Source organism: Pogoniulus pusillus, chromosome 14, assembly GCF_015220805.1.
Source record: "Pogoniulus pusillus isolate bPogPus1 chromosome 14, bPogPus1.pri, whole genome shotgun sequence".
NCBI classification, from domain to species: Eukaryota; Metazoa; Chordata; class Aves; order Piciformes; family Lybiidae; genus Pogoniulus; species Pogoniulus pusillus.
In genome coordinates this window covers 19,587,852-19,658,827 of record NC_087277.1, presented here as the reverse complement: position 1 = coordinate 19,658,827, position 70,976 = coordinate 19,587,852, and the positions used below count along the sequence as shown (strand labels likewise).

The window sequence follows — 70,976 nt, the reverse complement described above, 5'->3', positions numbered from 1 at the left end:
GGGTGGGTGGTGGTCTTTTCACCCTAGTATCAGGAAATGTTCTGAAATTGCGCCAGGGGAGGTTTAGTTTGGATAGGAGGAAAAAAGTCTTCCCCAAAAGAGTGGTCAGGCATTGGAACAGGCTGCCTGTCGTGGAATGTGGCTTAAATGTGAGACACTGTAACCTTCATGACATGGGGACCTTTCAGGGGCTTTGCCACCCTCCATAACACTGCCCAAGGAGGTGGTGGAGTCACCACCCTTGGAGATTTTGCAGGAATGTGTGGACATGGCACATAGTTTAATGGTGCAGCGTTGATAGTTGGACTCAATGATCTTAGAGGTATTTTCCACCTGAAACAGTTCAATGGTTCTGTACCTCCTGGGGCTGAGTAACTGAGTTTAAGGACATCAGGGAGAGAAAAATGAAAACTACCATGTTTGAGATTTAATTGCTGGGGATTAAATGTTTGAATGCTCCCAACCAAGCTGAGGTGGATGGAACATAGTTGTTGTTCTCACATTCCAAGGATTATGCAGGGAATCAGGCAGATCTCTAAAGATTTGGCTTTGGGATCAAGGTGACTCCTGACTTTGCATCCAGCAGTGTTATCCTTTGCTGTACTTAATGCTGCTTATTGCAGAACCAAGCTGAAGTGGGCAGGTGTAAAGGAGGAGAGAAAGAGGTTTTAGAAGGCATTTCTTTGCTAGATAAGACCTGACATATTTATTGATTTCCATTTCTTATGGAGTAACATTTGCATCACTTAGCATTCCTCCACAAATGGACTAAGGAGATGACTCAGGTCACAGCTGGTTTCCCAAATATGGGTTGTTGTTTCTTTTGTTCAGGAGAGGTTCACTTTCCAACTGAATTGCTCTTCTCTTCCATGCCGTATTCCAGTGACTTCACTGCTCAGCAATGGGGTGGGTTTCCTGGCTGTAAGACCACTTGCCTGCAAGTAATGAAGATACAGCTTGGAGGAGAAGGGAGGAGGTGTTTTGTTTTCTCTGGGTTTTGCTCAGCTGCTTTGGAATCTTTCTGTGGACAGCAGGGCCAAGAGGGAAGGAAAAGAACTATCTGACTCCAGTCTTACAGTAGGAGTCTCTTAAGCAAGGAACTACTAGAGAGACTCCAGCAGAGGCTGCAAAGAGGAGCAAGAAAAGCCTGGATGAGGCATTTAGTGCCATAGTCTAGATGACTGGATAGGGCTGGGTAATAGGTTGGACTGTATGATCTTGGAGGTCTCTTCCAACCTGGTTGATTCCATGATCTCTGTGAGGAGGAAAGGCTGAGAGCCCTGGGGCTGTTTAGCCTGGAGAAGAGCAGCCCAAGAGAGGATCTGCTCAATGCTCAGCAAGAATTGAAGGGTGGGAGGCATGAGAATGGGGCCAGAATTTTCCCAGTGGTGCCAAATTATAGCACAAGGGGCAACAGCAGGGGAGGTTGGTTTAGATAATCTCCAGAGGTTCACTTTCAATCCCCATCATTCTGTGATTCTCTAAGTCCAGGACTCAAGATGCCATGGTCATCTCTCAAGGAAAGCCACCAATCAGGATACGCTGTTGGTTGGATGAAAGCTGCTGATTCACATCACTGCAATAAAAGGTGACAAGTTAGCTGTGTGTGGTAAAGCCATTACAACCTACCTCTTCCAAGGTTTTTCTAAGTACAGACAGTAACAGAGCAGATAAGAAAAGCTGTAGTACTGCAGACAGTCTAGGTCTCCAAGAACCAGGGTGTCCTCACAGCTCTGCATCAGGCACCTCACCAGGTGTCTGCTTATTTTCACTGCTGTTAAGCAGAAGCAGAGGGAGATGTTTTACAGACATTTTCAGACTCTGAAGCTGCTAAAGATACAGAGACTTAAAGCTGTGCAGTCTCCCTCTCTAGAGATATGAAAAACCCACCTGGATGCATTCCTGTGTGATCTGATATAGGTGAACCTGCTGTGGCAGGGGAGCTGGACTGGGCAACCCTTCGAGGTTACTTCCAACCCTTGACGTTCTGCAAGAGCAGTCAGGCACTGGAACAGGCTGCTCAGGGAGGTGGTGGAGTCAACATGCCTGCAGGTGCTCAAGAAAGATGCAGCCATAGTGATGTTGGGTTGAAGGTTGGGCCTGAAGACCTTGGAGGGTATTTCCAGCCAAAGCAATTCTAAATAAGACAATACTACTTACCCAGGAGCTGCCAGTTCCACCAAGTACTTAAGCTCATCATAACTGTGGAGAAAAAGCAGCTAAATATAGAGGAGCTCAGATTAATTAAGAAGACCCAGCCAGCACCCGTGGGTGATGTTACAATGATCATGAAGCTGAAGCCTAACCCTACCTAGCCGGGGGGCCCACCAGGCCCCCCGGCCTTTGAATCACCTCCACCATTCACCCAGTGCGCGCCACGGGGGACTCACCAGCAGTGATGATGCGAGGAGGATTCCTCTGCCCACAATGGGCAAGCTTGGAGCTTCTGCCTTCCCTGGGGCTCATTATAAAGGGGAGTGGCAGGGAGGGGAAAGTGGCCACACCTGGGGTGAGAGGAGACTCCACAGAACCCAGGTGCTCTGGGTTTGGGGATAAAAGGGGGAAGTGCAGTGCGGGGTGGGAAAGGGACAGGTATGGTGGCAAGGGGAGCTGCTGCTGCTGCTGCTGCTGTTGCTGTTGCTGTTGCTGTTGCTGCTGCTGCTGCTGCTGCTGCTGCTGCTGCTGCTGCTGCTGCGTGGGGGAAAAGGAAGGAGATGGACAGGTGAAAATGGAAGTGAAAGAGATGGAGAGGAAAGGAGGAAGGTGGTGGTGGGGGAATGTGAGATGGAGAGGAAAGGAGGGAGATGGAGGAGAAGTGGGATTAAAAAAAAAAGAAAGGTGACCTTGCTCTGGCAGGGGGGTTGGGCTTGGTGATCTTTTGAGGTCCCTTTTAGCCCCTAGCATTCTGTGGTTCTGTGAATATGAACATTGAAATTGCACATTTATGCTTGGAGTAAGAAAAGCTCCAAGAGCAGGAAGTTTTTCTTCTTTAAGTGAATGCTTCCACAGGTGTTCAGCTGCCTCATACCAGTACTACCCTTCCCATCTCCAGTATCAACTGACACCAGGCAATGTGAGGATGCCTGTAGGAAATGCCCATCTGCTGCAGCTGCTGGAGATACTTATGGAGTGCCCAGGCTGGGGCAAAGTTCATTGGTGAGTTCAGAGAGGAGCAGCCAGGACTATCAGGGAGCTAAAAGGAATAGGCTACACGAATTAGGGCTGAGAGAATCAAGATGGTCTCTGAATCAAGATTGTCTTCAAATCAAGTAAATGAAGCAGCAAGAGAGAGGGAATAGTTTGCTCTCTCTGTCCCTGGTGGGCAGGCTTGGAAGTTGATGCAGCAAGAAAGACTTAGTCTAGACATTAGGCAAAGCTCCCTAACTGGAAAGAGTGAAGCAATGTCTGAGGAGGAGGAACTCAAACACTGGAAGAGTTCAAGACTAGGTCAAGTGAAACACTTTTCAAGAGCAACACAGTTCTTGCTATTCCTACCCTGAAGAGAAATTATGGCCCCACAATGCCCATCCCAGCCCTATTTTCCAGGGATAACAGGGTATATTTCCAGGTAACCAGAACTCAACTAGAAAACAGCCTTTGCACAGACAGACCTTTGGTTTCTACTGATCAAAGCCAGGCTCAGAGGACTGATTGAGAGCTTCCTGACTCCATGGCTGATCATTCTTCAGTGTTTTCAGCTTTAATGAGCTGTCTGTGAGAAGGAAAAGGGAGACATGAAGGTGTTCTGCCAGATGCAGGCAACACAAACATGTCACTGATGCCTCCTTTGATGGCCTCTTACCTAGGGGATGTGCTGCAGGGAAGCTCAGCTTGTTTGGGGCTTGTGTTTTCTGCCCCTCATTGTTATCAGTCTTTGACATGTAATAGCAACAAGTATCACCCTATGGAAGCAGAAATCATGCAAAGTCACACCAGAGGCAGGGGTAAATGCAGCAGGAAGCCCACACAAGAAGGCCTCATCTATAACTTGTCTGCTTCCATGCAGTGCAGGCAGGTGGCACTGAAAATGAACAGCACTGGCAGGGTTGGCAGAAATGCTCACAGTGCCATCAGCCATCATGGTCAATTAGAGTAGAGCTACCAAAAAGCAGCTTCTCTACTCATGCTGGGCTTCTCCAGAGGGGCCATGTGGCAGGTCCCAAGACTATCTGCTCCACAAGGAGTTTAGATCTCTCTGACCTATGCAGATGTCATATTCTTCTCTATGTGAACAAAGCTACCAGCTCTTTCAGTAATTTCCAGAGTCCCTCTTCTAGGCAGCCTAAGGAAGGACAGAGATATGCTTAGCAGTTGAGGTTGTGTCTTCCACTAAGTCCACGAGAGACACCACCCCCACAAACCCATGTGAAGCTCTACCTGTACACCTAATGGATGTTGGGATTGACTGTGGTCCAGCCAGAATCCTGGGAAAGCTGAAAATAGGCAACACAAGCTGAGTAACAAGGTTGTGAGTAGAACCATCTGATTGGAGACTGGCAGATGTGGCTGCTGGCTTAGGAGAAAGCTAAACTGGGCAATTAGAGGGCTCTCAGCCTGGTCTCAGGGGCATCAAGGAGCCACTTATTGAAGATGTGGATCAAATGAGAGATGAAAGTAAATACATTTATTAAAAATAGGTAGTGTCCTCCTCTCCTGAAGCATTCCTTGGCTAACAGATTTCCAGGAAAATCAGAATGTGGGAGGTGTCATCTGTCTGGCTTTAGCAAAGCATGTGATGTGACATCTCATGGACAGTTAGAGATGAAGCTGGGGAGGATAGGATCTCTATGAGGGTCATAAGATGGGTGCAGAACTTGTAAGCAGTGAGAGAGCAGTGGCTGAGAGGGGAAATAAAAGGCTGATGGAAGCAAGTGGAATTCCTTAAAGCTCTCTTTGGAATGCTCCTGTTTCATAATTTCATGCATGACCTCATTTCAAAGAGGAGGAGTCCACTGATGAAAGCTGCTGCTGATAAAAGTCTAGGAGGCAAACCAAAAAAGACCTAGATGACCTAGAGAGATTGGAGAAAGAGCAATGAATGAGAGGCAATGCAGTTATGCAAAGCACAAGATGATCCAGATATGGGCTCACAACGTGGAGGGGGGGGGAAAGGGAAAGCTGAAGTTAGTCAGACTTCACACCAGGAGATGTCACACCATGCACCCACCAAAAACAGGTGAAGGTGGCTGTAGGATAAACCACAGCAGGGATTGCTCTCTGATTTTGTCACTATATCACTATGGTTCAGCTCATGCTAAACTGGGTCAGAGGGATGAAGCAGGGCTTGGGGAACAGTCAATGTGGCTTTAAGGTACAAGCAAGAAGATTTTGGCCTAATTATCCAGCAAGGCTGATCTGGAGAAGTTATGACTTATAAATGTGTGGAGGACAAGCATGAAGAGTAAAGAAGGTTGGTTTGGACAGAACACTCAGTAACACAAAGAAATCACTCTAAACTCTCCAGAGAGGTTAACAAGAAGTTGGATACAGATTTGCCTTGGAGATCCAAGGAGGAGAGGCAACAGATGACCTTTACAGTAGAGGAAATTGTAATGTGATACTTGGATGAAAAGTTGCTTGTGAAGGTGGTCAGATGTTGGAAAGGGAATCAGAGAAGGTATGGGATCTCCACCCTTAGAGCTATCCAGACCTCAGCTGGAGAAGGCCCTGAGCATCCTGCTCTAGGTTTGAAATGTGATTGACCTTCAATGTTCATAGGCTTTAAGCAGAGGCTTGGTCTGGAGGTTACCAGAGGTCTCTTCCAGCCTCTCTGCATTCTATGATTGAAAAAAAAAGAATCTTAAAACCAGCCCACAAAGAAACAAACCTAAACAATCAAACAGGCAAATACCCCTCAAAATACAAAGTTGGGGTTTAATTGCCAAAGTCATGAAGATCTTGAGTTCTGGGCCTTCATGGCAGGTCAAAACCTGCTTCCAAAACACCTTCCCACCTCAGCGTGGGATTCTGCTCATCTCTTTGTGTTTCCTCAGGATGCAATCACAGCTTATTAATTTTAAATTGCATGGAGAGTCGTTAGCCTTCTAATTGTCTGCTCAGTAAACACACTGGTCCCCAAGGGCTTATTGAGGTTTCTCTATTCCTAGGTGACCTGCCTGGGTATTGATTATTTGCTCGTTAGTCTTAATTAACTATGGGTTTTAATAAGCAATTGGAAGTTAATCAAGAAGCAAGCAGAAGCTTTTCCTAGGAAACATTAGAATTAGAGAGTTGTTTGGGCTGGAAAATACCTTTAAGGTCATCAAGTCCAACCATTAAACCGATACTGCCAAGGCTACCACTAAAGCGTGTTCCTCAGCATCACATCTCCAGGGCTTTTCAATCCCTTCAGGGATGGGGACTCCACCATTGCTCTGGACAGCCTGGTCTAGGCCTTGACAACCCTTTCTGTGAAGAATTTGTCCCTGATGTCCAACCTTAACCTTTCTTGGTGCAACTTGTGGCCACAGGGCATCTCCCACCTCTCTGGGCAACCCGAGTCAATGTCTCAACCCCCTCAGTGTATAAATCTCCTTCCTTTAGTCTAAAACCATCACCTCTTGTCCTGCCCTCCTCTTTCTTACCAGCCTATTTAAGCACTGAAAGGCCACAAGAAGGTCTTCCTGGATTATTCTCTTCTCCAGACTGAACAACCACAACTCTCTCATCCTGTCCTCACAGCAGGAAGCTTCCAGGCTTTGCATGATTTGTGTGGCCTCCTCTGAACCTGTTCCAATAAGGGGTATCACGAGCCATCTGAGTCGCCCCAAGGTATCTGGATCATCCTCCTAAGGTTGGCAGATGTTTTCTAGGGCCTTTGTGGAGGTCAGTCTGGGGAATGGAAGTGTATAGACAGTCGGGAGCCTCACCATGCCTACTTCTCCTCTTGCCTCTCTCTTATGATTATGGGCAGGCCTCCCACAGGCCACCCTGCCATAAATGCATCCCAGCTCCCTGGGAGAGAGTCTGAATTTGGGGTGCATTTAGCTTGTGAAGGCATGAGGGCTGCAGGATCTGGACATCAGCCTTTTGAAGATACATGGGTTATGTGAAACAAGTGATGAGACTGGAAGTGAACATGTGCATGTGGGTGAGGGCTGACAGGTGGCACCTGGACAGCTGTAGAGTTGGTGGCCATCTGTGCACCCACATCATGAAGGAGGCAGACAAAGGACACAAGTGGAGAAGTGGAGCATGGACGAGTAGAGTTGGCACAGAGTTTCCAATCTGGAAGAGTCAAAGTGAGGATTTCTGAACATGACATTTCCGCCCAATGGCACTGGGAAGCACTGAGCTGTTCTGTCTAGGGGTGTATCAACAGACAGAATTATCAAGAGATGGAGAAGAAAGAAAGATTTCCCTTTTGTTTGTGGGGTGGGGGGCAAATTAATGAGAAATCAATCTGGCCTCAAAAATCCATTAATGGTGATAATGCACCGGTGACGTAGCAGGAGCAAGAGCGGCAGCAAAATCCAATAGCCCTGCGTAAAGTGGAGCTCTGACACCTTCTGCTGTCATGGTAATTTGTGGGGGATCGTGTAGGGGGCAACAGATCCAGAAGAGCACAGCAACATCTTCCATTCTTTTGAAGATGTCCTGGCTTCCAGCTGCAGGAGTTTGTCAAGCCTCGCTCGGAGCGTGATGGTGTTGTGTAGGTGTATTTCTGTGTGAATCCATCTAACACAGAGTCATAGAATCAGAGAATCATGGAATGGTTTGGGGTCAGAAGAGACCTTTAAAATCAGCAAGTCCAACCTTTAAGCCAAACCTGCCAGGTCACCACTGAACCATGTCCTTCAGCATCACATTTGAACAGCTTTGAAACACTCCTGGGGATGGGGACTCCATCACTTCTCTGGGCAGCTTGGTTTAGGCTTTGACAGCCCTTTTGTGGAAGAAACTGTTCCTCATGTCCAACCTAAACCTCTCCTGGCACAACCTGAGGCTGTTTCCTCTTGTCCTTGTCTGTTTATTGAGGAACAGACCAGCCCTCACCTCAATCCAACTTCCTTTCAGGGAGTTGTAGAGAGCCAGAAGGTCACCCTTCAGCCTCCTTTTCTCCAGACTCAACAACCTCAGGTCCTTCAGCCACTCCTTACAAGTCTTGCTCTCTAGACCCTTCACCAGCTTTCTTTGCTGATCCTCAGCCCTGCAGAGCCCTCAGCCAGGGATGCATGCCCCAGGTAGTGTCATGCAGTGACAGCACAAAGGGCAATGGCTTCAAACTAGAGAAGAGCAGGATTGGATTGGATGTTAGGAACACGTTATTTACTATGAGGGTGCCGGAACACTGCAACAGGTTGCTCAGGGAGGTGGTTGATGCCCCTTCCCTGCAGAGAGTCAAGGTGAGGCTTGACAGGACTCTGAGCAACCTGATCTAGTTGAGGATGCCCCTGCTGACTGGGGGGGGGGGGGGGGGGGGGGGGAGGGGAGGGAGGGGCTTTGCACTAGATGACCTTTGGAGGTCTCTTTTAGCCCAGATTGTGATTCTGTGATCTTCCACCTCTTCCACCCCTGTACAGCACCTGCCACAGGTGGCACTGCGTGGGTCATGTTCACCAGCACATGGGTACCCTGAGCAGGTCCTAGTGTGCCATAGCACTGTCCTACAAGCATACAGAGAAGATCAAGGCTCGGGTCAACAAGGTGTCCACCCTGATGACCATCAACCGCCACAAATCAGCATGACCATGCCCACATGTCCTCACCTATCCTCACTCCATACTGAAGTACCTTTCCTCATGTGAGGAAAAGTGATTGTCAGCTCCATCCTAGACCCTTTCCCTCCTCATTCCCCCAAGACCAAGGCTTGAGGCAATAAGCTGTCCACCCAGACCACCATCAACCCCCATAAACCACGGGGACTGATGGTCATCCATTCCCACGTGGCCTCACCCTCCATCCTCACTCCATTACTGATGGACCTTTCCTGATGTGCTGAAAGCTGCCTGGCAGCTCCATCCTAGACCCATGGAGGTTCTCCCTTTCCCCCCCTCCTTCCCCCAATCCCATTGTGCTCTCCCCACACCCCACCTCACCAGATGGCTGAGATTTATGAGCCAGACTTGCATTATGAGGTGAGTGACTTATCGGTCTGTCAGAGGGAGCGTTTTAAGACAGAATTATATGGGAGAGGGAAAAGATTTTTACCAAATTAATGAAAAATCAATCCAGCCTCAAAAATCCATTAATGGTCATAATGCACTGGTTACAGATAGAGAGATAGCGCAGAATCCAATAGTGCCTGTTAAATACCTCTGCTGGAATGGAGCGTCTGGGATATAACTCATTCATTAGGCTGCCCATGTTTACTTTTTAAAGTGACACCAATCTCTGTCCCTGCAGGACTCCAACTCCATGCAGCATTTATAAGCCACGTCCCCCCAGTGCCCATCTCTGAGCCTAAGATGGTCTCTGCAATGAAGGAATTGATTCTCCGTCCCTTGTTCTCCCCCTCTCTAGAGTAATCCCTGCTGAGATAGAGATGGGTTGACTCTGTTTCTACAGCTGACGGTTTCCACCCTTCAGTGAGTGCTGGCTTTGACCCCAGATCATAGAATCATAGACTGAAAGTCATAGAATCCTAGAATTCCAGAGTCCCAGAATCCCAAAATGGCAGGGGTTGGAAGGCACCTCTGGAGATCATCCAGTTCAACCTCACTGCCTAAGCAGGGTCACGCACAGCAGGTTGCTCAGAATCACAATCTCCAGGTGGGTTTGGAATCTCTCCAGAGAAGAAGACTACACAACCACTCCAGGCAGCCTGGACCAGGGCTCCAGGACCCTCAAAACAGATGGAATCTCCTGGGCTTCAGTTTATGCCCATTGTCCCTTGGCCTATCACTGGGCACCCCTTGAAAGAGCCCAGCCCCACCCTCATGGCCTCCTCCCTTTCTGAGCATTGATCAGATTCCCCTCTCAGTCTGCTTTTCTCCAGGCTGAACAGCCCCAGGTCTCTCAGTCTCTCCTCATAAGAGAGAGACTCCAGTTCCCTAATCATCTTCCTGGCCCTCTGTTGGACTTTTCTCCAGTAGTTCCCTGTCTCTCTTGAATTCAGGAGCCCAGAACTGGACACAGTAGTTCTCTTAAGGCCTGACCTGCAGCTGAATGTGTCTCCTCTCTAATTTCTAGGTTTTATTTTAGTGCTAGCCTGAGATTAAATGGCCTCAAGATGCACCAGAGGAGGTTTAGGTTGGATATTAGAAAAAATGCCGTTCCTGAAAGAGCAGCCAGGCACTGGAACAGGCTGCCCAAGGAGGTGGTGGAGTCCCTGTCCTCAGAGAGATTCCAAAGCCACACGGACTTTAGCCTGTGCAACCTGTTCTGGGTGACCCTGTTTCAGCAGAGGGGTTGGACTAGAAGATGCCCAGAAGCCCCTTCCATCTCCCACCATTCAGCGGTGCTGTGAAACACCTCCAGATCCAGCTGTGGGCTGACATTCCAGAGTGGAGTTCCACGTGTTGGATTTGTACCTCACATTACTGCTGTTCTTCATCCAACCAGGAAAAACCTCCTCTTCTCCCTGTGACAGAAAAGTGCTGACCATTAAATCTTGGCTTGTCTACCAGCCAAAAGTAAGCTGCGGATTTGGTGCTGCTGTGACCTCACCTCCTTTTTGCTTTAACAGCCTTGGGATTCCTGCACTTGCCACTGATCCTCCCCTGATTTATGCTGAGCAGAGGTGGGATCAGGACCCGGCGTGTTTGGCTGCGCTGCCTGGATAGAGTCAGCTACACACCTCGACCCCGCTAAATGTCATAATGCACCAGGGTTTTGTTTCCTTTAAATCTTTTAAAAAGCAATAAAAAGCCCCAGAACACTCCCAAGAACCAACCATCTAGCAAAGTGACAGCCTGTCAAAGCTGCCTCACCGAGAAACCCTGGTCCTAGCAAATTTTAAGCAGGAAAATTTATTCCCGTGTCGCTCATCTCTCCGAGTGAAAAATGGCCAAGGGCTCCTCTTTTGCATGAAGTCTTGAAACCACCACAGTGCTCAAACGAAGCAGATCGGCTCGAAACAGAACCATTCATCATCTGAAACAGGCAGCCACGACAAGTACCACCACCAAAAAGAAAAAACAAACCCACAACAGCAAACCCCAAACACCCAAAACCAAAACAAAGCAAAGAAAGAAAGGGACAAAAAAAAAAATGAAGCTGTGGGTTTTATCCAAGCTGAAATGATCCTGCCCATTAATATGACATGACAGGGTGGAGGGCTCGGCCAGCAAACAGCTCCACTGATACCTAACAGAGGTTTCCAGCAGAGTTTCTCTATTAGCTTGGTTGCCTTTGCTGCCACATACTTCTATGTGAGGTTTCACAATGCCAGCCCCCAGCCAGGGAATTTTTTTGGGTGGATTTTGGTGACAGACACCTGCTTCTGAATGTCTGTAGTGAGTTTGTGTTGTGTTATCTTCTTGGGGGCATTAGGGTAGGATGAGGGGGTGGAGAATGAGAAGATATGGGGGGCAGTATCTTTGAGCAGTTTTCCATCCCTGGGAGTATGGTGTGGGGATGGATTTTGCTGGAGATGGTTTGAGGCAAGCAGGTAGAGTCCAGACTGACTATATTTTCTTTTACACTGCTTGTGCACACTTCCAGCTTGACTTTTGTTTGACAGCACTTTGGGATGAACTCTTTTTGAGCTTGGAATGGGCTGCCCAGGGAGGTGATGGAGTTGCCATCCCTGGAAGTGTTCAAAAAAAGCCTGGATGAGGCACTTAGTGTCATGGTCTAGTTGATTGGACAGGGCTGGGTGCTAGGTTGGACTGGATGACCTTGGAGGTCTCTTCCAACCTGCCTGATTCTATGATCCTTGTAAAGCAACCAGCTGTCATGGATCTCCTTCCCCCCACCCCCCAAGATCATATCTCATGGGATTATTCCAAATGGTCATAGGTCTTCTCCCTAGATGTCCAGGGCTTTGATCCTGCTTTTTGTTTTACTCTCTTCTCTCAAGACCCTGAATATCACTTTATAGTCACTGCAGCCAAAGGAAATAAGCTCTCCACCTTCCTCAAGAGGAAAACTCAGAAACTGGGTGGCTTGTCCATCAGCCAGATCTGAAACTTAATCCTGGTTCAGGAAGGTAGAGACTAAACAAACCAGCTTTTGGTTCAAGTTCAGACTCCAGATGTCCTATTGAGGCAGGGAAGAAAGCCATGGCATCTCCATGATCTTGGTTTGCTTCGGGGCTACTTCACCCTGACAGTAAAAGAGATTTTCCTCATGCTGAAGTGAAACTTCTTGGGCTGCAGTGTGTGCCCATTGCCCCTCACCCTGTTACAGTGCCCCAGTGAAAAGAGACTGACCCTATCTTCTTGACACCCATCCTTTAGGTACTTGTAAACATTGATCAGATTCCCTCTCAGTCTTCTCTTCTCCAGACTAAACAGCCCCAGGTCTTTCAGCCTTTCCTCATCACAGAGATATTCCAGTCCTTCACTGAACTCTCTCCAGCAGGTCTCTGTCTCTCTTGAACTGGGAAGCCCAGAACCGAACACAGTACTCCAGGTGTGGCCTCACCAGGGCAGAGGAGAGTGGGGGAGGAGAACCTCCCTTCACCTGCTGACCACACTCTTCTTAACGAACCCAGGAGACCCTTGGCCTTCCTGGCCACAAGGGCGTATTGCTCTCTCATGGTCAACTTACTGTCCTTCAGGACCCCAAGATCCTTCTCCATGGAGCTGCATTCCATCAGGTCAAGCCCTGATCTTCACTGATGCAGACTCCACAATCTCTCTGGGCAGCCTGCTCCAGGGCTCTGCCATCCTCAAAGTGATGAAGCTTTTCCTTATATTTAGCTGGAACCTCCTGGGTTCTGATTTGTGCCCATTACTCCTTGCTCTGTCGCTCAGCACCACTGAAAGAATCTGGCCCCACCTTCTTGCCCCCTACCCTTTAGCTATTGATCAACACTGAGAAGGCTCCCCCTGAGGCTGCTCTTCTCCAGGCAGAGGAGAAGACGAAAGGATTGCCATATTTCACTCCATCTTTGTGCGTACAAGAAAGCCTCTAGAAGCTCTTTGGACCTGAGTTGCTGGGTATTTCTGCTCACTGTGTGCCACCCTCACCCAGCTGGTGCTGTGCAGAAGGTCAGCTGGGACTTCAGTGCATCATTGTGGCCTCCAAATCTATTCCCCTGTCAGCATTATTTCTTCCCTCGTGCAAGTCCCCTGCTAAAACCAGACCCCAGCTGTGCCTGACGTTGCACAAAACCCAGCTCCTGGCCTTGGGAGTTGTCCTGTGCATGGTCACAGGGACCTGGAGGAGGGTGGCAGGGGACTTATCTCCTGTGGAGCTATGTGCAGCGGATCTGCAGTGACGTGGAGCTACCTTCAGCAGATCCTTGGTGACACTCTGTCCCTCAGGCAGCTGGGGCTGTCCCACGTCTGCAGCCTCATGTGGTAACCTTCCACAACCCAACGTGCATGCAAGGCTCTTCTGGAGACATGCACAACGATGAGAAGCCCCAGTGGGAGCCTAACCACAAGTTTCCCCACTGTGAAGTGATCTGTGGGTGCAGACAGATTCCCAGCACCCCAAACACCCTGTTTTGCCACAATTCTCTCAGCTGCTCCTCACAAGACTTCTACTCTAGGCCCTTCATCATCTTTGTTGCCCTTCTTTGGACACTCTCCACCGTCTCAATGTCCAACCCCACAGGCTTCAGCATCTACAGGGTAGATCTTCTGCTCTCTCGCCTGGACTTTGCAGCTCAGAGACATATAGGATCCTCCTCGATTCATGACCTTCTCCTCATTCCCAGTCTTTGTGACCTCAAGCATTCTCTGGTTGCAGTATGTTTTTGGCCAGAATCTGCTATCTTGCCCCTGGCTTCTCTTTGTGGGGCAGAAATGTTGCTGGGAGAGACAGGCAGAGACCATCAACACTGGGAGTGGTGTCAGTGATGGGACTGCTTTTATGGTGCTTCTCTGCTGTGTCAAAGCACACCGTGAAAAAAATCTCAGGCTAAGCTTTTATTTTAAACCCAAAATCTATACCTTTGGCTTAGCCAGACTTGAGAAGACCACGTATTTTTTTTCTTTAAATAACAAGTTGAGCATTTGCCAAGGCAAGAGGAGGGAAAAAAAAACCAACCCCAAAAGTGTTTTCCTAAGGTATTTGGGAAGCCAAGAATTCCCCTGTTACAGAGTTGTGGTTTCAAACAGCCTTTTCCCAGCTAAAATAATTCCCTAGATCTATTTTTAGACATTTTGTGTGGAAGTTTAAAAAAAAAAAAACCCTAATATAAAAATTTAAGTGGTGTCTCATGAAAGTCAAATCAAGTTGAGTCCTTTCTTTATTTTTTAACTTAGAGAAGAATTTTTTTCCCCCCTGTTAGATTTCATCATTTTGGTGGTTCTCACTCAACAAAGCCATGAACAAAGTCCTTTGGTGCAAAGTGAGATCTTTCTTGGCTTTCATGCTGTGCTTAAATATGAGGAGATCCAGATCCATATCTACAAGCATATGAGATATTTAAGAAACTGCTTTCTTTGGCTTCACATATTAATATTTAAGCTGACCCACCTCTACCATCCACCTCATCATTCATTCTTCCCAAAGCTTCTCCCTACCTAAAGGATGGAGGTCAAGAGGATGGTGTGCTAGTTTGGTGTGCTAGTAACACCCCAACCATCACAGGATGGGGCCAGACTCTTGTCAGTGGTGCCCTGTGACAGGAGAAGGGGCAGTGGGCACAAACTGGAAGCAAGGAATTTCCACTGGAACATGAGAAGCTTCTTGATCGTAAGGGCAAAAGAGCAGTGGAGCAGGATGCCCAGAGAGGTTGTGGAGTCTCCTTCTCCGGAGAGATTCCAAACCCAGCCAGACATTGTGATCCTGGGCAGCCTGCTATGGGTTCCACTGCTTTAGTGGGGGAGTTGGACTGGATGATGCCCAGAGGTCCCTTTGAACCTCTACCATACTGGGATTCTGTGATTCTGAGATGGAGAAACTGAGGCATGCCTACACCATGAGGGATCCTGTTTGCTCCTTTCCTCACTTTTCACTTTGGCTCTGGATTCTGGTTTCAAATCACCTTTGCTAGGAGAAGCATCTTCCAGTGATGAATTATATACCTGGGCATCCGGGGAGCATCAGGAGGCAGAACTGCTCAATGACATTGGTCCCACAAGAGGAGGTCCCTGTGGTTCCTGAAGTAATTTGTGAGTGATTGCTGACCAGCCAAGCATTTAAATACTTTTTAGATTCAATTAAAAGCTTTGAGGGAATTGCTGGGTTTTGGAGTTGGGTTTTTTTTGGTGGTGGTTTGGTTTTCTGTTATATTTTTTTCCTTAACAGCCTTTTAGATACCACTAAGAAAGTCTTTATTCATTTCCTCTTGTGTGACTGGCAGAGCAAGGATGCTTGAAAGCCTTAAGGTCACTCCCTGAGTCATTAATCCTGCTGGACACAAGCTTTGTTAGCAATATTTTCTTCTCCAGCTGGGTGAGATCTGACTGTCACTGAAAGCCTGGTGGATTCAGACTCAAGTTGGGTCTCAATCTGGGGTAGCAAGTGTTAAGATCACAGCACACCACCATGTCAGGTATATCTTTATCTCTTCCAGTGAAGAACAGCAGGGAGCTAAGGCATGAGGATGTTGTGGTAAGACACATTTTCTTCTCTGGTCGAGCACTGTTGCCCTCTTTATTAGGTAAAACACAAAGATCTGAGCAAGTCTGGATCTTAGGAAAAAGTTGTTCACTACAAGGGTGGTTGGACTCTGGAATAGGCTTCCCAAAGAGGCTGTGGATGCCTCCTCCCTGAGAGTGTTTGAGGCCAAGCTGGATGAGGTCTTGAGCAGCTGAGCCTAGTTGGGAGGTGTCCCTGTCCATGGCAGGGAGGTTGGACTAGATGATATCCAAGGTCTCTTCCAACCTAAGACATTTTATGATTCTCTGATGGCTCTGTGAAGTCTTGGCTATTGGTTAGCAGCAAAAGAGATGAGTTTTGAAGAGCCCTTAAGACGGGGAGTGCTATTACAGTTGCTGGTTTTGCTGGCCCTGTGATTTTGGGTCTTTCAAATGATTGTTTTGGTTTGCCTTCCAGACTGTCAGATCCACAAAGGACATTTCATCTTCTGCATGTTGAATGTTTGGTTTCATGGAAATCAGAAGCTGCAGTGGTGCAATTCTGTTTACCACAGGCAGAAGGCAGGACATGCCAAGATCCTCACAGCAGCCAGGAGATTCTTGGTTGGCCAGGCCTCTCCTGGGCTGGAGAAGGGGTCATGTCAACCTGCCCTGGTGAATGAGGTTGCTCCTCTGGGATCAGTCAATGTCTGAGCACCTGCCAAGTGGTGGGAGGATGCCCTAAATTCATCTTGACTTCCTTTCCATGACATATCTCCCACTCAGGCTCATTTCTTGCACTTCTGGCATTTTGGGAGCACCTTCAGGAAAAGCAAAGCTTGCTCTTTCTCCTCCACCACTCCCATCATCCCAGTCAGCCCAGAATGCTGTCCAGAGCAATACTCATCATTGTCAATATGGCCTTTGATGGCAGGGTTGACCAGGGTCAATAGGGTCAGAATCCACCCCAGAATGTTTTACAGTGGATGTGACAGATCAAATCAATCAGCCCACGAATGACTCATTACCACCAAGCAAGAGTTGGGTTCTTCTGCATACCATAGTGGTGGGAGATTGTGGGTAAAATTAATGTCACCTTTTTCCTGTGGGTAAAATTAATGTCACCTCCACCTCCTCTCCACCTCAACTCACAACCTCCCCCTCCCCCCCCCATTTTTTAGACGTTGATATTTCTGATGCCAAGCCTCAGAAGGTTCCTCTAATGAGCCAGCTGGGCTCCATAAGCTCATAAGCAGCTCTAGACATGTCCACGTCACAGAAGGCAGCGCTGTGATAGCAGAGGTGAGCAGGACAGATTTTCTGAGGAGCTCATCTTCCACCAAGATGTCCCAAGACTTGGGCAGACGTCGGATTAGGTGCCTATTATCCGCCCCCAGTTATAGTAACTCATAATCCTGGGATGATGGTTTTGACAAGCGGAGATGAGTGATTGGACCCATGCCTCCCACCTCTAAGACACTTCCAGCGGCTCAGTAGCAGACCAGACTCCCCATCATCCATCAGGAATGTCACCTCAACTCTACCCTGGGTTTAGCTTGCTCCTGGTGATGTCCTTAAGGATCTGCTGCTGGACTATCTCTCTAACCTTCAAGTGAAGATAATGAACCCCTTTCACGCCACACCAAAGCATCGCCAGTGGGTTTCCAGCAGAGGTAAAGAGGAGAGACCACATCTAGGCGCCCTTTTCTCCTGGGGACACCAAGCCAGCAGCTCCTCAGATTTTTTCCTCTAGTGCAGCAACTGACTTGGCACTTTTGCATCTGTGTCCTAATGAAGGGGTGATTAATTTCCTCAGGCCACGCTGGGATCTTCACTAAAGAGAGAACAAGCACATCCTGAACTTGTCCCCATCTCCTCTAGAGCAGGGCTGGGCTCCCCTCCTCTTCCCCCTCCTCGTTTTTCCTGCTCTGCCCCCTCTCTCCTACTAAATTAATCTCCATTGCTCCAAAGGTCTCTCTCGCACACACCGCTGACCCAAGCTCAAATTGATTTTTTTTTCCTCCCTTACCCCTCACCTCCTTTGCTTTCTGCCAGCAAAGCACAGAGAGGATTTTTTTACTCTTTTTTTCTCCCTCCCTCTCTGCTAGCATTATTTTTATTTTTGGAGGTACTAAACTTTGACCTTCTGGGCTCTGGGAAATAAAAAAATAAATTAAATTAATTTAGAGGTGTAAAATGAATTATTTCAAATGCAGGAACATGAAGGAAACTGAAAGGGGGTGGGGGGAGGGAGCTTTTTTACTGCCTGCTTAAGGGGTGAAGTTACTAAGTCAGCTGTTGGGTTTTCATTCTTTATTGGTTGTTCTCTGTTTGCTACAATTACTCTGTGACTTGTGGACATTTATTTCTCCTGTTTTAGACAGACCAGATCAGAAATATCCTGTCCTGTGGCTCTGAGGTGTTGGGATGGACCTGGTGTTGGTAAGTCCTTTCAAATTCACCTTCTAAGGTGTATGTAGGGTGACGATTATGGAGTTTTGGGTACAGAAGCTGGGCATGATGCTCACAGCTGGGTGAAGATGAGACAGCAGCGTGCTCAGGTGGCCAAGAAGGCCAACAGGATCCTGGCTTGGAACAGCAAGAATGTAGTCCCTCTGTACTGGGCACTGGTGAGGCCACACCTTGAATTCTGGATGAGTTTTGGCCTCTTCAAGAGGACACTGAGATGCTGGAGGAGGTCCAAAGGAGAGCAATGAGGCTGGTGAAGGTCTGGAAAACAGGTCTGGTGAGGAACAGCTGAGGGAACTGAGGTTGTTCAGCCAAGGCTACACCTTCTGTCTCTCTACAGCTCTTCAAAAGGAGGTTGGACACAAGTGGTGCTCAGTCTGTTCTCCCCAGGAGCAAGTGATAAGACAAGAGGAGGCAACTGCAAGTTGTGTCAGGGAAAGTTTAGGTTGGACATTCAGAATAATTTGTTTCTTGCAAGGATTGTCAAGCTCTGACCCAGACTGTCCAGGGCCGTGGTAGAGTTTCCATTCCTGAGAGGACTGAAAAGCCATATAGACACGGTGCTGAGGGACATGGGCTAGTGGTGACCTGGCTAGTGATTGGGTTTCATGATCTTAAAGGTCTTTCCCAACCTAAATGATTGAAATGGGTCTCAAAAACGGGTGGAGAAGTTTGAAAGCTCAGCCTTATCGGCCCCCCCACAGGAGCTCTGGGAGCAGAATCCTGGCTTTCCACAGTGAAAATCCTCCTTGACAGGGACAGGACAGTCAGTCTTCTTCCAAGGGTCAGCCTGGTGTTGGATTTCAGCTCCAGGGCCCAGCTGGGGAAGCTGGCCTCAGAATGGCTCTGTCTGTGAGAGCAGCCAATGCACCAAGTCAGCAACTCTGGAAACGGCTCCTCAGCAGCTTCTGGGGGACATCTCAAGGACAGTGCTCCTGCAGAGGCCACATGGGGCTGGGACACCAAGATGACACACACAGCATGTTGTGGTCAATCTGGGGCAGGGGTGGAGTGGAAGGAAGAGGGCAAGAAAGCTGTGCAAGATGTTTGGAGTGAACTCGTCCTTCAGTTTAGTAAAGAAGCAAATCTAGGATAGCTGGGTACTGGACAAATGTCACCTCTGCAAATGTACTGGGGCCATCTGTCCAGCACCATTTCCCTTTCTGCTGAGAAACACCTTGGTGAAAGGTTCAGGATGCTCTGTACCATACCCCTAAAGCAGGACATCTGGGCCTAGCCTTGCATGGGGTCAGCCTGCTGCTCTGGAGACTCTTAGGTGCTCTTGCAAAGGTGGAGAAAGATATCACCTTCATGAGGGAGACAGAAGTGACCACCCCATCATACAGGGGCTGAAGAACCAGGGAGTATCACACATGGATCAGCAGAGTCAGAGGTTGATGCATGAGTAGATAGGGAAGAAAAAGGTAGTGGGTTGATTCCAGGTAGCTCTGATCTCCTGGACAGAAGGATTTGCCCTTGCACCTAAAGCTCTGGTACTCTGATGTGGCCAAAGACAACCCATCAGGAGAATGAGACTGGATTTTCTAAACATCCTGAATCTCAAGCCCCTTTCTAGACTCAAATATGGCAAACCCAGGACTTTTTATTTTTCCCCCAGTGAAAAACCATGGGGCAACCTTTCCTGATCTCCTCGGACACCAGAAGCGATACTCGTAGCTTCTCTATCAGTCTTTAAAGAAGGCTCACGTGCTCTGGTGGGGCTTTGCTCCTTACACTCCACCAGAATCACCTCCCAGTCCTGTGATCTCCCCATGTAAGCATGCCATCTGCACATGGGAATCCCACACGTGAGGTGGGTTCCATGTGGGCACTGATGTTTTGAGGTAAGTGGAGGCATCACAGCCCTATGTGTCTCCATCTCCTACCCACCAGCAGTAGCCTGTGGGGTTTGTTCCCATTCCACTGAGCTGGTTGCACTTGCAGCTACATGTTGGGAGAACAAGAAGCTCACAGGAGCTGAAGGTGCTCTCTCTTCTCTGGCCCTATGGGTCTATGCCTATTGGTCTGGTCCCTGATACAAGCCAGGATGCTGGTGGCATTCAACAGCAATTTTCCAACTCCCTCTTCTTCAGGTGGAGGTTTATGCAGTCTCTGGAAGGATTTTCATTTGGTTTTGTTTGTTGTCTTGTGTTTTTACCTTCCTTTTCCCTTCCTTTTCTCTTTAAACCAAACACTCATCATTTCTTTTAATATTTCTGAGGGAAACCTACCATCAATCTATACAAAGCCCACACCTGAGGGCTGCCCAAGGTATAGTGACAACCATCTACCTTATAGCAATAACTCCACAAATGGATCCCAGAGGAGAGCAGAAGTGAAAATCTTGGTGTACTGTCAGCCATGAATCACTTCCTGGAGAGCTGTCATCATTTTACAGACAGGTAGCATCAAGGGGAAAGAAGGAAGCAAACTGAGAAGGGATGAATACGGGGGATGAACTCCATAAACACAGGGTTGGGGCAGATGGCTGGGACCTTTTTGGCTGTGGGGCTTTGGGGTTGCAGGGATATGAATGGTGGCATGGGCACAGTGGTGTTAGGTTGACAGTTGGACTTGATGATCTTAAAGGTCTTTTTCTATGGTCTCAGCTGTGAATACAGGAAGGACAGGCTCTCAATGAAGATGCCACCTCCAGATACAGAAATCATAGAAATTATCATGTTTAGCTTGGTCTGATTTAAAGAAAACACAAGGTGAGGGAGTGTGTGTGGGGGATGTGTGAAGTAGGAGAAAGAAAAATGTGTCCCAGATTGGGTCATTAAGAATTTCAGGTCTCTGTATTCACATCATCTTAGTGGTATCACCCATGTATGGCAATTTAATGGCTCTTCAAGCAATTTCATACCCACTTCAGTATGTCCACACTCTCCACAAGACAGCTCCTAGGCAGGGAGGTTGATTTCAGCTCAGCAAGGATTAGAAGATTTGGTTCTATCTCATAAGCAGCTGAGGAAATGCCACCTCCCATCCCTCGTCCTGGCCATTAGAGAAGATAAAGGGTAGAAGCAGACCCAGCCCAGCCAGCTGATCCCACATGGTTCAGTTTCCCTGAGCAGAACCTTGCCCTGAGATCCTTGCTAGCCACGTAACCCTTCTCCTTGTTTTTCACAGACCTCACCAAGCACCCTCCCAGCCTAACCAGTTTTTCCAGCTGCAGGGACAGGCTCTGACTCCCCTCCTGGTCCTCCTAGTCCCACCATCTGCTCTTCATTTTTGAGCTTCCCCAGGCAGTGACTCACTGGTTTTGCTCACACCCCACTCGAGCTTTGGTGCAACCACAGCTAAGAATAAATACAAGCCAGTGCTGATCATGTTTGCTGGAGTATGACCAGTGCTCCATGAAGTCCCTTGGCCATTTTATGTGGGACCAGCCTGTCCTTCCCAACCCTCCCCCTCACCTCACCAGTTTGTTACCTGCTCCCCAAAGCTCAGCACATCAAGGCTGCAGTGCTGCTGAGTCTACATAATCTCACTTCACCTGACTCCCTTCTGGCCTCTGCAGCAGCCAGATGTGAAGGGCTCAGCATCTATATGATGGATTTGGTATCCAGCTGTGCCAGATTCTGGATTTTCCTGCCAGAAGCATACCCAGATGCACCAGGCTGCTCATCCCTGTGTAGGGCACATCACCAACCTGGCACAGTTCACCATTCAGCTGCACAGCATTCAGCTGTGTAGAGAATCAGTGGACAGCACAGCATCCAGATGTGCAGAGGTTAGTATCCAAATGTCCAGCACCCAGCTGTGCCAGTCTCCTCATGCCTGTGTGAGAATCAGCACCAGCCAGTGCAGAGCCCAACATCAGGCTGGGCAGTATCCAGATGCACTGGACTTGATACCCAGCTGTACCATCTCCAAATCTCCATGAAGATCTCAGCATCCACATGTGTCAGATTCACTACCCAGCTGTGCCAGGCTCCTGATGCAGAGGAGCTCAGCACCAGCCCACGCAGAGCTCAGCACCAGGCTTGGCAGGATTCAGCTGTGCAGCGCTCAGCATCCAACCATGCCAAAGTCATATCCAGCTGTGCCAAGCTCCTTATCCCTAAGCCAACTGACACAACTCAGCTTCCAGCTGCGCAGCATCCAGCTGTGTAGAGCATACAGGCACAGCATGAAACCGGCAGGATTTAACATCCAGCTGTGCAGAGCTCAGCACTGGGCTGCCCTGAGGCATCCTGGTCATGCAGGGCAAGGAGTCTGGACATATGTTGGACATCTCCACTTAGGCAGGGAGCCAGGGAGAGGCAGAGACAATTCCCAGCTGGAGACGGACAGCAGGGACTTGCTCCAGGGAAAGGGCAGGGAAAGTTTTTGGCAGAGTGGAAAGGTTTCATCATTGAGATATCATCAGGCAGAGCTCTTTCCTCAGGGAAATTTGTTTTCTTAACTCATTTCCAATGAATATTTCCTGGTCTAAGAGTCACCTGTGTGTCATGGTGGGGGTGCTGGAGTTTGGTTTCCCTCTCAAGAAGTTGAAGGGGAGGGCAGATTTAGACTGGAAATCAGAAAGAAATTCTTTACAGTGAGGATGGCGAAACACAGAACAGGTTGTCCAGGGAGCCTGTGGATCTCCCCCTCCCTGGAGGTATTCAAGGCCAGGTTGGACAGGGCCTTGAGCAACCTGGTCTAGTGGAGGTGTCCCTGTCCACGGCAGGGGAACTGGAACTAGATGGGAAGCAGAATCATAGAATCATAGAATGGTTGGAAGGGACCTCCAGAGATCATACAGTCCATCTCCTCTGAGAAAGCAGGGTCACCCAGGACATGTTACAGTAATGCATCCAGATGGGTCTTGAAAGTCTCCAGAGAAGGACACTCCACAGCCTCTCTGGGCAGCCTGCTTCGGGGACTTCAGCTCCTCACAGTAAAGAAGTTTCTCCTCATGTTGAGCTGGAACTTTCTGTGTTCCACTTTGTATCCATTGCCCCTTGCCTTACTACAGGACACCATTGAAAAGAGACCAGCACCTTCTCCTTTGTACCTCAACAGGCATGGTGGTGTTAGGTCTCTTCCAAGCAAGACAATTCTATGATTCTTGACAGAGACCTTTGAGACCCCAGCACTCGCTCCCTGGGTGCCCACGCTCCCTAGCGGAGCTGGCGGCTGGAGGTGGCAGATGCCAGCAGCTGCCCTGTGCCGCAGCTCTGGAGGCAGCAGTTTCCTCGGGGCCTGGCAGCAGGAGGTTATGGACTTCCTGATTTTTAATTAATGCGACTGATTCGGTGCCTGGTGAGAAAGGGGAGGGCTGGGGATGGGGAACTGTCCCTTGGAGGGACAAACCCTGACAACCTTGTCAGCCCCAATTAGTGGCTAATTACCTCCATGACGTGCGTCTTTATTAATCCAATTAACGGAGCGGGTGGCATGACCTCGGCAGATCTGCTGACTCAGGGTGATGCTCCGCAAGAGGGAACATGGGAAGGGGGTGGAGGAAGGAGTGAATTCCTCCTCTCCTCAACCATCTTCTTCATTGCTAAGTAGAGTGGTTGCAGCTGGCATGGTTTGGGCCACTGGGATGTCTCCCAGACTGATCCCAACTGCTTCCTCATCCATTCCTCCTTTTCCTATCTACCATCTATCTGCATGGTTTAAGAAGGCTAAGATGTCTCCCAGTCTGATCCCAGCAGCTTCCTTTTCCATTCCTCCATTTCCCATCTCCCATCCATCCACCTTCTTTGTCTTTTTATCCTCATACTCATCCATCCATCTTCTAATACAGAGGGAAATATTCTTCTCTCAGCATGTCTAGCCCAACATGGCTGTGATCCAGAACATGAGGGGCATCTCCCAGTCTGGAGTGCTGGTCTTATCCCTGGTGACTTCCACAAAGGGTTCCAAAGGTCTCGGTGTACAAAGCTGGATGGTGAAAAGCTCAGCGCTGGGTGGTGACAGGATAGATGGAGAGATAGATGGATGGACAGATGGATCAATGGAAGGTTAGAGAAGGTGGCTAGATATATAGATAGGCTGATAGGTAAAGAGATGAATGGGTAGAGAGGTGGATAGATGGACTGGTAGATAGACAAATGGTTGGATGGATGGACAGATAGATGGATATAGAGGCAGATAAATAGGTAGGTAGACAGGTGGATAGATAGCCGGATAGAGAGGAATGAATGGATGGATGGATGGATGTTGATGGACCTGGGGCAAAAAGATTGATGCTGCTGCTGTATGTGGGACCAGGTGGGTAGGAGGAACCTGTGGATACAGCTGGACAAACTGATGAGTGACAAGGAGGCCAGATGCAGGTCAGATGGGTGAGGGGACAGTCAGGTGTTTTACCCAGGTCTTACCCCTGGCATACCTATCTTGCCTAGCCACAGCATCCATACCATCACAGAGCATGAGCAGAGAGTGATGCCCAGTGTGGATGGTGGTGCTGCCCATATGCTGATGTGCTTTCTGGCCCACAGCCATTCATCCTGGCCAACTGTGAAGGGAACATCCTTGCAAAAACAGAGGAGATGCATCACAAATGGAGGTGTTCCCCTCCATGCAAGACACAGTCCCAGAGGGTTTACAGTATCCTCCATGAAAGGCACATTCTGAAGGTCCCCCTGATCCATCTTCATAGTTGGGATTCTAGTACTGGGTGATACAATAAGAGGAAATGGGCATGGGAAGCTTAGATTGAATATTAAGGAAAAATATCTTTTCTAAAAGAGTGGCAGGCATTGGAACAGGCTGCCCAGAGAGGTGGTGGAGTTACCATTCCTGCTTGTGCTCAAGAAACACGTGGGCATGGCAATTTGGGACATGGATTAATGGCCATGGTGGTCCTAGCTTGAAGGTTGGATTCAATGATCTTAGAGATCTTTTCCAACTGAAATAACTCTAAGACTCTGTGCTGCTGGGCACTAACTGGGAAGGGCAGGAGCTGGGGTGGGGAGTGAAGAAATGGAGAGAGGTCTTTTTTCTTCCTTTGTTTTTTCTCTTCATGGCTCTCTTGTGGAGCGACCTCTCCTTTGTCTTTCCCCACAGATGGAGCCTCAATTAAATTCGGAAATACATTTTTTAATAGGACTTTCACCTCAGCTCCCTCCCGGGCTATTAAAGCCATTATGGTAGAGTTAAGTAAAGAACCACCAGGCAGGCAAGAAGCTTTGAGAGCCTCTTGTTGCTGTCATCCCATGTTTATGGTCCAGGCAATGTTTTGCTTTATTAAAGATTCAGGAGCCATTTCCGAACGGCTCACTTCTGTCCTTCCCATTAAAGACCTGCTTCTTCGTGACTGCAGGAGATTAAAGAAAAAACAAAAGGAGGATTACTCCCAAGGTGGGAAAGAAAAGATGAAGTGGTTGGAAAAGTCTAAGGGTATGGAAGGAGGTGAAACGGGAAAGATGCACTGCACAGCACTGCCTTGAGTTGCAAAGCCTTGGAAAGCTTCCCAGCAGAAAAGGGCCTGGGGGTGCTGGTGGGCATCTGGCTGAAGATGAGCCACTATGTGTCCAGGCGGCCAAGAAGGCTACCAGCATCCTGGTCTGTATCAGCAATAGTGTGGCCAGCAGCACTAGGGCAGGGATTGTCCCCCTGTATTGGGCACTGGTGAGGCCACACCTTGAATCCTGGGGTTGGTTTTGGGGCCCTCGCTTCAAGAAGGACATTGAGGTGGTGAGGCAGGTCCTGAGAAGAGAAATGAAGCTGGTGAAGGGTCTAGAGGGCATGGTCTAGTGAGGAGCAGCTGAGGGAACTGGCATTGTTTCGTCTGCAGAAAAGGAGGCTGAAGGGAGACCTTCTAGCTCTCTACAGTTCCCTGAAAGGAGGTTGGCAACAGGTGGGGGTTGGCTTCTTTTCCCAAGAAACAAGTGACAGGACGAGAGGAAACAGCCTCAACTTGGACACCAGGAAAAATGTCTTTGCTGCAAGAGAGGTCAGGCACTTGAACAGGCTGCCCAGGGAGGTGGGGAAGTTACCATCCCTGGAAGTGTTCAAAAAATGTATAGACATGGCACTTTTGGGGCATGGTGTAGTAGCCATGCTGGTGTAGAGTCGATGGTTGGACTTTATGATCTTACAGATCTTTTTTAGCCTTAATGATTCTGTGATTCTTTGAGTTTGTTACCCCTGGGTGCTGCAAGGTTTCTTTGCTCCCGGTCTGCAGGAGTTGAGGTTGCTGGCTCAGCTCAAAGCAAAGACAAATCCCTACCTAACTCATGCAGAGTGAGGTCACACCAGCTGCACTTGCTCCACACATGAGGGATCTTCACTGACTACCAGGATCCTGAAAGCCTTCTTGCTCCAGAGTAGACACCTACTGCCTTGTTGCCCGACTCTCTTGCCCCTTGCTGCACAGCACAACTTTCTCACTCTGTAGACCCAGAGTATGTCCATTTAGCTCAGCAGCCCCACTGTGCTAGAGGAGCATGTCCACCTTGCTCCACAATATGACCCTTCCCTAATCACAGCATGACCTCCTTGCCCCATAGCATATCCACTTTGCTCTACAACATGGCCTTTCTTCATTGCAACATGAACTCCTTGACCCATAGCATGTCCACCTTGCTCCATAACATGACCCTTCCCTCATCACAGCGTGATCTCTGTGCCACAGCATGACATTCTTGCCCTTTTTGCTTGGTGTAAACCCAGAATGATCTTCCATGGCACACTGCAGCCTCTGAAAACCTCACATCTCTGATCCAGTCTAAGTTTCTTATGCTGGATAAAGCACTGCTGGATGAAAGGGCCCAGAGGGTGGTGGCAAATGGATCTGAATCCAACTGGCGCATTGTCACAAGTGGTGTCCCCCAGGGCTCTGTTTTGGGACCGCTTCTGTTTAGCACCTTTATTGATGGCCTTGATGAAGACACAGAGTGTGCCAGCAGATGGCATCAAACTGTGTGGCAGGTTGACCTGCAGGAGGGTGGGAAGGCTCTGTAGAGGGACTTGGATAGATTGGATCCACAGGCCAATGTTAATGGGATGAGCTTCAATAATGTCAAATGCCAGGCCCTGCACTTGGGCCACAACGACCCCAAGCAAAGCTACAGGCTTGGGGCAGTGTGGCTGGGAGGTTGTCTGGCAGAAAGGGACCTGGAAGTTGTAATAGACAAACAACTGAATATGAGCAAGCAGTGTGCCCAGGTGGCAAAAAAAGCCAATGGCATCCTGCCTTGTATTAGAAATGCTGCGTCCAGCAGGAGCAGGGAAGTGTTGTCCCCTTGTACTTGGCTTTGGTGAGGCCACACCTTGGGTACTGTGTTCAGTTTTGGGCACCTCAATACAAGAGGGATGTGGAGGTGCTGGAGTGAGTGCAAAGGAGGGCAAGGAAGCTGGGGAAGGGCCTGGAGTATAAAACTTATGAGGAGCGACTGAGGGAGCTGGGGCTGGTTAATGTAAAGAAGAGGAGGCTGAGGGGAGACTTCATGGCTGTCTACAGCTACCTGAAGGGACACTGTGGAGAGGTCGGTGCTGGGCTCTTCTCACAGGTAAATAGTGACAGGACAAGAGGGAACAGCCTCAAGCTGTGATTGGGTAGGTTTAGGCTGGCCTTTAGGAAACATTTTTCCCTAGCAATTGTGATCAGGCACTGGAATGGGCTGCCCAGGGAGGAGGTAGAGTCACTGACCCTGGATGTGTTTTAAAAGTCGCTTGGATGTGGTGCTTGAGGATATGCTCTGCAGAGCAGGGATAATGATTGGACTTGATAATGCTGAGGGTCTTTTCCAACCCAAATGTTTCTGTGACTTTGTGATTCTGTGATGGTGAAGTCTGAGGTGTCCATCTCTTGCTGCTGCTCTTACAACGAGATGGTCAGAGGATGCTCCTCATATGGAGATGCAAATCCTGGAATGGGGCAGCTGTGTCTAAAGTGAAAGTTTTGCCCGTTAAGATAGGGAAGGGGGTGGGAGGGAGGCGGTGTGAAAGCTACTGCTTCAGAAAAGCTGTCCTGTAATGCCTCAAGACATGGCCAGGGATAAACCCCACAGAGCTTCCCCCATTCTTTCGGACTACAGACCCTTCAGAAACACTCGTGTTCCACAGAAAACAGTGCACAAGAGGGCAAAGGTGGTCTCCTCTCCATCCCTGCCCTCCTGCCAGACCAGATGCACCACAGGCCGAGTCTGACCTGCTCCCACACAGGACATACTTGCTGCCGTGCGTGTGAAGGTGGCGGAGCACTCCCCAGGGAGCACACAAGGACGGGAGCGGTGGAATTGCAGCCACTGCTTTTGTCCCTGGCAGGAAGCAGCTAAAGGGACAGACCCCGGGCACCCGCCTGGCAGGTCCCTGCTGGAGGTACGCTGCCTTCCTTCTTCCCGCAGCACTCTGGGGGACAATGTGGGGGGCGATGTGGGACTGGAACACCCCCGCCCTGGGGCTTGGGGTGAGAAGAGTCGCCCAGGCTGCAGGGAGCAGCATCCAGCATGCAACGACTGCCCTCTAGTGCAACGCCGCCAGCTTACCTCTCCAGCAGCTGCTGAACCTGCTGCTTTCGCCCTGCAGCTCCAGCAGGGCCTCAGGACCAGCCTGGGGGCGCAGGGTAGGTGGGCGCAGGGTAGGTGGGCGCAGGGTAGGTGGGCGCAGTGCTCCCAGCGCGGTTTCAGCCCTGCCTTCCCGGGGCGGCTGAAGCTCGGAGCCTTTGGCTTTACTACTTGCGCACTTTCCACGCGTGCAAGGAGTTTCGGAAGTTACGGGTGAAAACTGTTTTCCGCACCGTGCTTTGCGAGGGGCTGGGCTCCAGAGCACCCCCGGGATGCCTCTACTGGATCTTGGGTGGTAGTGTGGGTCCGGGGGGAGGGCCTCAACCCGCCCGGGGCAGCTGCGGGGTGCCGGCGCCGCGCGGAGTGCGTGCGCTGGGCAGGCTGCTGCTGCCCTCTAGCGGGCGCAGGCTGACAACACTGGCGCTTAGGCGGCCCGTGGGGTGAGGGCGACGTCTCCCGTGGGATATAAAGCACCAGAGCAGGCTGCCCGGGGAAGCAGCCCCTCGGAAAAGATTTAAAAGCCGTGGAGATGTGGTCCTGAGGGACATGGCTTAGTGGTGACCTGCGGTTGTTGGGTTAATAGTTAGACTTGATGACTTTCCAACCAAAACAACTCTACGATTCTATGGCAGAGCAAGCACGACAGGACAAAGTGGTCACAGCATCCGTGGTGGTCCTGGCAACAGAAGAAAACCTGCTGTGTGCCGTCCTTCACTTGAGGCAATCCCATTGGTCCACTCATGGTCCAGGACTGTTTGAAAGTAGCACCAGGTGCTGCTGAAGGACCTGATACTGAAATTGCAGAAGTGTTGGGTGAAAGGTTGGACATGAGCCAGCACTGTGCACTGCCAGCCCAGAGCCAGCAGTGCCCCGGGATGACCCCTAGCAGCATGGGCAGCAGGTTGATGGGAAAGGAATCTGCCCCTCTGCTGCACTCTGCTGAGACCCCACCTGCAGTGCCAGGGCCGGCTCTGGAGTCCTCAGCACAGGAGAGACATGGACTTGTTGGAATGGGGTGAGAGGAGGCAATGGTATTTATGGCAGGGCTGGAAACCCTCTGTCGTGAGGCCAGGCTGAGAAAGTTGAGGTTGTTCTTCCTGGAGAAGAGAAAGCTCCAGAAAAACCTCCTGGTGGCCTTTCAGTGCTTAGAGACCAATAAGAACTCTGGAGACTGGACAGGGGGTGATGATTTGAAACTAAAGGAGAGCAATCTAGACTAGAGAAAAGGAAGAAATTTTTCATGCTGAGGGCAGTGAGGCACTGGTTCAGGCTGACCAAATGTGGTAGATGTCCTGTCTCTGGAACCATTGCAAGTAAGGTTATCCAGGGCTCTGAGCAACCTGCTCTAATTGCAAATGTCCCTGCTGACTGCAGGGTTTTGGACTGTGTGGCCATTTGAGCTAGAATTCTAGCTCAGACCTAACAATATTCAGAATGGAGAAACTTAGAAGTAGAAGCTCTGAGCGGAGAGGTGAACATTCTAGGGATAGGCCATATAATGGCAACGCTAGATAAGTGAAGATAACTTCATTGGAGCATGATGAGCTTTATGTCTGGAAGCACAGCTTGCACCTTCCCCTTGCTGCTTCTGCTGTGCCCACTGCTATCTTCCCCCACCACTGTTTTGGCTGCTGCTTGACCCCTTCCCCATCTTCCTTAAGGTGATTATATTTCTCTAGCAGTTTCTTCTCCTTATACTGTTACATTTAAACTATGAGAAATACAATTTCATTTCCCCCTGACTTTCAAAAGATGTGTGTTGTTGTGAGCTTATTCTACCAGGGGAGAGATCCACCCTTAACCCAGGACAGACTGGATGACCTTTAAAGGTCTCTTCCCACCCAACCCATTCTATGGTTCTATGAAATTCAACATAAGGAGCAGCAAGAGGACCTTGCATAGCTGCAGCATCCCAACACCAAACCATCTTTGGACTGAGGACCATCTGCTTTCCCTCTGTTGTCCCCAGGGCACAGGCAGGAGGATTAATCTGTAGCCTCCAGAGAAGCTATTATGGGTTATGCTGCCAATGAGCCATGAAGCGAGGACACGGCCACGACTCCTGACACTGCAGGTAGCTTCTCCTCTTCTATTAAGAGATCTGTTGTGTGCTTAATGGAGAGGAAAATCAAAACACCTTCCTACCATGCTGAAGGGCTGAAATATGGGCCAGGAGATTTTTATTACCAAGCATGAAACTCAGAGGAGGAAAATTAACCTGAAAAGCAGGAAACTGGGACAAATGCCCCTTAGATGTCTGGGCTCTTCCTGATGGGGTTTCCCAGGGTGGTGGGCACCACTATTTGCTGTCTCAAGGGCCCTAGAAATCAACCAGGGATAAAAATAAACCTTTGCACTTTCCTTCTAGGAAAAAGATTCCCCTAAGAAGTGCATACATGGCCTGAGCTCCAGAGCCTACCCTGGAGCTACTCTTCTCAGAGACACAAGTTGGAGAGACCTCAAGTTCCAAGCTATTCTAAAGCTATTTTTGTGAAGGTTCTTGAGCTTTCTACCCACATCATCCCTCACCACCAGGATCCTACAGGATATCTTCACCTCCTGGTCCAGATGGAGAAGACAAACATGCAGAGCAGCAGTGAGCACCAGATTCTTGCTGGTAGAGAACACATCTCATCTGAATATACGTCATCCCTGCTTTGGAGTCATGTTTCCCACATCCACTGAACGTGGGTGGGAAAAGGATCTGCTACAGCAGAAGATCTTACTGTGGGTGGCTTAAAAAGCTTGGTACAGCTTGGAGGTTGCTGCTGAGTACAGGAGGAGATCTGATGAAGAAGGAAATACCTGAAGTTACACAAACATATCCCAAAAGAATCAGATGCCATTTTCACCCTAGCTTGGTAGTCAGGTGAAGAAGAGGCTCCCCACCACCCTTCTGTGCGTGAACCCAGTGCTGAAAGCTCTGACCCCGGTTCACTTCCATCTAAGGACATTTAAACCCATCTTGGTACCTGTCAAGAGGAATTACTCTGTCCATGCAATTCCAAAAATGAGAGGTTTTGATCTGCTGGTTTTAGGTTTCCCAAGTGGGGCCTTGAGCAACTTTGTCTAGTATGAAGTGTCCCTGTTGCACGGCAGGGGGGTGGAACTAGATGAGCCTGAAGGTCCCCATTCCAACCCAAACCAGTCCATGATGTGATGAAAGCATACTGGGTGAAACTAAGATGCCTTTCTTGAATGGTTTCCTTCTATTTTCCAGGGAAAAACCCTCCCACATGGTCTAGTCTGAACACCACTCTCCACCTCTCACCTTACTTCTATGAAATAACTCGTGTGACAAAGTCACCGGCTCCCAGTAAACCATACTGGAGATGATGTCTCACTGAGGGTTGTTGGGCTGATCTGGATGCTTAGGAGCTCAGTTTGCATTGGATCAGGCTGTACAAGAGCCTAATCACAGAATAGTAGGGGTTGGAAGGGACCTCTGGAGATCGACTCCAACCCTCCTGCTACAGCAGGTTCACCTAGATAAGGTCATACAGAAACATGTCCAGGTGAGCTTTGAGTGTCTCCAGAGATGAAGACTCCACCACCTCTCTGGGCAGCCTTTTCCACTGCTCTATCACCCTTAGAGAAATTCCTCCTCATGTATATATGGAACTTATTTTGCTTGAGTTTGTGCCTTTTACCCCTTTGTCCTGTCACCAGGCACCACTAAGAAATGCCTGTCCCCATCCTCTTGACCCTTGTCAAGAGAAGACCTCCTCTCAATCTTCTTTTCTCCAGGCTAAACAGCTCCAGATCTCATACTCCTGACACCTGCACTCCTCTCCCAACCATAACAGCTCCAGACATAGGTTCAAATGACTCCCAAATCCAATCCATTTGCAACCCCAAACCACAGCTTGTTCTACTCCATGGGTGGCGCTCCCAGTCCCACTGGGATTGACAACAAAGATGAGCTACCAAGAGTTTCTGAATCAGTGCTTCTTTAATCCATAAAAGGTCCACATACAAAGTAAAAAAAAAACAAAACAAACCCAAACCCACCATAATTAGGGAAATCCTCCAACTGGCACCAAACACAACCCCTCCACCAACACCAGCAGAGAAGCTGGGTGATGAGGGTGGTGACACAAGGCACAGGCTCACTGCTTCCCCTGAAGGAATCCATCTCCAGTGTGGAGATGTCTGCACTGGCAATGCAGTTTAGGATGGGTGGGGAGAAGATTTGTCTGGGATGCTTTAAAGGACAAGGTGCCCTTTTCTGTGAACCTACCTCCCCTTTCTCACCACCCCCACACCAAGCAAGATGATGGAGAAAAGCTGCTTGCACCAGGTGGCCTCGTGGTGGCAGCCAGATCCATAAACTGTTTTGATGATGGTCTATGGAGAGGGATCTCAGTCAAAACTGCAGAGCTAGAAGCCTTCCTGTAGTTCTCCTGACTTAAAACCAAAAGCTTGGTGTGTGGGCATTAAGCCATCTAGAAGAAGACATGGAATAACCCAAAGAGGAGATGTTCTCACCATGACATCCCACTGCCAGTGTGTGTTTGCTTTATGAAACCACCATTTAAAAAAACAAAAAACCACACAACCCCTGGAACAGGTTGCCCAGGGAGGAGGTGGTGGTGAATGTTCTTTCCCTGGAGGTGTTCAAGGCCAAGTTGAACGAGGCCTTGAGCAACCTGGTCTAGTGGAAAGTGTCCCTTGCCCAAGGCGGGGATTTAGAACTAGATGATCTTTAAGGTCCCTTCCAAGCCAAACCATTCTATGAATCTATGAGTCTCCAAAGGATATTTTATACATAAGCTAAGATCCTCCAAGCACTGAAGACCAGACAACTCTTTAACCTCCAGAAAAAAATAATGCAGGAGGGAGGAATGGGATGGAGAAGGTGTTGCCCAGCTGTCTCAAGTGCCTAGTTAGAGTCTCCCAGCGCTTGCAGGACAATTACCAAGATACATGTATCCATCAGCCCAGCATGAGGGTTATTATGAGCAACTTGTGCAAGATCCAACCCTAGCACAAATTTAGGAGTTTAGTAATCTAAGGGACCTATCTTCCTGGACTTTTAATCTCATACAGAGAAAGCAAAAAAAAACAAACCAAAATCCAGTAGCCCCAAGGCTCTTTGTTATTCATCTACTCACATATGTAGGGCAATCCACCTCTACTGGTTAAAAGAAGCAAGACAACCAATACAATGCATGTTCTGCCTTTCCCTTTTCTTCTGCAGAAGCAGCTGGGCTGCCTTTGTCTGGGTGTCCTTCAAAAAACAACCCCAAAACCCTAAAAAAAAAGTAATAGTCAAGCCCATTCTAATTTCACCCCATTTCACTGGGACATTTAGAACTGATTTAGCTAGAGATGTCCATTCTCCCTGCAGGGAGGTTGAACCTTCAAAGGCGCCTGCCAATCTGATGCTTTCTACAGTTCTAACTGCTACCACAACAGATATGCATGGCCCAGTGCTGCCTGGATCTCATGATGGGGTCACCACAAGTCACTGATGTCCATGCTACCCCCTCTCACAAAAAAAAGAGGAGTTGAAGGTGACCTCCAGCTGGAGCTACTGAATGATTTGGCTCTGCCACCTTTTACCTCACAGAGAAAACCTAGAAGACACTGAAGGTTACAGCTGTCCGCTTTAATGGCTAGGGGCTGGTTTGGCCACTCCTCGCACTGAGCAAAAGACACAATCCAGTCCCTGCTTTAACACAGCTTCCCCCAACCCCTTGAGAGAGGAAAAAAAGATATTAAAAATTAGGATTAAATCAGTGGCTTTCCCATTTTTGTTTAGTCAAGGGTGGTTTAACGTGGGAGCTGGGAGAGGGAGGACTCTGGTTCTGTGCATCTCTTGCCTCTTCGGAGAGGATCCGACCAGCGGCACGTCCCCAAGGTGGGGAGGTCCTTGCAGCACTGACATCAGCAACAGCCCAGATTGGCCACCAGTGCTCACAAGGGTTCAAGGGTAGCCAGCCCTGGAGCTTGTGGGACACAACTTATCCCAGCAGCCTCTTCAGTACATGACCTCGTTGTCTCCCACCGCAGTGAAGGGGACACCGTAGGCGCTCTTCTTGCTCCTCTTGCTCTTCTTGCTCCAGACCAGCAGCGTGCTGGCGCCCTTGCTGTTCATCAGGCTCTTCCGGTTGTTCTCCTTGTTGCTCTTCAGCATCCCACTGCCCGAGGACATGGCTGCTGCCTTCTTCTCCACCTGTTTGGGGGAGGTGGAGAAGGGTGTGAAGCCAGTGTATCACATGAGCTTTAGACATGATGCTCAGTTCCAACCTGGGAGCAAGACACTGGGGAACTTCTTCTGCATTTCCCACCTAAGGCTTGGGATGTGACTTACTGGTTTTGGTCCCTCTGAGCCCTGTAGGGTTATCACGATGATCTCCACTCCTTCCTCTCCAGTGCTCTTCAGCAGCTGCACCACCTCCGCGTGTTTGGACCACTTGCAGTCTTTGCCATTCACTGAGATGATGTAGTCTCCTTCCTTCAGCCCAGCTTCCTGGAGGGAGAAGATAGAAGATGCACATGTTTGAGCTCATGGATACTACTGCATGAGGTCTGCTCAGTGTTTACCCTACTCCACAAGTCCTAACCCTGTGGAGATATGGACTACAGGGAGGGTTGAGGTCAACCCTTCACCTACAAGATAGCTCATGCCTTCATCATCCTAAAGAGTTTACATCCACTTTGTGGCATGCACACAGAAGTGGGATGCCCTTTTTTGCAGCTGCTGGACATGGTCACAGTTGACATCTCAGCCTCATGACTCTCTACAGCCTTGCAAAAATGAGTCCAGCTCTGACTCTTCCAGGAAGGTTAAGTTCTGCAACTCTCAACCCCCCCAAAATAGATGTTACCTGCAAGCATTGATCCTTGGGAAAACAGGCTCAGCAAGGTTCCTCGCACACCCTTCAACCATCAAGGCATCAACAAGGCTCTTGACATGCTTGAAGGAAACTATGCCAACCTGGGGCTACAGGGACAACATTGGAGCAACTCAGCCAGCTGCAGTGGAGGCTTAGAAATTTGTCCACACAAGGACATCTGCATTTTGGTGTCTACCTGGAGTCCAGTCCATTGCCGAGTGCAATGAAGCCCATGGGATACAAGAAAGGTCCAGATATGGACCATATATGGTCTTTCTCCTAAAAGAGATGTGATCTTGCAGCTAAGGAGCATGTTGTTATGGAGATGCTGGGCTCTGCTTTTCAGGATTGATGCTGAATAGTGATGAAGGAGAGAGGAGACCTTTCTGGGCATCTCACCAGGATGCTCCAGCAAACTTCTGCTGGAAAACAATGTTGTCCCTGATAGATCAGTTTTCACTTAGGTAAGTCACGTTTCAGACTTGCCATCTTCTTCCACCCACTGTTACATTCCAAAATGGGGGAGAAGGAAGCTGGGTACTTGCCAAAGAGAAGCTGCCAGCAGCTAAAATCTGAGCTAACCTCCATCCTTCTTCCTTAGGTGTCTCCTACAAAACATCCAAATTCTTTCATGACACCCATCTGCAAGCTGAGCTCCACCAAGGCTAACCCTCCAGCTGAGCACACCAACTGTGTGTTAAGACCCAAAACCACACGGAACCCCTTGAGACAATCCCTCAGACCTCCCTTCCAGAATCTCCACGAGGACAGCAAGAACTTGGGGTACTCACAGCAGCACAGCCCCCTGGGATGACACCAGCAATGAGGACAGGGGAGTCTCCTCGCAGTGTGAACCCAAACCCATTCTCTCCTCTCCTCAGGTGGACTCTTCGCGCTGGGTACCACTTGTTCTTGGCCGAGAAAACCGAAAGAGGTCCCTGGGGTGAGGCAGAAACATGGAAACCACCTTATGGTGCAAGAACAAGTCTCTGGGGACATGCAACCTTGCAAACACCCACTGAGGAGGAGGAAACAGAACATGAAAGTCTGTCTTCTGCATTTCCAGGATGTGATTCTGAGCCTGCTGGGTGTTTTTTATCCTTCCTGCACACCCAAAAATGCAGATTTGTGCACTACAAAGCTTCAGAAAGTCCTTAAAAGCCCAAGTCAGAGGATGGCTTTATCAAAGAACTATTTTGGTGGGAAAAGACCTTTAAAGATAAAGTCCAACCATTATTATGAGCAGCACCAGTTTTGTGCTGGTTGGGAAGGACCCTAGGAGGTCTTCAGAGCTTATATCTCGATGTCCTGCTAGCATTGCCCCAGAAGGAAGAGGTCTTGGCATAGTCAGGGAGGCGATATCAATTTAGGCACTAGCAAAACAGAAAGCTTTGGTGGGCAGAAAAAAAAATATCACCCAAGGAGGAATTATGAGGGTTATGATTCTTCACCAGTCCGTGGCTCTGGGGGATGCAGCCCAGCCAGGCTAGCTCAGCAGGGTGTGAGGTGGTAGTCATCTCTTCAGGGTCATATCCCATCCAGATCCATAATTTCCTGTCCTTTTCTTTCTTTTCTGTTCCCACAGGAGCAAGATCTACCTGTCTGCCCTGACAGCTGCTCAAAATCAGAAGTGTCAAACCTCTCTTTGAGGAAGACAGACAGCAGAACAAGGTCCCACAGCAACCCTGAAGCTCAGTCCTGCTCCCCGAGACCCTAAGGAGGGTAGGAATAAAGGTCTGGTGGGATTTTCTGGTGCCTTCCAACTGACATCCTACCCCCAAAAAGCTTCCTCTAAGGGAGCCCTCCTTGGGTAAAGCCCGCCCAAAAATTCCTGTGTCTGTGCACTACGAGAGCTTCATGACCAATTTAGGTCTTTCAGAGGCAAATCTGAGCTCTCCCAGCCCTTCTCCTGCACGGGCCCTTGTCAATGAGGAGATGGCTCATCCTCCTTAGAATGCTGCCCCTGAGTGCAACCAAGAGAGGAAGAGCCTTCAGGGAAGAAGGAAATCAGGCAAGCAGAGCATGCAGGGGAGGAGGAGGAGATGCCTGCTCCCTTGGGGGCACCTCCATCCCATAGCTGTACATACCAGCCTGTGGAAGAGGTCGGTCACCTTCACCTGGGAGAAGTTGGGGGATTTTATCTCTGGTTTCTGGTGGGTTTTGGCTAGTGGTGAGGAGAGAAAAAACACATACAGGAGGGTCAGGTAATTGTGGCAGCTTCTGGCCTCTCTACAGTAGTATGACCCATAAGAGGCAGGACCTCCTCAGGCAGCTGCCAAACACTCAACCCAAAGCCCCTGCGGCCACCTGAGAAGCTGCACCAGCACTTAAGGAGCTCTGGTCCACAGCAGCACGCCACAAATCTCTAGTGGAGTCTGCCTGCCCCATGCAACCTGCCACAAACCCTCTCCCTAGCTGTCCCCCACCCAAGCAAACCACTTACGATGAATATCTGGGGCATCTCCAGTTTCAAAGAAGTCCTCCTCATGGTCGATTTCTGAGTATTTGCTCAGCGAGCGCTTGTGGGCGAAGGAGAGGACCTCCTGGAGGATATCCATCTTCCGCAGGATCTTGCACAAGCCGTGGATCCTCATGGCTTCTTCGTGCTTCATGATGGCTTTCTTCAGGTGAGCTTTGCCTGCAAAGCAGCAGAGAGATGACAGCCCAAGGGGAGAGGAGCAGCCCCACCACTGATCTGGCTCCGCTTCGCTCGGCAGCCCACGGATGACAGCAGCCTCTGTGGCTGTCTCCAACCCGACGTGACTCAGGGACAGCCCAGTCACGTTCTCAGCCTGCCAGTTGCTCAACGTGCTCTAACTGGAGTAGGTCCCAGCCGTCAGCTTGAGCCCCTGATGTAGGACCTTGAAGGGTGACCTACTTCACTCCCCCCGGCGCTGACAACAGAGCTGGCAGATGTTCCCAAAAAAATGCTACTGAAGGAGCTGCCACCACGCCCCCAAAGTCCCTCCTAATGCTTAACCTCAATCTCCTCTGCAAATTAACTTCTCTCCATCACTCTGTGTCCCTTGAGGGGGAACATGGAGGATAATCAATCCCTATCCTCAGGGTGACAGCCTTTTAGCTTCAGGAAGATGCAACACGTCTCCTTTTCTAGGCTAAACAAAGCCTTCTCCTTGCCCTGCAGGTCCTGCTTTTCATTGCCTTTGGCATCCACTCTTGCTTTGCTCCTCTCAAGACCATCACGATGCGTTCCTGTGTGACCCGTCCTAAGTGACCCTACCTCCTGCAGGGGGGTTGGACTTGATGATCTTCAGTGGTCCCTTTCACCCCCTACCATTCTATGAACTTACCTTCAACGTGTTTCCACCCTTGTGAAAACGGTGCAGCAGGAAAATGGCCAGAAGAGATCAGATCATGATGACCCACGGCTACCAATGCAAACATCTCCTTGGTAAGATGATTGCAACCAAGATCCGCCTATCTAACGCTCAACTACCCAGAACAAGCTAAATATATAGCGAGACGTGTCATGGAAACACGTGTGCCTGCGGCACTTCGAGCTTTAGCCACAAGGTGGCAACAGAACCCAGCGAGATGGCAGAAGCTTGCTCCAGCCTTAGGAGAACCACAAGCAGAGGCCTTGAAGATCTCTGAGCAGCCCCCCCGCGGAGTCGCGGCTGAGGAAATGCATTGAAGATGGATGTAAACTAGAGAAGGCGGCACTCCTCAGAAGTGATTTATCAAATGGAATCAATCGTATTCGAGCAATGCACCCACTAGCACTCAGAAAGCAACAACTCCTGGTGTTCAAGATGGGGGAGGTTCTCCTTCTCTTCTACTCTGCCCTGGTGCTGTGTCCAATTCTGGGTTCCCCAGTTCAAGAGGGACTGGAATACACAAGAGTCCAATGAAGCTACAAGGGTGATGAAGGGACTGGAACATCTGCCTGATGAGGCTGTTTAGTCTGGAGAAGAGAAGACTGAGAGGAGATCTTACTAAAGCTTATAAATATCTGAAGGGTAGGTGCCAAGAGGAAGAGGCCAGTCTCAGTGGTGCTCTGTGACAGGATAAGGTGCAACAGATGCAAACTGGAACACAGAAAATTCCACTTCAACTTGAGGAGAAACTTCTTCACTGCAAGGGTCCTGAAGCAGGCTGTCCAGAGAGGTTGTGGAGTCTCCCTCTCTAGAGATTTTTGAGACCCATCTGGATGCATTGCTGCGTGACCTGCCCTAGGTCACCTGTTTTGGCAGAGGGGCTGAACTCAGTGATCTCAAGAGGTCTCTTCCAAACCCCACTACTCTATAATTCTCTGATTCTGTGATTATGGGGAATAGAGGTTGAGCATGAGAAGCTGTGCAAGCTCTTGGCTCCACTCTGTTGAAGATGGTGGAATACATTGTGTATAATAAAATACCATGTTATAAGACAAGGAAATGGGGAAAAGGCTCCAACTTCTTCCCTTCCTGTAACCTTAAACCAGGAGCTGAGACTAGGATCTACAAGTTGATTTATCACCAGCAGCCTTTGAATTGAGGCTGTTCCCCCCAGCACAGCTGCAAGCTGGGCTGATTCAAATTGTGAAACCCAAAAAACTGATTGGATCTTCAGGCACACAGAGTGGTGGCGAATGAAGTTAGCTCCAGCTGATGACCAGTCACAAAAGGTGCCCTCAGGGCTCAGTACTGGGCCACTTGCCTTTAACATCTTTATCAATGACCTGGATGAGGGGATTGAGGCATCCTAACAGCCAGCTGTGGGGAGCGTTGATCTACTGGAGTATAGTTAAGCTCTAAAGAGGCAGCTGGACTCACTCCAAGGAGGACAGAGAGGGGCTGGAGTATTTCCAGAGAAAGGCAGTGAAGCTGGGGAAAGGTCTGGAGAACAGAGCTTGTGAAGAGCTGAGGGACCTGGGGTTGTTTGTGCTGGAGGAAAGGAGGCTGAGGGAACATCTTCTGGCTCTCTGCAACTCCCTGAAAGGAGGCTGGAACCAAGCAGGGGTTAGTCTCTTCTCCCAGGTAAGAAGAAATAGGACAAGAAGAAATGGTCCTGAGCTGCACCAGGGGAGATTTAAGTTGACATAAGGAACAATTTCTTCCACAAAACAGTTGTCAAGCCCTGGAAGAAGCTGCCCAGAGCAATGGTGGAGTCTCCAACCCTGGAAGGATTTGAAAGCTATGGAGATGTGCTGAGAGACATGGTTTAGTGGTGGATCTAGTAGTGCTGGGTTAATGGTAGGACTTGAAGACCTTAAAAGTTCACTTCCAACCAGAACAATTCTGTGATTCCATGACACCAGCAAAGGGTGGTTCTATCACAGAGCTCTGATTCTGGGGTTCAGTTTAGGAGTCTCCTCATGCACATCCTCCATCTCCCATCTCTAGCAGTGAAATCTGGCAAAGCAGCCATGGCGACTTTGCTGGGTCCAGCAACAGGACAAACTCATTCCTGGTGGGACCTGTCTCCTTTCACATATGTCAATGAGGCAAAAGAGCAGCAGGAGGCAGAGTGTGGTGGAGGCAAACAAGATATGACATCCCAAAACCAGGGTGCTGAGCTTGCTCTTGTTGCAAACTTGTTGGGCAGGAGCTGCCAAAACATGACTTCAGCTGAATAAGCAATGCTCTGTTTTTCCCTCCAAGCTGAAAAATTCACATGGGAGGAAGTTTTTGTCTCCCAAGTCTTTTGATGCTGCTAAAAAAGCCACCCCCTGGCATCTGCTGTGTCTTCTTGTTATCGAGCCAAATCAGCAGCAAGCCTAAGCAAAGAGCTTCCAGGATCTGTGTTCCTACAGATTTCTCTGCACTGCACTGGGTGATGTTACCTAGCTCAGGAGATCTTGGTGCCTAAGGCTTTGCTGTACAGGTTGCTGCAAGCACCACGAGTTGGTCCTCAGCACCCTAACAGAGAACCAAGAGGTGTCTCTGCACAGAAAGACCTCCTCCAACAGCTCTTCAAGACCCTTCATGAAGACCATGCCTACACAGGTAAGGTTATGACAGAGCTCTGCCCATGCATTGAGGTTTCATCACAAGAAACCGAGAGCTTTGCCCCCACTGATGTTCTTACCCAGCTTCCTTCTCTCCTCAGGGTCCTGCAGCAGGACACGGAGTGATGGTCCCTCTGGCATGGTGATGTGGAACTGGATAAAAGCCTTCTCCTGCTCTGGGAGTTCAGAATCAGATGCCACTGTGTGAAACAGAAGGGTGGGAATGAGCTCTGAGAGAAGTCACTCAGCCACCCAGATCCCTGTGGCAGTGGACACAAGGGGATCAGGAAGCCAAATCCATCTTCACGTAGACCCATAACTTCAGCAGCAGCTTCCTCTCATCCAACAACCAAGACATCATTGATGGGGAGGGAGAAGTTCCAGTCCCCTGATTATGAAGAAATTAAGATGGATTCAGCTTGTGTAGCTTCTCCAAGTACCATGTGCATGTGTGGATTTTGCACCCACAATTCCCACTAAAGCTGTTTCCAATCCTCTTTGGCTCAGAGGGAGCTCAGGGTTGCATGGCAGCCTCCTCCCCTGAGAACAAAGCACGGTAAAAAGCAACCCAGAAAGTTCCAGCCAGCTTTATGGATTTGCTAGTCCAAACAGGAGATCCCAAAGCCTGGTGAGCAACCTGGCATCAGCATCCAGCAGTCTAGGAACCAGCAACTCCAGTGACAGCATCCTTGGGGGATTAAACTACAGTTTAAGGAGTTTACTGTCATTTGGGAGGAAAAGATTTGTGCTTCTGAACAAGGGCATCAGGGAGGGGCAGCAAGTTGACATGTGAGATCTCAACAGCATCCTCTCCATCTCCAAACACTCAAATCAAACATCTGCAGGTTTGTTTCCCTCAGCACCTAAGGCTACCAAAAGGGAAAAGCAGCCTCAGAATTTTAGTGGAAAGGTTTGGCCCTTTCTCTTGTAATCCCACAAAAACCCAGCTCCATCACCATCCTCTTCCATACCTGTCTTCAAGCAGCTGTAGCCTCACAGCACTCCACTGTCTCCTGTCTCTATCTCAGCAGCTCTCCTTGCTCAATCCTGCTTCTGCAACACCCACGAGGTACAAGCAAGACTTTTGGCAAGCTCCAGAGTGGGGGTGGATACTGGGACAGTCTGGCAGCCATCACCACCAGCACAGCAGTGCTCTTGGCAGCCACCCCCTAAAGAAGCTTCCCAGCTTCTTCTCAGACACCCCACCATGTGATGGGTCAGCATCACAGGTCAAAGCATTCATCGGATGCCCGCCTCCAGATTCTCTGCTTGACCCAAAAGCACTTGCAAGGGTGTTGGTGATGATGCAGATGGAGCTCATGGGTCTCACCCTACATCCACGCTCCAGCTGGCTCCACAGACCCACGTCAGCTTGGCTCTGGCACAGCCACGTGTACCCTGCTACCAGCTCCTCACCACCCTGGGATAGCAGCTGACCAGGAGGCTGGCAATTCAATTTAAGTAGCTCAGAGCAGTTTCTCCATGGAGATTATGGAGTTTGGGGGTTTATTTCTATTTTTTCAAATCCCCAGGTGGCTCAACACGTGGACCTGGTGCCTTGAAGGATGCCCAGCTAAGGACACCAGTACATGTGTGGTCAGCAGGCAGCTGCTGACACATAGAATCATAGAATCTTCAAATGGTTTGGGTTGGAAGGGACCTTCCAAAGTCATCTAGTCCAACCTTCTGCAGTGAGCAGGGACATCTTCAACCAGAGCAGTTTGCTCAGAGTGCTGTTCAATCTGATCTGGAATGTTTCAGGGGTGGGGGATCTACCACCTTGCTAGGCAGCCTAGTCCAGGAGCCACGCAGCAGGTAACATCTCTACAGCACCTTTTTGCTCACCTTCTTGGAAGGACTTTGCAAAGCAGAAATACAGGGAAAATCTGCCCTGTGCATGAACTGCTCAGTCAAGAAATGACATCAACAGCTCAGAACACCCCCAGAACCTCAGGTTTTGTGTCCATCTACCCTTTGGGTATGTCCCTTCACATCTTCTCTTGCATTCCCTCCCAAACATGAAGTTACCACAAGGAGTCAACACTCACCAGGGCAGTCACAGAGAGCAATGGCAGCAAAGTAGTGGGAGAGGGCTTTGAAATGCTCTGACTTGACATGGACCATAGTGGTCCAAGAGAAGGGAACATAATCCTTCACGTGGGCTTGGGTCATCGTCTGGTGTACCAGTGAGTAGACATCTTCTACCTGTTGGGATGTCAAGGGACAAGTTGCTGAACTGTGGGCTGAGATGTAGGATATCCATCAGGAGATAGTCTCAGCAGACTGTCCTCTCCTGTGAGGTTCTACCAGCCACAAAAGGAGCCTCTGCAATGTGACAGGCCCAACAAGTCCTCCCCTCGTTGAGGTGCTCACCCTTGCTGCCTCCTGGGCAAGCTGCAGCCTGGAGAGGAAGTCGTGCTGGGCACATAGCAAGGTCATCTTCTCAAAGACACACTCCTGGACCTGGGCAACCATCAGCCGCACCAGCATGTTCAAAGAGGCAGCACTCATATCCAGGCTAGGAGCATTGCAGAAGTTTTCCTTCAAGTAGTTAAAGGCACCTGCATGAAGGAGAAGCTCCAGGTAGCCACTTGGCTTGTAAGCAGATGGGTCAGACTTTCAGACCATGAAGCTGTTCAGACCCAACCCCAGGAAGAAAAGAGCCACCCATCTCACTGTAAATGGTGGGTAAGAAGGCTGAGGATCCTCCCCTTGCTATCAAAATCATCCTTGAGCCCACAACTTTTGTCTCCAAAGCCCTGGTTGATGACAGTCCTGGGATTCCTTGTTTTCCCCCTGAGCTGCTCAGAGGGATCATCATCTCTCCTTTCTCTGCCTGGGATATCCCTAGTTCTGCACAGCAAGAAAGTTCTTTGGGTCATCCCAGCTCCTCCTCATAAGCCACAGAAAGCAGCATGGTGCCTATCTGCACTCAGTTCAGGAACCCTTCAAGATGCCCTGTCTCCATCCCTCTTTGCACAGCTACTTCTTGCACTCACAAGCATTATGCCCACCCTGCGGAAATGCTTCCTGCATGCTGACAGGGAGCTGGAGAAGGGAAGAACTCACGTACCAGCTGCCTTCTGAAAGGCATCAATGGCCTGGTTGAGGCCTGGCAGGGACGCGCGGTCCTGCCGCGCTCCGATCTGGGTGTGCAGGGCTCCAATGTTGAAGAGGACACTGCCCTTCTCGAAGGCCAGAGCTCGCTGGTGCGATGGGACCCCTGTCAGGGAGTCATACCTGAGGAAAGGAAGAGTCAATTGTTGCCTATTCCTACCCAAGATCTCACCCATGGATGCCAGAGAAGCTTGGAGGGCCTTCAGTGCTCTTTGTGGGCTTGCAGACACTGTTTCCATCAATGTCATGCCTTTGGAGCTTATGGTTTTCCCTGCCACCCCTAATTAACCCACCCAGAGCAACAGCTAACCCAGCTCCTCGTGTCCACCAGGCCCCGATGCCATCATGGAGGCGTGACCCCAGCTGCCTCCCTACTCATGCTGCCCCAGGTGTGATGAGGAAAGCTGCACCAACCAGTGGAAGAAGACGCCGAGGGTTTTGCTCGGAGGGAAGAAGCGGCTGTCGAGGAAGTAGAGCTGGTTGTAGTACTCCATCAGGAGCTCCAGCCCGGCTTCGTTGCGGCTCGGGGTGCGCATCGCCTGTGGGGACAGCAGGGGAGATGCTTGGGTGGGAACAATCACAGAATCATGGAATTGTTTTGGTTGGAAAAGATCTTTAAGATCATCAAGGTTCCAGCACTGCCAGGTCACCACTAAACTTCGTCCCTCAGCACCACATCTGCATGGCTTCTGAACACTTTCAGCAGTAAGGACTCTGCCACTGCCCTGGGAAGTCTGGTCCAGGGTTTGACAACTCTTGTTCCTAATCACAGAATGCACTGGGTTTGAAGGGGCCCTCAAAGGTCATCTTGTCCAACCTCCCTGCAGTGAGCAGGGACATCTCCAATTAGACCTGGTTGTTCAGGGCCTCATCCAGATCTCAAGGCAGTCTATTCCAATATTGTCCAACCTAAACCTCCTCTGGTGCATCTTGGAGCTGTTTTGTAGGGAAGGCAATTCTGGATTAATGGAGCTGCGTGCACTGGCCAGCCCAGGGCAGAGAAACTCAACCTGAATTATTAGATCAGTAGGACCAGATCCATAGAGGTCAAGATACTGAGCAGTAGCAGCACCATCTAGACAGTTTCAGCTGTAGGAGTGGTTGAGGAGGCACCAAATTTGTGCTGGGCACCTAAATTCAAAGCCAGCAGCCTGGAAACCAGCACTGGAGGCAATGCTCACCTAAACCAAACTGGGATTATTACTTTAGGGGAAAAGCTCATGGAAAGGCTGCTGAAGAAACTGGATTTTTGCTTCTTCAGCTTTTGACCTGAGGCAGCACTGAAGTTTCAAGCTCTCCTAACACCTAGTTTTATCCACAAGGCTTTTCCCATCTTCTGACTTTGAAAGGATTCTCTCCTGCCTGAAGAGCAGGATGAAGCCCTTCACAAGAGCTTGAACAAGGCTTTTTCTTTTTTTTCTCCCAGATCAAAGCTTTGTTAATCAAATCAGATGAACAGAGCTTTGTGAGGAGAAAATTCACCTTTACTGGATTGCTTTGGATTTCCTCTTCTCCAGGCCAAAGAGAAAGCAGTTCAGCCCTGCTGGGGGTAAACTAATTTCTGTAAACCAGTCATGGATTGCACAAGAACTTTTATTGCTCTTCAGTCCTAGATTAGCAGAGCATTAGAGGTCAGGGAAAAAAAAATCCAACAGTTCCTGAAGGGTTTCTAATATTTAGTGACCTATGAACCAAAGCTGAGGTGCTCTAGAATGGGAGCCTGCACCTCAGGACACAAGTCTAAAGGTGCAGTTAGGATGAGGAGACTGCAGAGCAAAATGTGACAGCTTCAGACAGTGTTCCTGGACAGATCAAAGCAAGATTTTGCAACTCAGAAGGCACCAACCTGCCGCAGCTCCATGAACTCTTTGATTTCCTTTTCAAACAAGATGCCCTCCTCTCCATAATGTTCACTGATGAAATCCTGGACGGAGAAACAAGAAGGATAATCCTGAGTCACCTTTCAAATGGATTTTCACAATTTGAAGTGTGGATTTGGGCGAATCCATATAAGCATCTTGCCAGCAATCCTCAGAAGGAAGCCTGCACCAGGGAAAACCATCCTCTCCCCAGCCCAGCTCTTGCTGTCCAACAGTTCCAGACCTTCATCTCCCACTTTTCCCATGCTTTTAGTCCATCTAAACCCATAATTTTTGTTTTGCTTTGCAACTGCTGCAATTTCTCCTCTACAGCACCTAACTGTATCCAAGTGCAGGCCACTCCTCTCTCCATCATCTTACTTCACATTGAGAATGCAAAACCTCACTGCTCACCTTCAGTGGTGCCAGCAAATCCAGCTCCTTTGTCTCCTTCAGGCCCAAGGGGATCATGGGGACGCTGATAGACTCACTGGAAGAAGACAAAAAGGATATCAAGGTGCTGGAAGGTGTCCAGACAGTGAAGGTCTGGAGAACAAGTCTTGTGAGGAGCACTTGAGGGAACTGTGGTTGTTCAGCTGGAGAAGAAGAGGCTGCCTCTGCATCTCCCTGAAAGAAAGCTAGAGTGAGGTGGGAGTTGGTCTTTTCTCCCAAGGGCTTCTGCTGCTCCTGTGAAAGGACAGAACTAGAAGACAACTCTGGACAGCAGAGAGATGTTCTTCCAATGCAATGTCAGGAACAGCACCCTGAGAGGAGAGGTAGATAGAGAATAACCTGAAAAAAATAACCTGAAATCATCACTTTTGTTCCTCCAGCTTCTTTTCTCTCCATAAAATCATTTCAGTTGGAAAATACTTGCAAAATCATCATGTCCAAACACCAACCTAAGACCATTATGACCATGAACGAGTCCCACAGTAATAAAAGAAGCTTCAGTAATGAAGCTACTTTAATTCCTAGCTCTTGGGAACCAGGCATGATGTGAGCAGAGGTCATGGATTCACCCCACTCCTACCTGCTAATCTGTGCTTGGTGCTGATAAGGATTTGGTGGAGCTGCAGCCCTGTGTCTGATATTGAAGTTTGCTACCTCGACTAAAAGCAGTTGTCTAAGAATAGCTCTTATCACTACCCAATAATGAAGATGACAACCACAAGTCTGGGAACACCCAGCTGGGGAGTGGCTTGTGATTCCACATTAAAACAGGGCAGTTGTGCAGCACTGAGGAAGAGGAGCTGCAGTATGACAGCTGGGAAGAACCATCTCGGGGGTGGGGGGATTTGGCAGCTAATGTGATATTCTGCTGCCAGGAAGTGAAGGAATGGTCTGTATGAGCAGTAGAGCCTGGAGGCAGAAAAATCACAGCCCAGGGAGCTCCCAAGGCAGCCTCATTATCCCATCATTTAGTTTTCAAACAAAAGAAGGGAGATTTAGACTAGAAAGAAAATGTGAGACAGTGGCACAGGTTACACTCAGAGAGGTTGTAGATGCCCCATCCATGGATTAAACAGTTTGGATGGGGCTGTGAGCAACCCAATCTAGTTGAAGATCATAGAATTGTTTTGGTTGGAAGAGACTGCTAAGATCGAGTTCAACCCTCAACCTAAGACCACCACGGCCATTAAACCATGTCCCCAAGTACCATGTCCACTTGTTTCTGACTGCAGAGGGGTTTGAACTAGATGATCTCTAGAGGTAAGAGGTATCTTCCAACCCAAACCATTCTGTGATTCTTCTCTGGAGACTTCCAGAATTCATCCATGTACAATCCTTTGCAACTTCCTCTAGGGGAACCTGCTTTAGCACAGGAATTGGACTGGATGATCTCAAGAGGCTCCTTCTAGCCCCTACCACTCTGTGACACTGTGTCCATCTACATGCTTTTCCCAGCACATGGTCCTCCTTGAGGGAGCACTGCCATGCTGCTGGGGACAGACATGTGCAAATACTAGGGGAGTGTCAGTGACCTGTGAAATCAGCTCTAGCTGAAGATGTCCCTGCTCAGTGCAGGATGGTTGGACTAGATGACCTTTGAAGGTCCTTCCCAACCCAAAACATTTCATGATTCTATGGCCTGATTCTTGTATATCAAAATAGAGAATGGGAAGCCACCACAGTACCTGCAAACTCCACAAATGCTTTCCTTGATACCCATCTATCCCTCAGCCACCCAGGGAACTTGTTTAAAGAGACCAGAAGTTTAGCAGAGAGTAAGGCAGCATAGGTAGGCTAAGCCCTCACCAACCCAGGTTTGCACATACCTCCAGAACCCACTTAGCACACCACTCCTTATTCTGGGGAGGAAAAGAGGCAAAGAACCTGGAGGTGTGGGGCAGGAAGGCTGCACCCACATTTTCATCTCTTCACACTGAATAAACAGCTTCAAGAGCCATAATTAGTGCGGAAAAAGCAATTATTGCTCATTCCCTAACAAGATTTCCGCATGAATCCAATGCCTGGAGCACACAAAGGGGCTTTTGTTTGGCCTGGGCAGGGTTTTGGGGTTGCTGTTGCTGGTGTTTTGATCTTAAACCAGGGCAAACACAGGGGGATGGAAAAGCTGAGCATCTCTGATAAGGAAGAAGTCTGGGAGAACACAGAGAAGAAACAACATCCAGAATTACATTCAGGAAGTGCAGTAGACCTTCCAGGTGCAGCAAATGCCCAAGGGTGGTTGAGATATGGACAAGAAATGCCAAGGGTGGTTTATATATGGTCTCTCCTGCCTTTGTTCCCATAGGAGCCACCACAATTCCAACACAATCCAGAAACTGGACCATCCTGGTCCTACACTTAATATCACCGCAGCACTGTGCAAGATGGAGACACTCTCCTGGTCTTTGTACCTTTCTCTGGCCCCAGGAGCATAGCAGCCCTCCTCAGAGCACCATCAAGGGGCAGGGGAAAGGGAAGGGGCAGGCTCCCACATAGCTACAGTGTCCCTGAGCTGTTCTGCCTCAGGGAATTCTCTTTTTCTCACCCAACAGCATGCTGGGATTATTGCTTTGGAGCGTCAAGCCCAGAGTGGCTGGGTAAGCATTTCACAGCAAGAGCATCCCAATGAACAAAAGCTCTAACCTCAAAGAGAGAGAAAACAAATCTAATCATAGAATTGTTTCTGTAGGAAAGGAACTCTAAGATCATCAAGTCCAACTGTCAACATAACACCATCAAGGCCACTAAACCATATCCCAGAGTGCCATTGTCCACGTCACCTCCAGGGATGGTGACTCCACCAACTGCCTAGGCAGCCTGCTCCAATGCCTGACCACTCTTTCACTAAATAAATGTTTCCTAATGTTCAATCTAAACCTCCCTTGGCACAATTTCAGGCCATTTCCTCTCATTCTATTACCTGATTTCAGGCCATTTCCTCTCATTCCATCACCTCATACAAGGGAGAAAAGACCATCCCCACTTGGCTCCAACCTCCTTTCAGGGAGCTGTAGAGAGAAAGAAGGTCTCCCCTCAGACTTCTCTTCTCTGGACTAAACAACCCCAGTTCCCTCAGTCACTCCTCCCAAGACCCTTTGCCAGCATCGTTGCCCTTCTGTGAACAGGTTCCAGCACCTCAATGTCCTTCTTGGAGGGAAGGGCCCAAAAATTAACCTAGAATTCAAGGTGTGGCCCCACCAGTGCCCAGACCAGGGGGATAATCCCCAGCCTAGCTCCTGCTGGCCACACAATTCCTGATCCAGGCCAGGAGGCTGTTTGCATTCTTGGCCACCTGAGCACACTGCTGACTCAACTTCAGCAAATACTCCTGATAATAGCCTTAATGAGAAAAGAGACTGGGGAGTATCTGCTCCAGGAGCAACCAGAACAGGAGGTCAATCACCTGAACAGTCATGCTTTTAATTTCTTCTGCCAGGTATCCTGTTTGACCTGCTGGCAATCACTCATGCTCTGGTAGCATAATCAGAAAAGGGGTGAAGATGGCTTTTTCTGACCTGTTCCTCCTGCTTTGGCATATCAGTGCCTAGAGGATGTACCATCCATCCCTATACATCCCAGAATCTCCTAGGAAAAGCTGATAAGTTTGTTATTCACAGAACCACAGCATGGCAGGGGTTGAAGGGAACTCGCAAGATCATCCAGTCCACTTCCCCTGCTAAAGCAGACATACACACAGCAGACTGCACAGGAGCACAGTGTCCAGGTGGGTTCGGAATCTCTCCAGAGGAGACTACAGCCTCTCTTGGCAGCCTGCTCCAGGGCTCCAGCACTCTGACAGGAATTAATTTCTTTCTTGTGTCTAGATTGAGTCTCCAGAGTTCCAGCTTGTGCTTGCTGCCCCTTGTTCTGTCACTGGGCACCATTGACAACAGTCTGTTCCAGTCTCTTGCCCACTACCCTTTATCTCTTGCTGAGCATTAAGCAGATCCCCTCTCAGTCTGCTCTTCTCCAGCCTAAACAGCCCCAGGGCTCTCAGCTTTTCCTCCTCACAGATGTTTCAGGCCCCTCAGCAGCTTTGCAGCCCTTTACCACCTCCTTGCAGCTCTAGAAATAAAACATTGATTTTTCTCAGAGTGAAAAACCATTTCCAGCAAATCTGACCCATGCCAAGTGCCCCCTCACTAGCCATCACCTCATGGTCCCTTCCAGAGGGCCAAAGCCCAACAGAGCAGGGAGGCAGAGTAATGGCTACAAGGTGAGAGGCTTCACTGCTCCCAGAAAAACAAACTAAGTAAGACAAATAAAATCCTACATGAGCAGCTGCTCTTCCCATCTTGCAGCTCCTGCTTAGGGTACCTGTCATTCTGGTAGACATCCACACTGCTATTCAGCTCCTCCAGCTCCTCCTTCAGTAGCTGCAGGTTGGAGTTTACGTAGCTCAGCTCCAAGGCAACTGTCTCTTTGACTTTGTGGTTACTGGTGGCCCTGCAAGACAACACCATGTGGATCAAACCTTCCTCATTTCATCATTGTCTTTAATTATCAACACTTAGTTGCAGTCATAAACACAGATTAAGCTATGTAATGGTGCAACCCCTCATGCATCCATCTAACACCTCCTTGCAGAACCATGCCGCCTCCTCTCCACATGATCACAAAATGCTTTGGGTTGGAAGGGACCTTTAAAGGTCATCTACTCCAACCCCCACTGCAATGAGCATGGACACCTTTAGGAAAAAGTCCTTTACTGTAGTAGTGGTCAGGCACCACAACAGGCTGCCCAGGGAGGGCAGCATGCCCTGGAGGTGCTTGAGTAACGTGTGGACATGGCACTTCAGGACATGGCTTAGTGGTGGTGTCAGGCTGATGATTGGATTCCATGATCTTAGAGGTCTCTTTCAACCAAAACAATCCTATGATTCTGTGATCTTCAACTACAACAGGATGCTCAGAGCCCCAAATAGCCTGACCTGCAATGGTTCCAGGAATGCAGCTTCCAACATCTCTTCAGGCAACTTTGGCAAGTGTCTCGCCACCCGTACTGTAAAAAAGGTCTTCCTTTTCTCTATTATAAATCTCCCTCTTGTAGTGTCAAACCAACACCCCTTGTCCAGTCACAACTGGTTCTGACAAGAATTCTGTCCCTATCTTTCTTTTTGGCCTCTTCAGGTACTGAAAGGCCACAAAGGTCTCCCTGGAAGCTTGTCTTCAGGCTGAAGAAACCCCAAGTCTCAGCCTTTCAAGACTGAGGAATCCAGAGCATGCAGACCTCTGTGCCACAGAGATTGAGGCCAGGCAAAAATCATTACTAAGCTGCACCTTGCCAAGATGAATCTGCTATTTCTGCCCTAGAGTAAACCTCCCCTTACTCATTCATGCTCTGACCTCCAGTGCAGTTTCACATTTGGCTCAAGGTTGCTGAGTTGGAGCTGGTCAGCCTGGAGAAGGCCTGGAGGAGACCTTCTAGTAGCCCAGTACCTGAAGGGAGCTACAGAAGAGCTGGGGAAGGACTTCTTACAAGAGCTGGCCGCAACAAGATGAGGGGGAATGGATTGAAGCTGGAAGAAGGGAGATGTAGACAGGAAGAAATCCTTCATAGTGAGGGTGGTAAGACTTGACCCAGCTGCTCAGGGAGGCTGTGTGTGTTCCCTCCCTGAAGGTGTTCAAGGCCAGGTTGCACAGAGCCCATGACCAGAGTGGGTGGAACAGATCTTTAAGGCCCCTTCCAACACTAACCAGTCTGTGATTCCATAAATAAAAATCCTTTCTGGTCGGGTTTGAGGAGGAAGTAATTATTTCTGTGTGGAAAAACCTGAGAGAGAGGAGGTTGTGTTGTGCTCACCCATTAGCAGAGCCAAACCCTGCCCTCCTTTCCCCACTTGCATGTCAGGAGATGTAAACACCAGGGATTGATTTCAGCTGCCTGCTCCCAGCAAGACAAGCTCCCAGGCTGATTATAACCTTATCTGCTCTGAAGGAAAGCAGGGAGAGATAACCCTGAGCTGACAACGTGCAGTCATGGACTGAAAGGGGCTCTGGCTGCTCTGGCTAAATCACCTAGGATCCAGGAAAAACAACACATGCACAAGCTCTGCTCAGCCAGGGAGCTCTTTTCCTCCAGCTTTTCCAGACCATGTTGTTTTGGATTTGGTTGTTTTTTTCAGTTGGTTTGGGGTTTTTCTTTAAATTAGCTAGCATTCTTCAGGGGCCTCACCCTGACCCAGCTCAGGTCAGAAGCAGCAGCAGCTCTGCTGTTTTTCTTTTAAATGCTGGTCCTTTGGTGCCTCCTCTTCCAAGCCCCCTTTGTTGGGATTTCCAAGATTAATGGATTTTCTTTTAAACAAAGGAAACCCCACAGCAGGTCCAAAGATCCCTGCAGTCACTTCCATTTAAACAGGCTCCAGCATTGGCCTAATTTTTTTCAAATATGAATCAGAATCACAAAATGGTTTGGGTTGGAAAGAACCTGTAACATCATCTACTTCCAGCCCTGTCATGGGCAGGAACACCTTCCACTAGACCAGGCTGCTCAAAGTCCCATCCAACCTGGACTTTCATCACCCTTCAAATCTTATTTTGCTCTGTGGGATTTCACATGCACGTGAAAGTTTGTCCAGGACTTGTTGCTGGGTCAAGGTCTGAGAGCCCAGAGTCACGTTGGGGCACTTTGTTTTGCACTGTGCAAGTGCCACATAGATTCAAAGTTGGAAGAGAACTTGAAGATGATCGAGTCAAATCATTAGCCCAGCACTGACAGGTCCACCACCAAACCATGTCCCTCAGCACCATATGTACACAGCTTTAAGATGCCTGCAGGGATGGGGACTCCACCACTACCCTGGGCAGTTCATTCCAAGGTTTAACAACCCTTTTGGGGAAGAAATTGTTCCCAATATGCAGCAATTAAGAACACAGTATCTCTCAGAGGTGTAATTTAGGGGCACAATCAATCATTTCCATAAGTAAACCTGCACTGAAGTACTTCCATGTCCAGGCTGAGTGCTGATCTCTGTATGCAGAGCCTACGTGTCTCCATTAGCCTCCCCAGTGAAGTTATCAGTTGTTTGCTTAGCTAACAGCTAAGAAAGATGTCTGATTTCTATTTCTTTATTCCTGTTTAAGAAGCTGCTTGATTGGTGAAACCTTTATCACCCCCATCACTTCTCTCAGCCCCAGTTATTTGAACAAGAAAGGAAAAGGTTTCCTCTGCCTCTGCCCATTTATTGACTCACCAAACAAACCCTCTTGACACCACTGAGCAAACACCACCTGGGTTGTTTTTTTTCCTTTACTCTCCAACACACACCATTCATGGCAACCTCTCCAGGAAAGGAAACTGATATGGTTGAACAGAACAGCTCAGGAGATTATTTTTTTAGCCATTTGGAGTTGGTAGGGTTTTGTTGGTTTTGGGTTTTTTTTTGTTTGTGTAGGGTACTTTTTGTGTGTCAAAGAGGGGAAAAAATCCCAGCTAGCTCAGCTGTAAACTCAGCTCCAAGATGGGCAGCCCACAGCTTTTCTGTTTGGATTCAGAGACATATAAAGAAGTTGCTACAAATGAAATATGGTTGAGTTTTATGATCATAGAATGGTTCTAATTGGAAGAAACCCTAAATATCATTTTGCCATGGGCAAGGACACCTTCCAGTAGGACCAGGCTGCTTGAGGCCTCATCGAGCCTGGCCTTGATCACCTCCAGGAGGGGGCATCGACAGCCTCCCTGGACAACCTGTTCCAGTGTCTCACCATCAAGAAATTCTTCCTAACACACACAGCCTGAATTTGCCCTTCTCCAGCTTCAATCCATGTCCCCTAGTCTTATCACCAGAGGCCCCTGTAAAATGTCCCTCCCCAGCTGTCCTATAGCCCCCTTCAGGTACTGGAAGGCTGCTATAAGATCTCCTTGGAGCCTTCACTTTTCCAGGCTGCACAGCCCAAATTCTCTCAACTTGTCCCCATAGAGAAGATACTCTACAATTTCCCTTTTTCCTCCCAGATTTCCCATGTTCCATAAGCTCTAAGTACCACAGTGCCCAGAAAACCACAGTGTTAGCTGCAAAGTGGACTTGGGAAAGGGAGGAAAATCAGCTTCTACCAAAGGACATCCAATCTGCTGATCCAACAGAAACAAAAAAGAGCCTCATCAGGGCATTTCCCAGTAATTAAGTTGTGATTTGCATCACATTTTTGCTCACTCCCCTGCACAGGGCTCCAATTCCTGCTGTTTGCATCAACCCCACAGCCAGGCAGCTTTGTGCTGAGCCAGCACATTGTCCTCTGTGTTTTCATAAGAGAAGGGAGTCATGTGGAGCTCCACGTTGAGATTTCATGGCCTTGCCCTTTAATGAGATGAGGCAGAGCAGCTTGGTTGAAGCAGTGGGGTGTGGGGGCTGTAAGCTCACCTCCCACAGGAAGCCCTGTTTGTCAAGGAATCACAGAATGGTGAGGTTTTGAAGGGACCTATGAAGATTGAGTCCAGCCCCTCTGCTAAAGCAGATTGTTCAAGATGACATCCAGGTGGGTTTGGAATCCCTCCAGAGAAGGAGACTCCACCATCTCTCTGGGCAGCCTGTCCTCACACACCAGTTAAAATATCATTTCTTGTTGTAGTTCAACACAACCAATCTCACTCCCTTCTTCAAGGTCCACAGAGCACTGAGGTGCAACCATTCAACTTCAGAAACCGAAAGTCAATTTCATTTTACTGGGGCATATACAACTCAAAAAAAACCCCAAGCTATTTTAGGGCAGCATTGGGCTATTTTCTTGTGTTCACAAAGTTGTCCACCTTGCACGTAGAAACATCAGATTGTTTGGATTGGAAAAGACCTTTAAGATCATCAAGCTCAGCTGCTAACCCAACGTTGTCAAGTCCACCACTGAACAATGTCCACATATACATGGCTTTTCAATCTCTGGGCATAGGCACTCCACCACTGTCCTGGGCTTGAAAACCCTTTTGGGGAAGAAATTTTTCCTCATGTCCATCCTAAACCTTCTCTGGAGCACCTTGAGACTGTTTTCTCTTGTCCCCATCACTTGGTACTCAGAACTGACAGATCCCAATTTAAACCAGATGCTAGGAAGAAGCTCTTTACCGTGAGGGTTGGGAAGCACTAGAACAGGTTGCCCAGGCAGGCGGTGGATGCTCCCTCCCTGGAGGTGTTCAAGGCCAGGTTGGATGAGGAGCCTTGAGCAACCTGTTCTAGTGGGAGATCTATGGCAGGGTGTTGGAACTAGATGATCTTTCAGGTCCCTTACAATCTAAATCATTCATAGAATCAACCAGGTTGGAAGAGACCTCCAAGATCATCCAGTCCAACCTATCCCCCAGCCCTATCCACTCTCCTTTGACCTGTTCTAATATGGAACATGAGATACACAAATGATCTAAAAAAAAAATTAAAAGGCTCATCTTGGAGTTAATAAAGATAAGAGAGTTCCAAAAAAGGTGACTGAATCATGAACACCCTACAGGGGACACTAGCAATGTGCTGGCATTGCTGATGCTGGACTGGCTGCAATCTGAAAGCCAAGCCCAAGTGTCAACTTTGCAGCATCCATAACTGCATCTTCCAGCACAGTGAAGAGCTACCAGCCTGTACCCATCTGCAAAGATGTGCCTGAGATTTCAGGTTCTGCCATGGTGGAAGAACTGGGATTGGAATTTTTAGAACTAAAGCTGGATGTGACCCATCTTCTGGGGTTATCAGGCAGGAGCTCTGCAGTCAAAGCTCCATCCCAATGCAATATTTATTCCCATTACTCTAGGTGGGTCTTGAGAGGAGCAGCTGAGGGAACTTGGAGCTGCTAAGCATGGAGAAAAGGAGGCTGAGGGGAGACCTTCTGGCTCTCTACAATTGCCTGAAAGGAGCAAGATGGGTGTCAGTCTCTTCTCCTATGGAACAGGCAGAAATGGGGAAGTTTAGGTTGAACTAAGAAGCAATTTCTTCCTCCAAAGGGTTTTCAAGGCCTGGAATAGGCTGTCCAAGGTAGTGGTGGAGTCCTCATTCCTGGAGGAATTTAAAAGCAATGTAGGTGTGGTGTTGAGTGACATTGTTTAGTGGTGACCTGGCAGTGACAGACATCATGATCTCAAAGGTCTTTTCCAACTGAAATGATGCTATGATCTGCTCACACCCTGCTTTGTACCATTCTCCTAGGACATAACAATTATGATTTTTCCTGATCAGATGCCTTGAAGCCATCTTGAGCAAACTCCCACCCTCAGCCTAAGCCCTGGGTCCCAGGGACCAGGACTCACCTGAAGAGGTTTTCTGCTCCTGCTCTCATCCTCATCTCCTTGTTGATCTGCTGGTTAATTCGTGCTCGGCGATGCTGCAGCTTGCTGCGTTGGGTCTGGGCAAAGGGGTCACAGCCCTGCTGAGAGAGAGGAAGGCAAGGTCTCACCAAAGCATCCAACAGTTTGGGACCATTAGAGACCCTTTCAGAGTCCAGCATTGTCTTTGAATTCAATTTTATTATCCTATATCCTATTGTTGAGTGATCTGATCTCCTATGATAATGTGAGCTGCTCAGCAGATGAGGGAAAGGCTGCAGATGTGCCTACAGGGACTTGAGTGAAGCCTTTGGCACCGCTTCCCCCAGTGTTCTCCGGGCTGCCCATGGCTTGGATGGGTAGAAGCTTAGCTTCACTGGGTGAAAAACTGGCTGATTACTTGGATCCAAAGAGGAGTGATGGATGGACTTGTGTGGTAGTTCTGGGGGGGGGGCTAGAGTCCCTTAAGAAAACTAGAGACAAAATCCTGATGGGAACCCAGCCCCCTCCCCACACTACCACAACTCCAATGTAGTTGCTGGCCAGTGACAAGAGGTTTTCCCCAGGACTCAGGTCTGGGGCCTTCCATGGTTTCATCAGACACGAAACAAGACCCAGGTGGCTGCAGATGGCTCAGTATAACCCCAGAGCTCAGGAACAGATGTGACCCCGTGTCTCATCCCCTGCTAGCTGTAGGGGAGGGAGCCCAGGCAGCAAGTCAGGAGTTCATGGGGGAGGAGAAGCAAGTTGCACAAAGCAGTAAATTAATTCCATCCCTGCCTCCTTCCTTGGCTTCAGCGTGGACTTTCTGCAGACAGGGAAACACGTTTCATCTTGGACTCCAGGAAATAACAGACAGCAAAATCCCTCTGTCTCACGGAGACAAGAGGTTACTATGGGATGCCCCAGGCAGTGAGGTTACCATGAGAAGCACCTCTGAATCCAGGGTCACAAAAGCTTTGCCCAAGCAGAGATGTTTTCCATTTTGTGAGGAGAGGTTCAGATGCCTCAGATGGCACAAGGCTAAGCAGTTTAAGATCATGGAGATCTCCAAGCCTCCTTTTCATACACCAGTGCAAAGCCTGGGCAGATCCCAACAAGAACATATTAAGATCTGCTGTAGCACTAAATGAAATTCTGCAAAGTCATTATTCCATTCTCTTGTTTCCCTCCAAAAACTTCCATTTGCTGTGTACACATCAGTCTTATCTGCTCCTCACTGCTCTCCTCCCACTACTGCTAGTGGGACCCCCATATCAGAAAGGTATTTTGCCACTCAAGAAAGTCTATAGAGCTCTTGAAGAGTGCCCACTCTCATTCTGTCCAAAACACCACCTCAGTTAATTGCTGCCATGTAGATCCCTACATGGGCCTCACATGGTCTCACCACATCCTACAGTCTCAAATCCACAAGCCAGGGCAACACTCCCTAGAAAACACTGGAGATTCCAGTGTTACTCCATGAAAACTTCTCTCTGGGGAAGCCAAAAAGGAAGAAAATAAATCCTTTCCGCCTCCAAAAGGATGAAACCAGATTAGATTAGAGAGTACGGAATGGATTTTTTTGTGTTTTCATAGGTTTCAGTTTCTGAAAACTAATTTCTTATGTTTGAAGCCCACTAAGTGGTGGCCCCTTTGAAAAGGGCCTGGGATTAATGTTGGCATTTTCATTTAGGTGAAAGATTTGAGCTCCTAATTGGTACACTGGAGACTGAGGAATCAGAGTGACTCCATCTGGTCCATAAATCTGCAGGATTAGTGCATTACAGTAATCCATGAATTTGTTGAAATTAGTGAAGGAGCAAGCTGGAAGCATGACTGGTGATTCTGGAAGAGTGATTAAGTAGGACATTCAGAAAACAGTCCAATAGCTACACAAATCTTGAATCAGGAGGAAGTAAAGGAAAGGCTGCTCCAAAAGCATCTTCATTCTGGTAACCCACTCATCTTGCATGCACCATTGGGGAAAAAAAAAATCCAGAAATTGGAAGCAAAAGGATGAAGAATCCCACACCATGGAGATCAACAAGTGCCCAGGTTTTCTATGCAAGAAGAACCTGAGCCAACCGTTGGAAGAAAAACTCAACCCAATCATGCAGACAGTATCCAGATCTGAGCACCCAAAGGTTCTCAGAGCAAAGAAGGTAGCACCAAACTCATCCAGAAAGTGGCTGCTCCTGGAAATGACCAAGATGGCTACAAACATTGTGCCTTCAATGATGCTGCTTCACATAGTGTGAAATATTAACCTAGAGATGGAAACTAAAGATCGAGAGGGAGGAAAAGGTAACTCAAGGCCATTTCCTCTTGTTCTGTCCCCTGATACTAGAGAGAAGAGACCTACCCCCAGCTCACTCCAACTACCTCCAAGCTGTGTTCATCCTCCAACAGCTTACATTCAAAGGAACCCAATGCTTAACCTGTACCCATACCCTTGGAGTCTTCCCTGCATGGCAGGGAGGTTGGAACTAGATGACCTTTAAGGTGCCTTCCAACTCAAACCATTCTATGACTCAAAGTTGCAACAGAAAACTACCGAACAGAGCTTATAAAGTATGTGGTGACAGATTTAAGAGTGTCTTACATAAAGGAGGGGTCACCAAATTCCACTGTTGGGTTATAAAAGGGATTTTCATTGCTTAATTCTTCTTTGTGCAAGCTCTTGAGGTCAACTCTTTATGGTCAGAATAAAGATACAGAATTTCAATCAGCCTCTTGGGCTTTGGGGTGCACCTAAGGACATTGAGAAACTAAATCAGCACCTCCTCAGAAGGAAAAAAAGGTCTGGAGGTTCCAGAAAGACCTTCTTGAAGTCTTATGGCACTTAAAGAGGTCTAACCAAAAAAGATGTAGACAGTGACAGCATCACAGAATGATAGAACGGTTTACGTTGGAAGGGACCTTTCATGTAGTCCAACACCCCTGCAGCAAGCAGGGGCATCTTCAACTAGAGCAGATTGTTCAGAGCCCCATCACACCCAGCCAGTGTCTCACCAGGAGCTGCTGTGACAGGAGAAGAGGTGATGGTTTGAAACTAAAAGAGGAAGATTCAGATCAGATAGATGAAAGGCATTTTTACAATGAGAATGGTGAGACACTGGCCTGGGCTGCGCAGAGAGGTGGTAGTTACCCCATCCCTGAAACCATTCCAGGTCAGGTTGGTTGAGATTCTGAGCAACCTGTTCTAGTTGAAGATGTCCCTGCTGACTGCAGGTGGGTTGGACTAGATGAGCTTTAATAAGTTCCTTCCAACCCAAACCATTCTGTGATTCAATAGAAGAGTAAAACGAGGTGCTTAAGAAGTGGCCAGGTTGAACAAGACAGTTCTTTTCCTTCCTAGTTCAAAATTTCTGCACAGAAGTGAGCATATAGATCTTCCAGTAAGAGGCCATCAATTGTCTAGCAGAGCTTCTATGTATGCAGAGAACAGCCATGAAAATGAGCAAAGAGTCATTAAGTTATATGAGTTGTGTCCAGCTCTAAAGTTTATTGCCTTTGACAAAGCAGGATTAGAGACTGAACTATTGTACCAAGATCATTTTATGCTCAGAAAACATCTGCCAACTAACATCAAGTTCAAACCTCAGCATGACAATGTTATGGAAAGTCCTCAGCCAATGCCTCCACATAAGGAGGACAAGAAAAGCCAGAAGATCCCACTCTGAAGAGGCCAAGGCAGAGCCCCTTTGAGGGATGTGAAGGCTTTTGTCAATTATACCTTCCAGAGATAAGGCAACATCTACAGTGATGTAATGGTGCTGCTACCTCCCCACCACCTCTTCTAGCTCAGGAGCATCCATCTGGGGTGTTAAACAGGGCAATTACGTGGTTAAGGTTTCCTTGTATAAGCAAGTCCTTAGGGAACATTTGTTAGAGATGATCACCAGGTGTACTTTGCACTTTATGTCTCCAGTAAACACAAGCAGATGAAGCACTGATGTGTCTTGGGTGACAAGGCACACCTAGAGCATTGTTTATGACTTCAGTGCCAAAAGCAGGCTACCACCTCCCTGCACTAATGACAGAAGAACTCATTAGCTGCAAGAAGAGATGGATGCCAGCAAGTCCAAAGGGCAAAACTATGCACAAAGGGACTCATTTCTGCACTTTCATTTCTGCTAGAAGAACAGGAGCTCAGCTGTGGGAAGCAATCAGGGGAAAAGCAAAACCTAAGCATATGAAGTGATCAAAGGATGACTGTGAGCTGGCAGCTTGTGTAGCTGTGAGTCTACTTAGAGCACCAATGGGTATTGAGGTAAAAGGTCCTAGCTGCTTTCAGAGCTTTGCTGGATTCACAAGAGGTGCTCCACGACCCACCTGCTGAAGCATGGACCAAGCTGTGCCACCTCTGAGATTGGCTTCATAGAATCACTAAGGTTGGAAGACACCTTTAAAATCAAGGCCAACTATAATCCAATTGTCACCATCAGGACTATTGCCAGTTGGAGGAGCTGAAGAGCATCCACAGAACAGCAGAAGAAACCTAAGGACCACAGAATTGCTTTGGTTGGAAAAGACTTCTAAGATTGAGTACAATCATCAACCTAACGTCACCATGGCCACTAAACCATGTCCCACAGTGCCATGTCCACATGTTTCCTGAATGCTTCCAGTGGTAGTAGTTCCACCATCTCCCTGAGCAACCTACTGCAATGCATGACCACTCTCTCCTTTTTCAGTGAGGGAATAACTTGGTTTGATGGAAATCAAATGATCTGCTCCAAAATTTGCCACAAAGCCACGCACTGCACATGGGCAGCAGCACATCATCACTGTAGTCCTGGTACCTTGTGGTAGATAACATGGGCTCAGTTTCAACACAAAGTGGCATGGCTGACATCATAGAATCATCAACTAGTTTGGGATGGAAGGGACCTGTTAAAGGCCATCTAGTCCATCACCTCTGCAGTCAGGAGGGACATCTGCAACTAGAGCAAGTTGCTCAGAGTCCTGTCCAACATGACCTTGAACATTTCAGGGACGGAGCTTCTACCACCTCTTTGGGCAACCTGTTAAGACAGCATAGTTCAACACTGTTGGAATTTAACTTAAGGGGCAATGGTTTGAAACTGGAGCAGGGTAGATTTAGAATGGACACCAGAAAGAAGTTTTTTTACTAAGGTGGTAGAACACTGGAACAGGTTGCCCAGAGAGGTGGTGGAAGCCACATCCCTGGAGACATTCAAGGTCAGGCTTGATGAGGCTCAGAGCAACCTGATCTAGTTAAAGATGTCCCTGCAGCTTGGGTGCACTAGATGATCTTTAAAGGTCTCATACAACCAATGCATTGTAGTACTCCAGCTCCATGATCCCTCTCCAATGCTGCTCTGCTCCCTAACACCAACCAGTTGTTGAAGTTGTTTGTTCAGGGTGTAAACCTCTGCCTCAGAAGAAATGGCAAGAGCTCTATTGTGTGACTCATCTCTACCTCACCTCATCCTATCCCTGCAGTTCCCACAACAGCCACCCCAAGTGGTCCTTGTACCCACAGAGAGCACTGGCAGCCAGAAGAGACTAAATGAAATAGAAAGGCCCTTGGAGCCAAAGGCAGAATCAAGCAAGGCTACAAAACAAGCCTGAGATATCTTGATCTGACACCTGATAACCATGAGAGCCATAAGGCAGCTGTAGTCACAGCAACCTTTGGACATCACATGTCATCCCATGTGTAAACTGTCCCCCTGTCTAGAGGAGGAGCTCCTTTAGGTAGGATCTGAATTCATATGCAATGTCAAAGTCACACTGATGATGGACTGGGTTTGTTGCTAACCCTCAGAGCTGTCTTACTGAGTCCTGGGGTGGTGAGGTCCTACAGCATTCACCACCATCAAGTGAGCAATCCACTAACCTTTCCAGCACTACTAGTCTGTGTCAATGATGATATTAAAGAAACCAGCACATGAAGGAGTACATGGTGCTGAAAGAAACCAGACAGCCTCTGACCAGGAAGCCTCCAACCACACCAGGGATGGTGACTGAAGAGCCAAAGATCAGTGCTGGGAAGATCAAGCACCAGCCTGTCTGGACTAGAAGATATATCAAGCCAGAGCTATTGCCAAATCACAGAACAGGGGGGATTGCAAGGGAATACTGAAGATCATATAGAACAACCCTCCTGCTAAAGCAGGGTCACCCATGTCAGACTGCGCAGGAACACAATGTCCAGGTGGGTTTGGAATCTACTCAGAGAAGACAACTCCACAATCTCTCTGGGCAGCCTGCTCTATGGTTCTGTTGCCCTCACAGCAAAGAGCTACTCCTCCTGTTCAGACGGAGCCTCCTGGTTTCGAGTTTGTGCCCACTGCCCCTTGTCCTATCACTGGCCACCACTTATAAGAGTCTGACCCCACTCTTTTGGCTCCCACCTTTTAGCTCTTACTGACTGTTGAGAAGATATCCTTTCAGGCTGCTCTTCTTAGGGCTAAATAGCCTCGGGTCTCTCATCCTTTCCTCCTCTCAGGGATGTTCCAGGCCCTTCAGCATCTTCATAGCCTCCCCTGGACTGTCTTTGATAGTTCCCTGTCTCTTGAACTGCCGAGTCCAGAACTAGACCTAGTATTCCACCTGTGGCCTCTATAGGGCAGAGTAGAGGGGGAAGAGAACTTCCCACAACCTACTGGAGGGTTATGGACCAGGTCATGTGGAGTGTCATCACAAAGCACTTGCAGGATGGCCAGGGGATCAGGCCCAGCCAGCACAGGTTTAGGAAAGGCAGGCCTGCCTGAACAACCTGATCTCCTTTTATAATCAGGTTACCTGCCTGGTGAATGTGGGGCAGGCTGTGGATGTAGTCTACCTGGACTTCAGTAAAGCCTTTGACACCATCTGCCACAGCAAGCTCCTGGCTTGGACAGATTCACTCTGATATGGGTCAAGAACTGGCTGGAGGGCCAGGCCCAGAGAGTAGTGGTGAATGGTGCCACATCCAGTTGGCAGCTGTCACTAGTGGTGTGCCCCAAGACACAAGACTACACCTGCCCTTGTTGAACATCATGATGTTCCCTTCACCAAGCTCTCCAGCCTGTCCAGGTCACCACTAACCAGCAGCACTGCCTGACAATGTATCAGCTGGGATTATTTTGCAGCCCACGAGTTTTTGAGTCAGGCCAACAACAGGACAAGTGGCCAAGTGACCCCGGCTTAGCCGTGGGATAGAGAGGAAAACAAAAGCCTGAGAACTGCTCCACACACAAAAGCAGGCTTGAAAATTCTCATTTTTAGCCGATTATTGATCATTCCCTTCTCCTCTCAGCCAAGAGCATTTCACTGGAGCTTCAAAGCAAAGTTGGTGGCAAACAAGTATTTTCATTTCTTCCCTGAATGTTTAGTTAGATACAAAAATCCCTATCATGGAACTAATCTGATGAAGCCCTCTGGCTGCAAGCTGTTTTTCTGTGGGAGATAGGAGCAGCTAAAACCTCTAAAACCTTTTATTGAGAAGATGGTTACATCACACAGCCTTTTAACAAATGAGCTGAGGATTAAGGTTTTACATTTCCCAACAAAGTGCCCTCACTGTTGGCTGATGGATTCAGCAAGAGGAAGGAAAAATAAAACAAGGAGGGAAAAAATCCCAAGCATAAAATTAAGGGTGATTGAAGGCTTTTAAACAGCAAAATTTGCATCTAGAGGTTGAATTTTAGGAGCATGAAACTGCTCTGGGATGCTGAGGGAGATGTCATGAGAGCCAGGGCAAGGTGCCAGCAGGAAACAGATGTTACAAATCTGATATTAGGAAAGCTTTCTTTCCCTAAAAAGTTGTCAGACTCTGGAGCAGGCTGCCCAGGGAAGTGATGGAGTCCCCCTTTCTAGAGGGGTTTAAAAGACAGGAAGATGTGGTCCTGAGGGCCATGGCTTAGTGGTGGACTTGACAGTGTTAGGGTTTATTGACAGAATCATTTTGGTTGAAAGGACTCAGCCAGGTTCTGGAGCTGGTTTTATCCTGAGATTGCAACCTCAAGCATCAATCTGATCTTGAAGACACTTGGGCTTGACCTCCTTCGGTGGAGCTGAAGAAGCTAAAACCTTAAACCAGGTTGGTACTGACACAGGGTCTTGCTGAAGTATCAGGTGCTACTCGTAAGGAAGGAGCAGCAGGACTATTCTCTATTTCTTCTGAGTGTAGACACCATTGACTTGATGATCTTAAAGGCTTCTTCCAACCAAAATGATTCTGTGTGTTCTGTGATTCTATGAGTTCAGGTCAAAAAAGTCACTACCACACCTTTTGAGATCCCTTATGAGGAGTAAACACAAAACATCCACATCGATAGTTGGATTTGATGATCTTAAAGCTCTTTTCCAACCTAAATGATTCTGAGTCTAGGCCCAAATAAGTCACCATCACAGCAGCCTTTGTGATCTCTTGGGAGGAGCAAACACACAACAACTACATCAACAGCTCCTGACAAAAATACAACTAGAATCATAGAATGCACTGGGTTGGAAGGGATCTTTAATAATCCTTGAACTTGATGGTGCCCAAATCCAGAAGAAACTAGGGAATAAGAGTCCTGCTGCTCTTCCCTTATGAGCAGCACCTGCTATTTCAACAGGAACCTAGGTCAATGCCAGCCTGGTTTAACATTGCAGCCACTTCAGATCCACTCAAGGAGGTCAAGCTTTGATAGAACAACAGGAAATGGCCTGAACTGAGATTGGGTATTAAGAAAAAAACATTTATTCAAAGGTATTGGAATAGGCTGCCCAAGGAGCTTGCGGAGTCACCATTCCTGGAGGTGTTCATGCAATGTATGGACATGGCACTTTGGGACATGTCTTGATGGCCATGCTGGTATTAGGTCAATGATTGGACTCAATGATCTTGGAAGTCTTTCCCAACCAAAACAATTCTGTGATTCTATCTAGTTCCAAGCCCACTGCCATGAGTGGGAGACATCTCCCACCAGACCAAGTTGCTGAAGGCTTTGTCCAATCTGGTCTTGAACACCTCCAGTGTTCAAGAAAAGATGATCTCGATAGTGTCTGTTTAATAAAAAGCTGATAGCACTAAAGGGAAGTCTAATCACGTGGGGGGGTTAATTAGCAAGAATAATCATGTTATGACAGATGTTGCAAATCCCCAGCCAGATCCCTCCCCACTAAAGCTTTGCAGTACTTTCCTGTTTTTCTCCTCTGTGCTACCCTCTAGTAGATCCAAAGAGAGTAAATTAACGACTTCTAAAAAGGAAATAGTTTCTGCACCCAGAAGAAATTGGGGAATAGGACTCCTGCTGCTCCTTCCTTACAAGCAGCACCTGCTATTTCAACAAGACCCTGGGTCAATGACAACTTGGTTTAAAGTTGCAGCCTCTTCAGCTCCACTCAAGGAGGTCAAGCTCAAGTGACTTCAAGATCAGATTGATCCTTGAGACTGCAATCTCAGGATTAAAAAGCAGCTCCAGAACATGGCTGAGTTCTGCTTCTTGGGTGGGTTGATTTTTTTTCCAGTGGGATGGATTTTTTTGTGTTGTTTCAGTTTGGCTGGGTGCTTTTGCTTTTTTTTTTTTTAATGGGTGTCTTTTAAAGGGTTGCTTTTTTAATGGATCTTTTGGGGAATTTGCTTTTTAATGGGGCTGCCTTTTGGGTTTTGGTTGTGGGGATTTTGTTTGTTTGTTTAGTTGCTGTTTATTTTTGCCAAAGGGCTGTGGAGAGGCAGATCTCTGCTGAAGAACAAGTTTTGGAAATTACAGACTTGCAAGAAGAGATCAGATTACAGGGTCAACTCACTACAGCTTTTATAAATGGAGCTCCCAGGGGACAAACTTAACGGGAACCACTTAAACAGTCCCAAAAGTTAACATTTACCCATCTTTTCCTTGCTATAAGCAGCACTTTTAAAAGCCTTCTCCACCTCAAGAGCTCACACAGACACCCAAGGGATGCCCAGCAGGGTTGGTGGCAGCCTGAGGACAATCCCTGCTGGTTTCACCTCACTGTTACTAATTAAATGAATGACGCCAGCAAAGTTATCGCCCCATCTTGCACGCAGAGCCACTGCATCCACTTTCCTCGTGGGTATATCCTAGGGTGAAGTCTGCCAGGGAGCAACACTCACCTTGGTACCTCTGATGATAAGGAGAGGGATGGGTAATGCCTGGTTGGGTCATATTCTTACAGGCAAAACAGGAGAAAAAGCCAAAACACAGGAAAAATTGGCTAAAAGGAGTCTCTGGGATGCTTCTAGGCTGAGACAGCAGAAGATGGGATAGAGGGGAGTTTAAGAGATGGTGAGCTATGAGATTGTTGTGTAAGGTTTATGGATGAGCTACCGGACACACTTCTACTGCACATCACACACCAAACCCTTCCCCAGCCAACTCCCTGCCATGACCTGACACTTCCAGCACAGTTTGATAACTAAGACATGCCTGCACCCCCATTCATGGAAATCACAACCCCATGGAGGCAAGGCCTTGAGCAACAGAGTCTGGAGGAAGGCATCTCTCTCCGAGGTGGCAGGTTTAGAACAAGATGACCTTTAAGGTCCCTTCCAATCCAAAGCATTACATGATTCTATAGAGCCAGCGTGGGCACCCTGCCCCATGGGGCATTGCCTGAGTGCTTTGGCCACCTGCACAAACCCACAGCACCCCACCAACCGCATCTCACCTTCCGGGTGCTGCCGCTCTTCAGGGCTTGCAGGAGGACAAGTCCACTGGCCTTGTCCCCTGCCCCACCACCATCCGGGCTCTCCTCCTCAGGTGGCATCATCTCCAGGGGTGCAGCATCCAAGGGTTGAAAGGGGTGGGCCCACGGCTGAAGGTGGGAGTCTCCTGCTTGACCTCACAAGGTTGCTCTGGGTCTCCTGGCCTAGCCTCACAAACTATTAGCCCCCCAAAAGGGGAGTATCAGAGCCCAGTCCTGTCCAGAGTGAGGGCTTAAAACCCCAACGACACTCCCCTCAGTGCTACCCCTGATGGAGGGGGTTAAACCCCACAGGTCCTTAGAGTTACCCTAGATGGTATGGGAGAACAAATGCCAGACTTCCCCACTTAAAGCTGCCCCCAGATGGAGGATGGGCATGGGTTAAACTCCACGGACCCCCTTTTAGAGCTATCCCTAATGGGAAAGGGGGTGGAAAATTTCCCACAAACCGTTCTCACAGAACTGATGGGGACACAAACCCCCACACCCCCCTCTTGCCAAACTCCTCCAGACGGGGGTCACCCTTCTCAACTCCCTCCACAGCGGTGCCTCAACTAAAAGCAAGTCCCCCCACACCACAGCCCCCCTCCTGGGAGTTGAAGGAAGCCACTGTCCCCCCCCCGCCTCAGCCCCGCTCACCCCTCGCTGCCCCCTCACGGCCCCACCGCCGAGGCGCTACCAGCCGGGAACAAGCGGCCGCCGCGCGGGGGCATAAGCAGGGTGGGGAGGCGGGGCGAAGAGCCGCTGTGGCCAATAGGAAAAGGGGATGGAGCTGATGGGCGAAGATGTTGCCCAATGGAAGAGCGAAATGGGAAAGGCGAGGGGAGGGGGGGCAGAGGAGGGGCGGGGCGGGGCTCAGGGGCTGTCGCCATTGGCAACGGGGGGAATGGGAACGCCGTGACGTCAGCGGGGGGCGTGGCGCGGCGGGGTGCCGGTGCCCCTTCCACGGGCGCGTCTGGGCAGCCGCCGAGCCTGACCCCGCGGCACGGCTGGGGAGAGCCCGCTGCAGCCAGAACCGCACCCCCCTCCAGGCACATCGGGATGAACCCCTCTCCAATAGAATTGTCCTTTAACTGCTGTTTTCTACCCGTCCACATCTGGATGACGTCACCTATAAACAGACCCTCCCCCCAAACACGTCTGGACTGATCTGACGCCCCTCAGAAGCCTCCTCGATCTGAGTGCTCTCCCCACGCCATCCACAGCTGGACGACGCCATCTCCAAACAGACACCCACCCCAGCCGCACCTGCCGAGCCCACCTCCAGTCAGACGCCCCTGTAGGCACCTCTGGATCACCTCACCTCCAATCAGACGTCTCCTTCCTATTTGGATGCTCTCCCCCCCATTCGCATGTAGACAACATCACCTCAAATCAGATCCCTCCCCACCCCAATCCGAAGAATTCCTTTTCCCAGCTGCATCTGGATGAGGCACTTAGTGCCATGGTCTAGTTGACTGGACAGGGCTGGGTGCTAGGTTGGACTGGATGAGCTGGGAGGTCTCTTCCAACCTGGTTGATTCTAATGATTCTATGATCTGCGCTCTCCCCACTCTATGCAGCTCCTACAATCCCCACACCCCTGCCCTGTGCACTCCCTCCGTGTGCAACATTTGGGCTGCTGTGGTGGGAGCAACAAGGCAGGAGCCATCTTACACCCACCCACCCCAACCTCAGCTAGCTGCCTTCTGCTCCAGTGCTGTTCTCCAGGGACTCCTCATTGTGTGACACCTTGGGTGCATCACACTCCAGAATCTGGATGGTGATAAGTGCCAGAGCAGCTCTGCAACATCTGCAGTTGCCCTGCCTTTGCCCTTCTATAGCTATTAGATGTTGGTCCTGTATGAAACATAATATAAACAAAATTAATAAACTCTTCTCCTTTCTTTTTGCTTTTCCCAGACATATCCAGGCCAAATTTCACCAGATCTGGCTCCATTTCCATCAGGAAGTTCATGAGACCAAGCTTAGGTGTGATGGATCCAAAGCAAAACAGTTTTCCCTTTCTGAATCTTCAAGGATAGTGACATCATCCTGGAGAAAGGACTCACAGAAGCATTAAGGTTGGAGAAGATGATCAAGTTCACCAAGTCCAAACCACTGCTGCTAAGTTCACCGATAAAACATGTTGTTGAGCCCCAAATCTATATGGCTTTTGAACACTTCCAGGGATGGGAACTCCACCATTGCCCTGGGCAACCTGGACCATGGCTGAACTACCCTTTCCATGAAGAAATTGTTCCTCATGTCCAACCTAACCTCCCTTACTGCAACTTGAAGTTATTTCCTTTTCTCCTTCACTTGTTACTAGGGAGAAAAGACTGATTCCCATCTGGCTCTCATCTCCTTTCAGGAACTTGTAGAGAGCCAGAAGGTCTTTTCTCAACCTCCTTTTCTCCAGGATGAGCAACCCCAGTTTTCTCAGCTGTTCCTCACAAGACCTCTTCTCCAAACCCTTCACTGGCTTCATTGTCCTTCTCTGGACATGCTCCAGAACTTCAATGTCCTCTTGGAATGAAGGGCCCAAAACTAATCCCAGGATTCATCCTCACCATTGCCCAGCATGTTCTCTTCCTCCTAGAATTCCTGCCCAAAAGGAGTTGCTAGGCTAGATATCAGAATTTCCCCAGAGAGGTGGCAGACTCTCCATCTCCAGAGACATTCAAAAGCCTCCTGTATGTGTTCCTGGGTGACCTTCTTTAGTTGAACCAGCCTTGGACTCAGTGATCTCCAGAAGTCCCTTCCGACCCCTACCCTTCTGTGATTACTGTTTAATCTATGGTGCCACCAGTTGTTTTTCCCCAAGGATGAGCCAAATCCTGTTTTGTGGTTCAAATTTCCTTATCTCCATCACCACGAAGATGGAATATATAAAAAAAACTATATAGAAATATTTTAAATCATTTTATTAAGAGGTTTGCCCTGCTTGGGCAGGATGAAGCTGGTCTAGGTCAAGATTGGGTTCTCCCATCTCGCCCATTATGCAAGCATCATGTTTTCCCATCATGAGCACCCCAGGTGATGTGGAAAGCTTGGAAGAAACCTGCATCAAGCATCAAGGTTGAATAAATCTATACAGAACCTCGGGTGAAAAGGAAAGAAACTTAAATATAAGCTGGTCCCAAGTGTGGCAGAAGGTGGCTGAGAGCAAACAAGCCCCAGCATGATGTTGTCCTCTCCTGCTCCCTGCCCTGGGGCTGGCTCCCATCCCTTGACAACTTCTACTCAACCAGCAAGAAAGGTGGCTTGGATGCCTTTGCCCTGCCTGGTGCAAGAAGGATCAAAGAGGCTTTCCCAGAGCCAGCCTTGCCTCCAAGGGCTTCCGCTCCCAGCCACAAGCTGGGCGGCATCTTCCCAAGGGAACATG

At 48.8% G+C, this 70,976-nt stretch overlaps 1 protein-coding gene across 2 annotated transcripts; it reads right to left on the bottom strand.

Annotated features, from left to right (window-relative positions):
- Nucleotides 1-34,091: 34,091 nt before the first annotated feature.
- Nucleotides 34,092-68,165, bottom strand: RHPN1 (rhophilin Rho GTPase binding protein 1). 2 transcript variants are annotated; one of them, XM_064154425.1, is made up of 15 exons: nucleotides 67,574-68,165; nucleotides 56,948-57,066; nucleotides 51,040-51,168; nucleotides 46,684-46,759; nucleotides 46,257-46,334; nucleotides 44,825-44,949; nucleotides 44,367-44,533; nucleotides 43,667-43,854; nucleotides 43,342-43,498; nucleotides 41,374-41,493; nucleotides 37,787-37,981; nucleotides 37,431-37,507; nucleotides 36,135-36,281; nucleotides 34,818-34,976; nucleotides 34,092-34,679 (listed from the first exon to the last, which is right to left on the bottom strand). In XM_064154425.1, the coding sequence occupies exons 1-15, from the start codon at nucleotides 67,673-67,675 to the stop codon at nucleotides 34,485-34,487; spliced, it is 2,034 nt and encodes a 677-aa protein (XP_064010495.1). In that variant the 5' UTR covers nucleotides 67,676-68,165; the 3' UTR covers nucleotides 34,092-34,484. The 2 variants fall into 2 exon arrangements, with proteins under 2 accessions (XP_064010495.1, XP_064010496.1); XM_064154426.1 differs by having other exon boundaries at nucleotides 56,948-57,063.
- Nucleotides 68,166-70,976: the final 2,811 nt, after the last annotated feature.

Coding starts and splice junctions, on each gene's coding strand:
- RHPN1 (XM_064154425.1), bottom strand. CDS start 67,675: ATGATGCCACCTGAGGAGGAGAGCCCGGATGGTGGTGGGGCAGGGGAC. Junction 46,760..51,039: donor GATGTCTACCAGAATGACAG/GTACCCTAAGCA, acceptor GTCTTCTTCCAG/TGAGTCTATCAGCGTCCCCA. Junction 44,534..44,824: donor CTCGGCGTCTTCTTCCACTG/GTTGGTGCAGCT, acceptor TCCTTTCCTCAG/GTATGACTCCCTGACAGGGG.